The following is a 72,089-nucleotide window of genomic DNA, read 5'->3' as shown; positions in this document are numbered from 1 at the left end:
GTTAGGTGATGCCAAAGTGAAGAGGGAGTAGGCTCTTCTATTAGAGTCATTGCAGATTGAGAGGAATTCTTTCAGGGTTGTCAGCTTCAGATGAACAAAGGAATCAAGCACAGGGCCTGCTGTTAGCATTGGACCTTGTAACACTCCTATGAACAGTTGAACCAGATTAAAATATCATTGGGAAATGTTTAATAAAAATACAGTCAAACATAGAAAATGTTAATATGTGGTTTTCTTAATAGTTACGCAGCCTGCAGGGATCCTTATATAGGACTTAGTGGCCCTGTTTCTATTTGAGTTTGACATCGCTGATATAGAGTTTCTATGGCATATATCTCTCCAGTAATCAAAAATTCCACACTATTCAAGGTTCTACTGGATTAGACAAAGTGAGGTAGAGGATAGACTCTATAAGGCCACCTTAGTAGCATTTAGATTATGAATTTAATTGATAGAACCCTTGAGTCCTGAGGGGATGAAATAGGATGTTGTTGGTTCAGCCATGATTCTTCATGACCCCATTTTCAATGTTCTTGGCAAAAATACTGGAATGGTTTGCCATTTCCTTCTCCAGCTCATTTTACCAAGGAAGAACTGAAGTAAACAGGGTTAAGTGACTTGCCAAGAGTAGCATAGCTAGTAAGTGTTTGAGGCCAGATTTGAACTCAGGAAGAGTCCTTCTAACTTCAGGCCCAGCACAGGTCACCTAGCTGCCCCTAGTGAAAATTAGCTATGTATAATAGGGGTAAGGAGAGTCAAGTGAAATCATGGCAGAAGTAAAAAAAAAAAAAAGAGAGAGAGAGACCTAAGGAGAGGGCAAGTATCAGAGAATGGGTTGCTTAGTGTATGGTATTCCTAAAATCTGGACGCAGAGGCAAAAATGTAAATTTTCAAGAAATTAAATGAATGAAATTTTTATTTAATTGGAATACTAACAAATAACATCTTCAGTAAGATTTCCATCATTTGTTATGCAAAGGTTGATGCACTTTGCAAGATTCACATGAACTTGATACAATAACTTCACATTGCTGTCAATTGCCTATGTGTCCAAACTTCAGGAACACCCTGTATAATACAAAAAGAGAATCACAGACAGCTGGTAAATAAGCTTCACATATTTTAAACTTTTTCCTAGGGCCTATTCTAGGTCCTGCTGATATTCCATTACCACTCCCCTACCTAGTAGATCTTAAGGACTCCTTGTTTTTGAAGATTCTGCACATAGTCCTTATGTCTGTTATCCAATACTCCTTCCTAGGGAGGGGGGAAGTGAGTAATCTCAGTACAAGTGCATATGTATCTGGAGAATGGACCGGGAACACAGCTTTATCATCACCCAGCCCCCTTTGCTCTGGTCTTCACTATGTCTTGGTCTGTGAAGCAGCCAAAGAATACCGACACAGGCAACAAGGAATAATCCAAGAGAAAAAAAATCCAGGAACTCTGACACTAGTGTTATATTGTTACACCAACACTCCAAGATTCACCTGGCTTCTGTATCCACATTTTTCCCACATATTCTCTCTGTTTGCTATCACATACAGTTCAGAGTGAACAAAAACATTCCACCTCCATCCCTGAGGTCTACATTTTTCAAATATTCAGGCTAAGTAATGATACAGTTAGTCCAAACATACCTCCTCATAGCTACCCACAACTCTAAAATCCAGAAACATTCCAAGATCAGACTATACACTTTGCTTTCTTCCACCTCCACATACTTTTATTCTATACTGACACTTCACTCTACTGATTCAACACAAATGCCTTTAAAGATTTGAAATGTAGTTGCCTGATTAACCCAAAGCCATGAAAAGAGCTGTTTCCTCTAACAACTTCCTCCTCTTGCTATTCAAAGCTAAATTGCCATCGACATTGCTTCCTATCAGTTTGCAGATAGTTGAAAAGATCAATGTGTGACTCATCGTCCCTACTGAACTGATTATTTGATTTAAATCTAATGATCTATGAATTACTCTAGGATCTAGGGTGCTTTCATGGGGGCAAGACTATTAAATTTTTTTACCCACCCTCATGGCCAGAAGTTCTGACAAATCTTCCAATAACTCTTTTTAATTGCATAGTTATGTATACCTTTCTATAAATGAGAGAGGTATATTCTATGCAGTGTAAACAAAAAAGAAACAAACACATAATGAAACCTGAGCAATGTATTAAAAGCAAACTGCCCTTTATAGATAATAGATCTATTCTTTCCTCCATGCATGAGTGCAATTCTCATTAACACTAATGGAAGTTACTCACGAACATCAAGGAAATATACCTGGTAAAGCAGATTTTCAAAATGGATAATGGCATCAAATCTATTCCTGGCATTGTTGCATTTTATACTGCCCAACAAAAACACCCTTAAAATTCCTACCAAAAAAAAAAAGAGGCATTTAAGTACTGACTAACTTTCACAACTGTCTCAGTACTCTTTCATTTCACTTTTGACATATGCAATTCAATAGAGTTAGGCCAAGTCTGGTTTCATGAAAACATAGTCATTTAAAATGAAATTTTATTGGCCTATTTTGTTTTTACATTGCCCAAATTTCTCCTAGGGGCTGCATCCCCCTCAACTGAGCTATCTCATGTAACAAAAAATATTTTAAAAAAGGAAAAAATCAACAAAACTGACTAGTATTTTGAAAAAGTATAAAAACATATGTAATATTTTTCACCAACATGCCTCCTTTCTCTGTGTAAAGAGTGAGGAAAAATAGTCTTGTCGTATTTCTTCTTTGGAGCTGTGCTTGTTCTTGGTAATTTTGTAACATTCACTTTCAGTTGTTTGGTGGTGGTTGTTCTATTTACATTGCTTTACTTATTTTATATTTTATTTTCTTGGCTCTACTTCCTTCACTCTGCATCAGTTCTCATAAGTCTTTCCATGCTCCTCTGCATTCATCATTTCTTATACCACAATAATTTTGTATTACTTTCATGCACTATGATTCACATGATCATTCTCTAATCTGTAAGGATCTACTTTGTGGAAACACAATTAGTTTTTAATGAATTCAGAACAATGGACCCCCTTAAAATTGAGGAAGACAGTCTAGTGTCCAGAAGGGGAATGTAGGGATAGAAGAGGATGTGCAAGAGGAGATGTGTTAAGATACAGGAAAGAGTACTTTCTGTATCTGGAATTAAAGTCTAGTCCAGGGGTGGGGAACCTGTGGCCTCCAGGCCACATGTTGACCCTATAGGTCCTCAAGTGCAGTCCTTTGATAATTTCTTAATAAAAGGATTTTTTCTGTAAAATGTGGACTCAGTCAAAGGGCTGCACTTGAGGACTTAAGAGGTCACATGAGGCCTGGAGGCCGCAGTTCCCCCACCCCTGGTCTAGTCTTACATGTTACCCCTGCCACTTGCTAGCTGTGTGATATTGAGGAAGATAGTTAATCTCTGTGGACCTAAATTTCATTGGTAAAATGATGTAGTTGGGCCAGATGATCTCTAAGGTCCCTTACCTCTCTAAATCCTATGAAATGAAGTTATTGGGGCTGGCCTATATTTGGGAAATTGGGCAGTGTTTTCAAAGAGCCTAACCTGTTCACTATCACAGAAATCTATCTTTAACATCAGTATTGCCTCGGTGCTGCTATATTACTATGATTTAGAGAACACCATGATCTTGGGGAAAATCACAATTTCAGATAATCCAAAAGGGCAAGGGAAAAATACGGCAAATTATAAGGGAAGCACAGCACAGTTACAATAATGCCTGGTATGCAAGACTTGGACAAAATATCATTGAGGACAAGTATGACTAAAATTAGGAGTGGACAAATGGACCAGTCACATACCAAGAATGAGATACTAAGCTTGCTTCCAAAGAAATTAAAAGCTGTGTTGGCAAAATTTTAATTTAATAACTTGTATAAGTTGTTCGGAATAGAGACCAGAAAACAGTGAGTACTCAGTTTTTGGGTTTTTTTTTTCAAATAAACAGAAGGATCTATAACTTTTAAATATTTTCTCTTTATATATGCTTTGATTCTTATCAGAAGTAAAGTGGTAACCTAAAATAAAATGACTTCTCTTGTTCAGAGGCATTCTGTGGTCATAAATTTCTATATGGCAATCTGTCCCTGCTCCCAGCTATCACTGTGGAATATCAATACTTGCCTTAAAGTCAGCTGCCTCAGGAATTACTATCTCCCTTTTCATTTAGCTAATTAATTACCCAGGTTACCTAAATGATGGGTTCTCAATCATTTAGGATATTGATGCTATAGTCATCATCTCTGGCTCTTTGTAGCATCCCTTTCCAATCATACTAATAGCTCACATTTACATAGTGCTCTATGGTTTTCAGATGTACTTTACATATATTATATAAATGCTCATTTCACTGGATACTCACAACAAGCTTGTACAGTAGACAATGGAATCTCATATACCTCCATACCACCTCAGCTACACCAAGGGATGACTGCATCTTGCAACTTTCCATAATCCACATGTTCTGCTTCCATGTTCAAGAACTTTAGAATTCCTTGACTTGATTGTAGTCTTTTGCCATTCTTTCCTTCTACTCATCTAAAAGCTATACTTGATCCTTAACCTAGTCTGTGTTCCCTCTGTTGCCTGAGTTCTTTTCCAGGTGATCTCTCCTCTTCTAGCTACATTTTCAATCTGGACTTCTTAGTGAAGTGCAACTTTCCACCATCCTCAACTCTCTAATCCTTCTTCCCTTGTTTTGTCTGAGTTCATGTCTTGCCACACACCAACCAGGGATTAATCCCACCATCTGACTCCTCCAACCATACTCACATGCTACTGAATGGTGCTAGATGAAGTCATGGAGTTGATTTATTCAATGACTCTGTGAAAGAGGAATATTATTATACCATTTTGAAACTGAGAAAGGTGAAGTGACTTGCCCAGGGTCGTAAATCTAATAAGTGCCCAAGATGTGATTTGAATTTAACTCTTCCTGACTACAGGTCTTGGTGTTCTAAACACTACATCAAGCTAATTTCATTCACTGAAGCAAGGTAATTCTTTTAATACTTCCTAAATGATTTTCTAGATCACTCACCACAACAGTTCCAGATGTTCTCTTTCTCCATAAGCCTCTCAAAACACTTTACCCACCAGCCTCAGTTAAGGACCTTAATCTGTAATTTGATAAGAAAAACTGAAGCTCTATATCATGAGCCCCCTTCTCTCATTTCACAGCACCTTGATCTCAACCTCCCACTGTATCCTCCTTTAATCTAGTCTCTTGGACTGGCCAAGATCCGAACCCTTCCTCTTTCCTCCAGTATCTTACTCCTACTATCATTCTCTAATCTTTACACTCTACCTATCTACTAGTCCCTTCCCTACTGCCTAAAGCAATGTACAGGTCTCCGCCATTTAAAACATACAGCAATCAATGACAAAATTCTGTCACCAGATCCTACCATCCCACCCCACTGGACCCAACCCCCCCACAACACAAAACACACAACTTTTGACCTATATCTCTGTTCCTTTTCTCAGTTAAACTCCTTGAGAAAGCAATCTATATTTGGTGCATCTACTTCCTGCCCCTTAATTAGCATCCCTCTGCAATCTGGCCTTCACACAGCCACCACAGTGCTTTTCCTAAACCATTGCCCTGTCCTTTTCACCTTCCTACCTCACTAAACTCCAGTGGCTCCAAATTATAAACTCCTCTCTTAGGTATTTAAATCTCTTCACAATCTGGCCCCTTTCTATCTTTCTAGATTTCTTACACATTGCTCGCCTCTATAAACTCTGGGATCCAACCTTACTAGTTTACTCACTGTTCAGCATATTCATTGTATCTCCTATCTTCCTACCTTTGTACTGGATGTTCACCATTAACAGAATTCACTCTCTCCTCACCTTTGAATCTCAGAATCCTCATTTCCTTCTAGTCTCAGTTTAAGAAGCACTTTCTACATAGAGCTTTTCCTGATACCCTCAACTGTCTGTGTGTTCTCTCCTCAAACTCCCTTGTGTTATTTCCTTTATATACATTTTGTATATACTTAGAAATCAGTAAGTTGTCTCCCTACTGGAATATAAGCTCCTTGAGGTAGAGAATATTTTCACTTCATCTTTGCATCACCAGAGATTAGCACAGAACCTGTTACATAGTAGGCACTGACTAGTTTATTAATTAATATCCCCATTTTACCTATGAGGAAACTGTTAAGAAAGGTTGTGATCTATCTAAGTCACATAGCAAACTGTCAGGGTTGGAACTGAAATTCAGGTTCCTCTGATCCCAAAGACAGTTCTCTGGCTCTAATTTCAATTCAGTTCGGGACCACTGAGTAAATATTTACTATATACAAGGCACCAAGAATATAAAGAGTAAGGCAAAACAATCCTGGTGCTCAAGAATTTAAATTATCCTGAGGGGAAACAAAAAAAGTTACACAAACAAGCTAATTCAAAATATACGTGAAATTAATATAAAGTATTGGATCAGGAGCACTACTGGGAAAGTGGTGGGGTTAAACTGAGGCATTTCACAGGAGAAAGCATTCCCACTGACCCTTGAAGGAAGCTAATGGTTCTACAGGGAGAAGGGAGAATATTTCTTGCTTAAAAGGCTTAACAAAGGGTTAGAGATGGGAGATGAAATATCCTACGCAGAGTGACATCAAGTAAGCCAGTTTGACTGGAATACAGATCTTGTGAAGGAGGTTGATAACACAATCAGGCTCTAAAGATGGGCTGGAGCCATACCGTGAACACATCAGTTTCCCACTGAAGTAAACTCTCATAAATTCCCCAGAGGTGACTGTGTCCTCAACCTCTTTGATCATGTGTAACTCTTATCCAATGAAGTGAAAATTGGGTAGAGATTAGATACATTAATGAATTCATGGTTAATCTATAATCCTGATTCCTCCATTGCCCTTTCTCCTGGTCTTTCCTCTCACCCAACTCTGGACTCATGTTAAGAAATGATCATTTCTCCTTCCTTAGAAGATGATTGGCAAAGTTTATGGCCTAGAAATCAAACTGGGTTTCTACTGCCAAAACCTTTTTACTCATTTATTGCTTATGGCCTTAAAACATGTTTTCAACATATAACAATAGCACATACACATAGAGCCAACTAGTATTTATTAAGTCCCTACTATGTACTAGGTACTGTACTAAAAACGAGTCATGTGCATTTATTTGTTAGATTTGAATTTTGAAATGCTAATACTGGTCTTTAAATAGTGTAATTCATGATAGAAAATACTTCTTCACAGGCTATAGTTCTTAGATACACATACGCATATATACATTTAACATATATTTGTGTGTATAGTATGTATATAAGTATATACAGTCTTTGTATGCATTTGTCTTACTATATATGTACATACATATGTATCTGCATACACAAATAGTTCTGTTATATATGCATAAATAAACACCAATTTACTTCTGGACAGAAGGGCTAAATCAGGTTGAGTCCTCAAACAGGCCTCTAACCTGTTGGTGAGATGTCTACCCCAAACATGTGAAGATTTTACCTGGTGTAATGTGAGGATGAGAACAATTTGTTCTGACAGCCATAAAGGAGTCTGAAGCAGGTGCTGTGGAGCACTTAGAGCTTGGTCAGGCATTGAAAACCCCAAGGTCATCCACTGAATCCTGAGCCATTGCCAATCTCTTTACTTTTCTCCTGGACTTCAATCACTCAGGAAGAGAGAATGAGGCTGATGACTTTGTGTGATTCTGCCTAACTTAAGTCCAATTAACACACAAGTCAAGACATCAACATGATGTCATTGGTCCTGTTTGAAATGAAGGATAAACAACATATTATATACAAATATTTCTGTTCTTTCCTGATTTGTGAACATATGTGAAACATATGAATGAGCAAAAGATGGTTATATGTACATTTTTATACACATAGGCAGATGTATTATTATTTATGTATGTTTAATACTCCTTATTAGATTATTAGCTGTGAAGCTATTAGTCACTATATCTCACACACACACACATACACACACTCTATATGTGCATGTGTACTGCTTCACAGGTAAGCAGAATTGGGGAGAGAATAAAGAGAAATATTTGTATATAAATTATGTTTATATACATAAGTAACAGAGCTACATGTATTATATATAGTATTTAATAAAATATGTACAAACATATTATCTATATTATATATAATTATATTATGTTATCCATATTTTATTATATATGCAATATATATAACCATCCATATTACATATTCTAAAATGTATATTATATATATATATATACATATATGTGCATGTATGTTTATCACCATGCTATGTTTTCACGAATTTTTGTATGCAAAGAATATTTTTTAGTTTTCTTTAAAATGTTAGCTTGTGTTTTTTAATCACCTTAATTTCCAAAATATCTCTCCCCTTCCCTTCCTTATAGGGATATCTTCTATATTGCAAAAGGGGAAAATAAAGAAAAAATAGTTCAGCAAAATTAGTCAACACATCACCAGAATCAGGCAGCACACTCAGTGTCCCATGCCGGTCATCTCCCACCTCTGCAAAGAAGAGAGGAAAGCTCATGTTCTCATCTTTTAAGAGCCCAACTAGGTAATTATAATTACACAATACTCAGTTTCATTTTTTTTGGTTTTTTTTTTGTTCAAAATATTATCTCTGTGCATAATGTTTTTCTGGTTCAGTCAAATTCACCAAACATTAGTTCACATGAATCTTGTCATGCTTCTCTGAACTCTTTATACAATAGTTTCTTATGGTGTAGTAATATTACATTTGTTTTTTGAAAACTTGTTTCACCACACCCCAACCAATGGGCATCTATTTTGCTTAAAAATGCTGCTATCAGTATTTTGGTATATATTAGAACTTCCTTTGTGTGCTTGACTTCTCAGCAGTGGGATCTCTGGGTCATGAACATTTTGATCACTTTCTTAAAATAATGCCAAGCTACTTGTCAGAATGGTTGCACCGGTCTACTGTTACACCAACCATGTTAGCACACCTATTTTCCAGTAACAACAATATTGACTAATCCTATTTTTTTTATCATTGCCAAATTATTGGGTATGAGGCAAAACCTCAGGATTGTTTAAGCTTCATTTATTTTATTATTAGTAATGGAACAGTCTTTAATACGGCTGTTAAAAGTTTGTAGTTCTTTTGAGACCCATTTCTTCATATTTTTACCACTTATTTATTTATTAGAAAATGGTTCTTGAAGGCCTAAAATATTTGTATTAGTTCTCTATATATTATGGATATTAGATTCTTATCATAGATATTGAATGCAAGAGTTTTTTGGTATCCCCAAGCAACAGCTTCCTCTATCATTATTGGTGCATTGATTTTGCTCAAGGCAATCTACGTCTTAAGGAAAGAAAATATGCAGTCTATTGTAAAGTCTCCTTTTTTTAATTTTATTTTTTTTGTATTTTAGACTCAAAGGCCCTAACACAAATACAGAATAAAGTAAAGAAACAAAAACATATCATAACCTTAAATATTTAAACAAATACAAAGTAAGAAAGAAAAAAAGCATATTATATGCGTAGCAAAACATAAGAGAGGATTCAAAATATGTAACACTAAATTTTCATTTCAAGAGAGCCTGTGTGATACATAATAGACATTGTCTTGAGAACTGTCCATCTTTTCTTCCTTGTAAGTTTTCTTTTGTTCTCTGCTATGCACTTTGTCCTCTCCTCCCTCCCTGTGCCCCGAACATTTTACTTCTATTGAATTTAGAAGACTTTTATACTCTTCTAAATATATGTGTATTGTTCCCTCTTAAACCCATTCCCAATGAAAGTAGGTTACCAGAACCGCCAGCCCTCCTCTCCCATCTATTTCCTCTGTATAGATTCTACCTTTTGCAACTCATTTGTATAAAATAAATATTCTTCTTTGTAGTTCCTAAACGGTTTTACTTCTTAAATTCATATCATACTAAGGTTTACCCCAATCTTTCTTAGAAGTTACCCAATTATTAAAAAGAATCTTAGATATTTGTTTTATACTTTACATGTATAAAAAATAAACAGTCTGTCCTTATGAATCCCTTATAATCAGTCTTACCTTACATTTCTATTGGTTCTTGTATGTCAAATCTTCTATTAAGTTTTCAGGTTTGTTTGGTTTTTTTTTTTTTAACAAAGTTTTGAAAGTCTGACAGTTGATCAAGTGTCCATTTTTTTTTTCATTCAGGATAATGCTTAACTTTGCAAGGTATGATGTTTTAGGCTGGAGCCCTGGTTCTTTTGCTCTTCAATATATAGTATTCCAAGACCTATAGCCCTTTGATGTCTCCACTGCTAGGTCTTGTGTGATTCTAATTGTGGCGCCATCATATTTAAATTATTTTAGTCTTTTAATATTTCATCTTTGACCTGGGTTTTTCAGAATTTGAGTATGATATTCCTATGAGTTTTCCTCATAGGATCTCTATTAATTTGTGATTCATGGATTTTTTTTCCATTTCTACTTCCCTGCATTGTTCTAATGCTTCAGGACAATTTTCTTTAATTGTTTCTGGTATTGTTGTATCAAGATTTTTTTTTGATCATAACTTTCAGTTAGTCTGATTATTTTTATGTTTTCTCTTTTTGATCTATTCTCCAAATCTGTTGTTTTTCTTACGTTTCACTCTCACTTCTATTTTTAATTATTCATATATTGTTTAATTATTTCATGATCTCTTATAATTTTTCTGGCTTCACCTTGCCCAATTCTAATTTTCAAGGGGTCATTTTCTTCCTCAAGGTTGTGGATCTCCTTTTCTAATTTGTTGACTTTCCTTTCATAATCTCCTTGTTTTTCTCAGATTATTCTTATTTTTTTAAAAGTGTTTTTTTCTCCATCTCTGTCATCTGATTTTTAAAGTCTTTTTAAAGATCTCCTATAAATTCTTTTTGGGCAGGTGAACATTTCATGTTACATTTTGGGGGTTTCTTTACTTCAATATCCTCCTCTGAAGATGAATCCCAGTCTTCTCTATTTCTATAATAGCTTTCTAAGATTTGATTCTTTTTCCTTTGCCCATGCATTTTTAGTGGTAATGGCTTAATTTTTCTAATCACCTCTAGCCCTGGAGTATGGGGAATGGTGCTCCTTTCCCCAGAACTTCAGTTCTCCCCTCTAGCCTGGAACCAAAGCCAAGCCTCTAACCTCCTGTACGTGCCCACAGTCAGGGGCTTTCTGACCCACTGCTTCTGCACTCACCTGGCCTTTGTTGGTTCCTTTTTTGTCCCCGCCACTCTGTGGCACATCTGGGTTTGGTGTTCCTTGTCAACAGAGGTTCCCTCGAACTTCATGGGCTCCGATGCCAAACTCCTCTCACTTTCCTGGGGGTAAAATTCCCTGTGGCTGAGGCAGAGGCAGCCTCTCAAACTGACTAACCCCAAGGCTTGCCAAAATGGACCCTAGCCTGGAGCTGTTTACTCTTCACAGGGACCAAATTGCATCCTGGGATTTTTCTTTTGATCTTCTCAAACTGCCCCAGGAAGACCCGGGCTGTGTCCCTATTCTTATTTATTTTTACCTGCATTTTGTTCTCCCTAGCATGCTGATGGGGTGCTTGGTTGCTTGTGCTTGGACTCTAATTCTAACAGCCTCTGCTAGGGTGCCTGTGCCTGAACCACAATTCCAAAACCACATCCAGTTCTAAAATCACATCTCTCCGTAGCCTCAAAATACTGTCTCTTGAGCTCAAGGGCAGCATCCTCCAGCAACACACTTATTTCTATTCCTTTCACAGTAGGCAGCTGGGCCTATCTATAGATTGACTGCCTAGGTAATGATAATTGGCTGTGCACTGGGCCATGACAAAATTTATTACTTACTGACCTTACTGATATGTATTCTAGATATAGTCAAATGTATACTCTCTTACATTTATTTCGTATAACAAGACATTTGATGAGAGCCACCTAGATATTCCCAGTCAGCCCTGACCATTAGTTAACTTGGTGACATTTCACAGTCAAAACCAGTCCTCCTAGTAGCCTCCACTTGGGCTATTTCCCAGTGAACTCTAAGTAATATGTCTGTGCAGTAGATACAAAAGTTCATGTTCCTTTAAGAAATGACCACCCCCTAACCAATTCCTAATCCCACCCCAAAACAGCTAATTGAAATATTTCACTCCTAAATCTCTTATGAAAACTTTTCCTGGGGCAGAGCCAAGATGGAGGCTGGGAAGCAGGGACGTGCCTACGGCTGTCCCCCGGACCATCCAAACACCAATAAAAATTGGCTCTGAACAAATTCTAGAATTGCAGAACCCACAAAATAGCAGAGGGAAGCAGGGCTGTAGCCCAGGACAGCCTGGGTGGTTGCTTGGTAAGGTCTGTCATGCACGGAGCTGGGAGCGGAGCAGAGCTCAGCATGGGCTGTGACCAGGTAAATCAGACCAGGAGCTGGGTGGAACAGGCCCTAGCACCCTGAATCAATGAGCTGGGGCAGTTACCAGACTTCCCAATCAACAAACTCCAAAGAGAACAGAGAAGGTTAGAGGGAAAAGCTGTGGGGAACAGAGTGAAAGGAGTTCCCAGTTTGGCCACAGCCTCAGGGGCAATGGGGGTGGTACAGCTACAGAACTACAGCTGCAGTTGCTTCTGGCCACAGGCACACCTGGTGGGAGGAATTAAGTGGCAGATCAGAGCAGGAGTGCAGAGCCTGCTTAAGATATGAGTCATGGTCCATATTGGTGGCTCTTGGGGGAGGAGGAGTGCTGGTGTGGCAGAGCTTGCTGTGTAGAAATAGCTCAGAAAGCAATAGCACAGCCCCCCAAGCTTGGGACAAAGTACTCTATACTCTACAAGCAGTCATACCCCGAGAAAAAGCTCAAGAGTCAAGTAGTTGGCTGGGAACACAAACAGGCAGCAAAAACGGACTCAGATTCAGAATCAGACTTTGGAATCTTTCTTTGGTGACAAAGAAGACCATAACATACAGCCAGAAGAAGTCAACAAAGACAAAGAGCCTACATCAAAAGCCTCCAAGAAAAACATTAACTGGTCTCAGGCCATGGAAGAGCTCAAAAAGGATTTGGAAAAGCAAGTTAGAGAAGTAGAGGAAAAATTGGGAAGAGAAATGAGAATGATGTGAGAAAACCATGAAAAACAAGTCAATTTCTTGCTAAAGGAGACCCAAAAAATACTGAAGAAAACAATACCTTAAAGAAATGGACTAACTTGAATGGCAAAAGAGTTCCAGAAAGCCAATGAGGAGAAGAATGCCTTGAAAAGCAGAATTAACCAAATGGAAAAGGAGGTCCAAAAGACCAATGAAGAAAATACTACCTTAAAAATGAGATTGGAACAAGTGGAAGCTAGTAACCTTATGAGAAATCAAGATATTATAAAACAGAACCAAAGGAATGAAAAAGTAGAAGACAATGTGAAATATATCATTGGAAAAACTACTGACCTAGAAAATAGATCCAGGAGAGTTAATTTAAAAATTATTGGACTACCTGAAAGCCATGATCAAAAAAGAGCCTAGATATCATCTTTCAAGAAATTATCAAGGAGAACTGCCCTGATATTCTAGAGCCAGAGGGTAAAATAGAAATTGAAAAAATCCACTGATCTCCACCTGAAAAAGATCCCAAAAAGAAAACTCCCAGGAATATTGTTGCTAAATTCCAGAGCTCCCAGATCAAGGAGAAAATACTGCAAGGAGCCAGAAAGAAACAATTTGAGTATTGTGGAAACACAATCAGAATAATACAAGATCTAGCAGCTTCTACCCTAAGGGATCAAAGAGCTTGAAATATGATATTCTGGACATCAATGGAGCTAGGATTAAAACCAAGAATCACCTACCCAGCAAAACTGAGTATCATTTGCTCCAAGGCAAAATATGGATTTTCAATAAAATAGAGGACTTTCCAGCTTTCTCAGTGAAAAGACCAGAGCTGAATAGAAAACTTGACTTTCAAACACAAGAATCAAGAGAAGCATGAAAAGGTAAACAAGAAAGAGAAATCATAAGGGACTTACTAAAGTTGAACTGTTTTGTTTACATTCCTGCATGGAAAGACAATGTGTATAGTTCATGACACCTCATTATTAGGGTAGCTGAAGGGAATATATATATATATATATATATATATATATACATACATACATACATACATACATACATACATACATACATATATATGTATATGTATGTATATAGACAGAAGGCACAGGTTGAATTGAATATGAAGGGATGTTATCTAAAACAATCAAATTAAGGGATGAGAGGAATATTGAGAGACAGAGAAAGGGAGAGATAGAATGGGGTAAATTATCTCACATAAAACTGGCAGGAAAAAGCACTTGTGTTGGGAGGGAAGACGGAGCAGGTGAGGGGGAATGAGTTAATCTTGCTCTCATCAGATTTGACCTGAGGAGGCAATAACATATACACTCATCTGGGTATCTTACCACACAGGAAAGAAGGAGGAAGGAGATAAAAGGGGGGGGGCAACAGAAGGGAGGGCAGATAGGGGGAGGAGGTGATCAAAAGCAAACACTTTTGAAAAGGGACAGAGTCAAGGGAGAAAATTGGATAAAGGGGGTAGGATAGGAAGGAACAAAAATATAGTTAGTCTTTCACAACATGAGTATCGTGGAAGGGTTTTGCATAATGATACACATGTGGCCTATGTTGAATTGCATGCCTTCTTAGGGAGGGTGGGTGGGGAGTGAAGAGGGGAGAGAATTTGGAACTCAAAGTTTTAGTAGAAAACATTCAAAAAAAAAGTTTTTGCATGCATCTTGGAACTAAGATATACAGGCAATGGGACATAAACATCTATCTTGTGCTACAAGAAAGTAAGGGAAAAGGGGATGGGGGGGAGTGGGGTGACAGAAGGAAGGGCTGACTGGGGAACTGGGCAATCAGAATATATACCTTCTTGGAGTGTGGGGGGAGGGTAGAAATGGGGAGAAAATTTGTAATTCAAACTCTTGTGAAAATTAATGATGAAAACTAAAAATATTAAATAATAATAATAATAAAAACTTTTCCTCCATCCCTGTAAAATTGCATGTTCCCTAAGAACTCTTGCCCGCTGTAACAATAACAGTAAACTTTTGCCAACTTGACAAAGATTTCTTGGGTCAGTGAATTCATTCCAGGTGACCTTGCCCTGGGAACTTTAGTTTTGGGATTCCTGAATCCCTGGGTTTTTTTCTCCCTCTAGAGTATTTTTTTATCTGTTGTGGGGGGAAATCTTGAGAGCTTAGAATTTCTGAACTACTCTGCCATCTTCCCAGAATCCTCTGCAAAGTCTACTCTTAATTCACCTCCAGGCAAGTGGCTTCTATTTTGTGTTTTTTGTTTGCCGCAGCTTGTGTTCTGTTGCCAAGATCTTCTTCAAAAATCCAACTCACTTTCACATTATAATGAAATATCAATCAGAATAAGGCCTTAGTGGCTTCAATTTCTTCAATTGCAAAGTGAAGGTATAATGAGATTAGATTTTGTATCTTTAAGCACTAGATCAGGTATTAACCTATGAACTTTAAAAAAATTTTGATAGATGTATTTAAATATAATTAGTTTAATCTATAATAATGTATTTTATTTTATTCATTTAAAAATATTGTGACAAGGGGTCCTTATGCTTCATCAGACTTCAAAAGGTATCCATAACAAAAAAAAGATTTAAAAACCTCTGTTGTAACTCCTATGGTGCTATGTTTTGCACTTAGACTTCTTAACTGACAGGAATAGTTTTGTGTTCCTGTATCTCCAGAGGCTATCAGTGATGTCCTAAGTATATACTGTATACTAAGTGCTAAGTGATACTACATTTAAGACACAAGGTATATACTTAATAAATGCTTTTTGTATGTTGAATTTCTATTTCAGAAAGGAGCTTGGGTCAACTAGTGTTGCTTACCGTAAAAATAAACTAAGCTAATTTATTATTAAAATGCATTCATTTCAAAATTAATAATCAGACATTCCAAAATGTACTATGTGGACAAGCAGTACTGATCTTAGGAAAAAAATGTTAAACTCAATGTCTCTTTAGCATTCCTAGCCTTCCAGTATGGGAGGCTTTCTCTCTTCTCCCTATATCAAAATTTATTTTTAAGAAGGAGTCTTTGACTCATTCACTCTAAAGTATAAATGACAGTTGAAAGCTGAAAGTAGTACTTCTGCAAGGTGATTTGCATTTTAACCAGTATTAAAGCCTTAAACTAAAGGAATGAAACTTGTACAGTAGTATTTAGGGCATCAGAAAACAGATGGCTTTTCCTTCCCCAAACTATCTTTGCATGGGGTTGCTTTCTCAGTGGACCATACTCTCCAATATGCTGATGAAAGAGCCTTAGGTATACTTGCTTGTGAGTACAGGAAGAACTAATGCACATCTTCGTACCCTGGGTGATTTTCTCCAGCATATTCATCCATATGAATGATTTCATAAGTATGGAGTACCTAACATAATCCTCTCCCCTGTTTGAAGAATGCGGTTATACAAATAAAAGCACACACTCAAACAGAACTTTTTCTTCATGACAATTCTGTGAGGTCAGCCATTGAGAGGCAAGATTCCTTAGCAGGTAGATGGCCACAAAGTCAGGAAAAACCTGGGTTAAAGTGTTGCCTGTGATACAAACTGATCATGTCACCCTGGGTAGGTCATTTAATTTCTCAGTGCCCTAGGAGACAGTCTAAAACTATGAATTACATTGATACATTGGTACAGGAAATTTCCTTACCTGAGAGTTTCCTGTACCGAGGGATTTGTTGAGGAGAGAGGGAGAAGGAGAGAGGGAGGGGGAGAGAGAGAGAGAGAGACAGAGAGAGACAGAGAGAGACAGAGAGAGAGAGAGAGAGAGAGAGAGAGAGAGAGAGAGACAGAGAGACAGAGAGACAGAAAGACAGAGAGACAGAGAGACAGAGAGAGATGGATGGATGGGTAGACAGATGGACAGATGGGTGGATAGTAATTCAACATATACTGCTATGCTATACTAAGGCCATGGTCAAGTGAAGATTTTCAAAGGATGGATTAGACCTAACTTACCTAAGAGGTGGCAACAAATACTGAATGATTCTATTCTTTCATCGAGAGTTTATAACATTCTTTAAAATTCTGCAGGTGATAGGGGATAAATGTTAATGGGTGGTATTTAGTATGCATTACCTTTTTAATTTAAGTAGAAACACTGAAAGGCCAATAAGAGCCCAAGAACCTATCCATATCTGCAGTATCCTTTATTACTACAAATCTCCTCATTTTAGCAGGGTATAAAAAGCATTATAAATATTTAATTGTTTATCCAAACTACTCAAGGAAGAGATTGGGTTTTATGGAAACATGTGCATTAGGTTGAAATACAGAGGTATTGGATTATTCAATTCAATTAGAACCAGAAAGCAGAAACTTCTTGCAATGGTTAAGTGATTAACATGTTTCAGTGCCTGTCTTTTTATTTTTAATCTGATCCATACCTTTGTCAGCTTCCTTAACTTTAATGGGATAGAAGTCCTTTCATACAATGTAAGGTCAAAAAGAGAAATAATTAAAATATAATGGTACAAACTATAAAATAGTCTTTATTTCCACCATCTACTTTTACTCTCAGTACCAAACAGAAGATGAATAATTTCCCTTTAGTGGCATCAAAATAAACCTTTAGAATATGAAATTTCTCAATCATCATCCTGAAAAAAATACAAATAAAATTATGAAGTATAAGTGACAAAAATCACTGGAATTTATTCTTTTATACTCCAGATTGCATGTACAGGGCATACCAAAAGACTTAGTGAAGCTTTAAACTGTTAAAACTCAAAGCTGCACTTAACACTTTTGAAATAGTGTGCGTGTGCAAGGATGTTTTTGTGTGTGTATTATCTATATACTTAAACATAAAGTACTGTAGCAAGTCCCTAGTAAACATGTTAAAAAAGAGAATCTTTAGTAATTTCTTCATACTCCTACAGCATCCCCTATGAGGATACTCCTCCCAACTCACATTCACAGTCTAGATCCACCAGAAAAATGACTGCTCCCTCAAGTTCTCAAGGTAGTCTCTAGATGTATATGTCCCCCAAACTATCATTTATGACCCTTCTCCCATGATCTTACCTTTAAAATTGAGCCAGTAGACATATTTAGTTCAAAGCAAATGCATTAGCAAAAGCTAACGCAGCTACATAATATTTCCCCTTACAGACTTACCTTTAGTACTTTAGTGCATTTCTCTTCTCATTGAATTTTTGAATGCTCCCCACCTAGGTATAGTATCTGTGGTGGGCAGGTTGCTTGACTGGGTACCCTGAGCCTACTCCTTTCCATAAGTTAGCTCCAAATTGTCAGGTTTGAATCTCCCTTGAATATATAGTTTGTCCTTTTCTCTACTGCCAGCAGTCAAAAGCCTTAAAGGTGCTTCCTGTCTTGACTGATGCCTGTCTGTGTCTATGTATGTACTTGTCTGGAGATTATGTGTTTCCATTTCTTTTCTCAAATTCCTGAAATCTTCAAAGTGCTTTGTACTGTATACAGTATTGCCTACTAGTTGAATTGGTGTGCTTCCACATTCCATGACCAATGGAGAAGGCGGGAAAGAAAATTTTCTCCCAGAATTTCCATCTGGCTAAAATAACAGGGTTCATAGTCCCCAGAGCTGCTTCACACCTGGAATACCACAAACTCTTTAACTGTGTTCAAGGCTTAATATGCTTCACTTCCCAAAGGCCTCCAAGGGATGATCAATCTTTACCCAACCAATGGCAAGATACCTTCCAATTCAATTGGAGAACACTTTCACATTTTATAAAGAAACCAAGTAGTATGGACTCATCTTAAATGTTTATCTCTATTTTCTTGCCTTTTCACCTGTAATTATATCTAGCTAAGGTGAAAAGGAGGAGGCAACCCTTCCCACTACACTGTTACTCTAGGGAATTTGTAACTTTGTATATATGGACATTTCTTCCAATAAAGTAAAACTTAACCCAGTAATGCCTATTGACCTTAATTCTTTTGACACTTGCCCTTGTTTTCCCATAAATTTGTCACAGGGATTATACCTCAGCCTATAGTCTTCTTTATATTGTCTTAAAATTCTGAGGATATCAAGGGCATTTCTTCTTGATTACAGAAATGCAAATTAAAACAGCTCTGGGGTACCACCTCATACCTATCAGGTTGACTAATGTGATGGAAAATGAAATCAATAAATATTGGAGAAAATGTGGGAAAATTGGAACCTAACGCATTGTTGATGGAGTTGTGAACTGATCCAACTATTCTGGAGAGCAATTTGGAATGATGCCCAAAGGCCTATAGAACTGTTCAAACTCTATGACCCAGCAATATCACCACTAGGTCTATCTCCCAAAGAGATCATAAAAAGGGGAAAGGACCTACATGTACAAAAAAAAATTATAGCAGCTCTTTTTGTGGTAGCAAAGAATTGGAAATTGAAGGGATGCACATCAACTGGAAAATGGCTGAACAATTTGTTGTATATGGATGTAATGAAATATTATTGTGCTATAAGATGATAAGCAGGTAAATTTCAGAAAAACCTGGAAAAATGTGCATGAATCAATGCTGAGTGAAGTGAGCAAAACCAGAACATTGCACATAGGAACAGCAATATTGTGTGATGATCAACTATGATAGACAGAGACAATTCCAAAAGACTCATGATGGAAAATGCTATCTACATCCAGAGAAAGAACTATGGAATGTGAATGCAGATCGAAACATACTATTTTCACTTGTTTTTTTCCTTTCTTGTGGTTTTTCCCTTTTGTTCTGATTCTTCTTTCACAACATGAGTAATGTGGAAATATGTTTAGAATGATTGTACATATATAACCTATATCAGATTGCTTGCTGTCTTGAGGAAGGAGAGGAGAGGGAGAAAAATTTGGAACTCAAAATCTTATAAAAATGAATGTTAAAAACTATCTTTATGTGTAATTAGAAAAAAATAAAATACTATTAAGTGGTGGGGGGAAGACTATAAGTTGCAGAGGTTAAATCAACTCTCTTGTGTAAAAAGGGTTCCTTGAACCAGATAAATCAAAGGCCAAATCCATTCTCTATCCCTGTCCTAAAATTGGAAACAAAAGAATACATGACTAAACCTTTGTACCAAAAAAACCTTTTGGAATAATTAATATCCTAGATCAGAGCTGTCTAAAATGTAGCCCATGGGCCACATGTGGCACACAGTGCAATTTATGTAGCCCACCTACAGGCATAGAAATTTACATAAATACTTTAGTAAACAAAACCGAGCAACCTCAGAGCTCTCACTAAAATGGTAAATCAAAATATTTTGCCTATTGTTTCAATAAAAACCTAAGGTTGGACAGCCCTGTCCTAGGTAATCACATTCTTGAGTCATTTCAAAGTCAACAAGCATTTTTAAAGGAATTATTATGAGTTGGGCACTATGCTGAGTTCTGAAGATACAAACAAAGGCAAAAAGAGTCTCTTCCCTCAAGGATCTCACATTCTAGATCAGGAGACAACATTTAATGAAGATATATACAGGATAAATTGGATGTAACATCAGAAGGAAGGCACTAGTAGAGGCTAAGCATGGGGAGGGGGGACGTAAAATAGAGAATCTGAAGCAGAAGGTAGAATTTCAGCTGAGTCTTTAAGGCAGCCAGAGAAACCAGGAGGTGGAAATGAGGAGGAAGAGGATTCCATGGATAAACCACAACCATCGTAAAGAGACAGAATTGGGAGGCACAGTGTAGTGTGCACGGAGCAACAACGAGGTCAGTGTCACTAAATTAGATCATAGGTGGAAGAAATGCAAGAAGAGGTCAATTTATGAAAGGATTTAAGTGCCAAAAAGAGGATTTTACATTTGATCCTAAATGTAATACGGAACCAAATAGAGGAATGGCGTGGTCAGACTTGCCCCTAGAAGGGATTATCCTTAACATGAATTATTATTTCTGTGAAGTAAAGTCTCTTAGGGTCACATGGAAGGAACATCAATGGCCTTGAGGTCTGCCCTATTGCCACTAGAGGAAAGCGCAGCCTTCAGTGTTTGACATTTAAAGTTAAAGACTTCAGTCTACATATTAAAATGCATCTCATGCTAGTCCCCTTCACATCCTCAAAGTTCCAGCCAGAGTGGCCTATTTGCTGTTCTTAATAGACAACATTTAGTCTAACATCCCTCTGAATCTTTGAGCAGACTGTCTCCCATGACCGGAATGTACCCTTGTTTCACCTCTGCCTCTTAGAATTCCTATATTCTTTCAAAGCTCAATTTAAGTGCCTTCTCCTACATGAGGCCATTCCTGGAGTACCCCCCCACCCAGATGCTAGCACTCCTCAATTAGGGTGTACAGGGTGTTCAAGGAGGACTAACACCCCTGGTGTGAGAGCTCGTTGATCCTTTCTCAGGGCTACTAATCTACCTTTGGTGTCCACCTTTCCCCCAACTTTCACCTTTGCCTCCAATAAACTATAGCATGTACAGTGGTCATACTCTGGTAAACCCACTCAGTACAAAGACTAAATCAGATTCAGGGTAACTTACTGACTTCATGCCTATCCATGAGTTAGGGGAATGTCTATTCCAAGCATGTGAAGACTTTCCTCCTTGGAATGGGTGGATGAGAACAATTTGTTCCAACTTCCATGAAAGTATGTGAAATAGGCATTATGGAAAACTTAGAGCCTAGTCAGACGTTGAAGACACCAATGGTCATCTGTCCTAACTTTTGTCATCCTGTTGGATTTCCATGACACTGGAAGAGAGAGTGAAGCTGACGACTTTGTGCAACTTTTCCTCACTTAAATCTAAATCACACTCAAGTCAATACATTACTCCATGATGTCATTGGTCCTTTTCAGAAATGAAGGACAAACAACAACACCTAAATTGTCTTGTATTTTACATTTACTTTCAAATATACATTTTCCCCTATTAATAGAATGTAATCTCCATGAAGGAAAGGAAAATTTCATGTTTGTTCTGTCCCCCATGCCTAGCAGAGGAAATGACACACAGGAGACACAAATCATATTATTTGTGGAATCAATAGAAAAGTGAATAGATTTATAAATTAGAACAAATCTAATCCTTAACAACCTGGAGAAATATAGAAAGGACATCTCAGCAGCAAGATTTGATCCAGGCAAATAGATGAAGATGTTTCAGCATGGAGTTACATTTTTTTTATGTGAGATTTGCTTTCTGAGTAAATTATTTTTGGCTCTCTCCTATAATCCTGGGAAAGTCTTTTGAAGATGGCAATGACTGTTTTTCCCATTTATAAAAAGGGGGTGAAACTATTCTGAATGACCTTGAGTCTCTATTTGTTGGAAAGGGCTTAGGCAGCTACAAAAAAATGTATTCTAAAATGCTATTTGTTCAAGTAGCAGAATGGTTTGCCAAAATGTTCAAAATGACAGTTCTATTGCGAGTTGTTTGCAAATCTATTTTTCACTTAAAATAGCTAGTCAACAAAAAGGCATCATTTATACGGCCCATTAAATTGTAGATTTTATTAATGTAAGAGTGTATTTGTAAAACAAAGGAAGATAAGCTTTCTCCCAAGGACTACTGACTTGATTGATTACTGTCTCTTGTTAATTGGTTTTCCCCTGTCCAGTTTTAGGACTTAAGTGAAGACTGAAGGAAGACAGGTGTGACAGTAAGATTTGGGTTCATTTCTTCAAAATAGACTGTTGAAAGTGAGGCCAGTAATAGGCAAAAAGGAACAATGCTAGTTTAAATCTCTTTTCAATTGGAAAAGCACAATTTTACATTAACTACAGAAAGGTCTTGGTTATAGTAATGATTTAATAATAATAATAACAAAATAGAACTTACTATGTGCCAGGCACTGTGTTAAGAACTTTACAATTATTATATCTTTTGATCCACATAAGAACCCTGGGAAGTAGGTGTGTTGGTAACCAAAAATGGGCTCCTTAGCACTTAGTTCAACAAGTGCCCTTGAATAGTTCGGCTTTTGTTCTCTTTGAGTAATTCATTGAGCCTTACTAGGTGCTAAGGCCCAGGCCCAAACCCCTATTAGGTGTAAAACCTTAGTGGGTGTGGATTGACAACTAAGGTGGGGCCCAAGGTGGAGCTAACTCCAGGGAGGGCCTGGTTTACATGTCTGGGAGAGCAGAGGCTTTTAGACCACGTGGGTTTAAGTCCACCTCTTTGTGACGATTCTAGGTCACGTGGGTGAGCCACATGTGTGACTCACCCCTGACCCTGAAAAAGATATAAAAACCAGGGGTTGGCTGTTTGTTTCTTGGAACTCTTTGCCGCAGCAGTGGTGGCATGTGACTCTGGGCCAGCCCTTGTTCTGAGCTCCCGGGCTGAACCTAGATGTTGGTAACTATATATTGTATTGGGTCTGTCTGTTGATATTTGTAATTTGTTTGTATTTTGTTCTGAAGTTCAGGGTGCTGATTTTTTCCCCTGAACTAAGTGAATGCTGTCTGTATGCTGGATTAAAGTAAACTTGTCAACCCCTTTAACCTTGCTTTCCTTATTAAAGCAGATCAAAAGAACCTGTGCTTTCCCAGTGTGCCGGCAGCTTTCTGGGTGCTGGCTGTGGGTGGATCAGCTGCTAGCCAGATTGTTGAAACAGTAGGTGCTATCATTATCCTTATTTCGTACATGAGAAAACTGAGGCAAACAGAGATTATGTGATTTGCCCAGGGTCACACTGTTTGTAAACATGTGAGACTGGATGGGAACTCAAGTCTCCCTAACTACAGGTCTAGTGCTCTTATCCGCTGCACCATCTCACTGGCCACATAAGCTGATATTAACGGCTTATATTTCTATAGCTCTTGATGGTTTACAAAGTTCTTTGCTCACAAGATGATGAAGAAATGGGACAAATAGTATCATCTACATTTTGTAGATGAGGTATTAGGAGTGGGACTAATGTTAGCATTCTATTCTTTCTGGGATGGTATGAGGAATGCACCTGTCATTGAACAATTAACACATGGAGGTTTACTTTGACCTAACATAGCAAAGATATACAACAAGGATATTGGGGCACATAGGATTTCTGAATGTGCTCCAACTGGTCAGCAGGGAAGGGTATGGTGATTCAACTGGTTTTCAGACAGCTACCAAGTTAGAGTGTCACCAAATTCATATAATAGAACTCTATTCACTTAGGTTAGATTAGCTGCATCAAGGGAAACAGAGACTAGTTAGCTCTCAAAGACAACTTGTTTCCTTTTAGGGATTCTCTGTTGTGGGAAATTGGTCTCATCACATGAGGAAACTGAGGTTTAAAGAGGTTAAATAATGCGGGAACTTTCACATAACTAGTGAATGGCAGAGTCTATACTGAAGTCAATTCTCTTTACTTCAAATCTGTTACTCTTACTACTATGCCAATCTATTCCTCTATTTATTGACCAACTACCATGCAATCAGTGCTGGTCAATAATACATGCTTGTATGTACCAAACTCTAGAAGTGTTGTAGCAACCACTTAGACTGTCACACGTAAGAAAGCGATACATAAGGGAGATATTCTTTTTCCTTGATGAATGCTTTGTCTGAATTTCATCGCCTACAACAAAAGATAAAGGAAAAAAAATTGCCCATATATTGGCTAATAAAGCTCTCCAAACCATATTACTAGTGAGATTGAGAGATGACTAAGGATATCCCTTCCAACAATTCTGGGGATCAGGAAAATTTTGTAATGGCACTCATAGATTATATGTTGTTTCTATTTCTGCCACAGCTAAATAACTACAATTTGCACTTGAAGTGTAAGGTGGCCTCCCTCCCAGCAAAGAAACTAAATGGTCTTGAAGACACCTTTGCCATTCACCAGCTTCTTAGGAAGAATGGAGTATTTCTTAAAAGCAGGTGGGGAGCTTCGAGGTGAGAACAAAGAAGAAAATGGGATCTTAAGAAACAAAGTGGAAACCATACTGGTCTAAGGAAGTTAGAGGGCAGAAGAATATGACTAAGAGGAAAAAATGAAACAGAAGGACCATGGAATGATGGAGACTAAGTAACATATAAATTGCTTTTCCTGAAGAGAAAAGAGCTGAACCCTTTGAAGGGGAAGGAACTGATTCTTCAAGGAATTGTGGTATGGATCTATGAGTGCTGTCAAGTGAGACATCATTCAGTAAGAGAGGGGAAGAAGAGACAAGTAATAATGGTTAGTCATTCTTTACTGATGGATACATGAAATCAAGAGAATTTCTCAAGATTTGTCACATAGTGTGACAATTATCCATTTCTAGTAATTATAGAAAGCCTTACTAACTATTATGAAGTCTTTGTCAATACAATTAGAGACACAGGTAATTTTTTTCATCACTGCTGCCAAGCAATGGACGATGGTCAAAAAAAGAAAAGCAGATTTGGAAAGTTGAAAATTGGTTATGAAGAAGGCATTTGAGAATAAGATTTAGATTTCTGGACTATGACCTAAAATATAGTAATAGCAGCCTCATGGAGACAGCTTACTAATGTATGATAAAAATGCATTTGCCTGGAAACATACATACCTAATAAAAGGTATTTAAGTCAATAAGGAAGAAAACTACTTAATTATATTCACCAAGGTGGATACCATAGCAAAATCATTCTAACATAGGAAGAAAGATAGCAGTAGAGACATCCAGAAATTCATCAATTCAATAAAATAATCTGCAATAAAATCTGTGGTATCAGAAGTCTATACACAGACAGAGAAAGCATAAATAACAAGCAACACAAACTACAGATTATAACACAAGGAGGCAGACTTATTCTCATAGGCATTCCTGAGACTTGGTAAGATGAGACACATGGTTACAATATCTATCTATCTATCTATCTATCTGTTATATATGCATATATGTAAAATATATATAATTCATATGATCTCTATTAAGAAAGAACATGATAAGTAAAGGGTGGGGCCAAAGTTGGGGGTGGAGAATAGCATTGTATTAAGATTTACTTATGGGAGTAAATCTAGGAACCAGAGGAGGGAAGCATGTGTGAAGCCATTCATATAAATATCAACAAAAAAGAAAATGAAGCTATTTTTTTCATGAGAAAATGCTAAGGATTAACCTGGACAGAAAGAGGAAATAAATGAGAAATCTGGGAAATGAATCACAAGCCTAACATATGGACCAGAACGTAGTAGTACTAAGGGAGCTTCAGTTACTCAGACATCTTCTGGAGCTCTCTCTCATTGCTTCAAACAGGGCAGCTATTTTTTTCTTGGTTTTCCTTAACAATAATTTCAACCTTCAAAAAAGGAGAAACCTATGGGGGCTAACTTCTCTCATGGGACTGATTCTCACCAATAAGAAGAAATTGTTTTCTGAGAGTAATGGGAACCTTGGGGTAAAGGGATCATTGAATCTCAGAACTCATGATAGAGAAGGAAATTAAAATAATGTGATATACTCCCTATATCTTTAATAACAGATTTCAAAGACATCAGAGAAAAGATAAGTTGTATCACAAGAACTAAAATTCCATAGAAGTTACCCTAGGAAGTTCTCAAGACTAAAATTTTGAAGACACAAATATAAATGATTTATAATAAGAAGTAAATGTAGAACTGTTTATAGAAACTTGAAAAGAACTCACCAACCAACTTAGATTTTTTTTAAATATATAGAAAGAAGATGATACAATGGCAATAAATGAAGCACTAATACAAAAGCACAGCATTGTCCTGTAAAAAGAATGTCAGGAATGTCAAAGCTCCCAATGGTTAGAGACTGGTGAGGAAAGACAAAGACAATGAAAAAGAATATTCTTTGTTTAGATCTGGTTTTTAGCTAAATTAGAGGAAGAAGAGGATCAAAGAAGGAACAAAAAGAACACTGTTCAGATGTGAGAGGACAAACATAATAAATAGGGGAGGGAAAGAAGAGCCACTCTATTTTTATTTTGCCTATGTTTTCTCTTTCAAGCAGACTATTGTTTGGACAGAGCAAAAATGGCTAATGAGAAGATGCTAATGTAGTACCTAGATTCATTTGACAAGTTTTGGTTGCCAAGCCCAAATGAGCTACATTTGAGGACACTAAAAGACTGGTGGAAATGAAAGCTAAGCCACAGTTATTGATCCCTAAAAAATAGAACTTTCTCTAGTAGTTAATACTGGAAACAAAGTAGCCCATCAATTTGGGAATCGCTAAACCATGAGACACGAATGTAATGGAATATTATTGTGCTGTAAGCAACAACGTGTAGGAAGAATACAGAGAAGCAGGGGAAGACATTCATTCATGCAAAGTGAAGTAAACAGAACCAAAAAATATTATGCACAAGGATTACAACAATGTCCATGGAAAGAACAACTACAAAAGAAACTGAATGCTATCTAATTTAATGAAAAGCTTGACTCCAAAGAAGAGATGATACAATGCACCTTTCCTTCCTCCCATCATTGGAGAAGTGGGGAATATAAGTTTGGTCAATTGCATCCACTATCAGACTCAGTAGCAGTGTTGGTCACTTTTTTCAGCAGATTTTTTCTTCACCTTTCCTTTTAGTGTGCTTCATAACAAGAGGTAGTTCACTGGGGAGGGGAGGGAAATGAATGTATTTGGAAATTAAAGTAATACAAAAAAATGAAAGAAAAATAATGTGTTTATATAGAAGATTGGGAAGAACAGGAGAGATGCTGCAAGACTGAAGAAAAAATATCACTTTGGGGGAAAAAAGGAAATCAATGGTATTTGGAAATTATAAGTCTCTGAGACTGATTTTAACTCCAGGTAAAATTATCAAATATTGTTTTATATGCATAATGTAATGTAAAGAGCACTGAGCCTGGATCGGAGTCTAGGACATGAGTTTAAATCTCAGTTCTTCTGGTTTCTACCTGTGGGACTTTGAACAGGTCACATGGCCTTTCTAGGGCTCAGTTTCTTTATCTGTAAAGTAAGGGGTGAACCAGATGACCCATATGAGTCTTCCAGTTCTAGCCCCATGATTCTATGAAGGGTTAACATCAGTCTCGAAAGAGAAAAGGTGATCACAAAAATTATTAAGAATAATCTATACCCACCTCAATTCCTTTCTTTGACAAAGGTAATAGACTGACAGGCCAGAGAACTACTGATACAGTTTATCTTGATTTTGACAGATTATTTAACAAAGCTTCTTATGCTATCACTGTGAATAACTGTGGAGAAATATGGGATAATGGATAATACCCTAGTGGATTAGGAATTAGTAAGAATGGCTCTTCCCAAAGAGTCAAGACAAAATTGATATATTTGGTTAATGGCCAAGAGTGAATTTATCATTGTTCTATATGTACTACAGTGTAGAACCAAAGTATCTATTTTTCAACATTTGTAGTAGGAAAATGTATTGGCTTGGGAAAGAGCATATATAGAATGCTTATCAAATGTGCAGATGACTCAATAGTTGGGAGGAATAGCTAACATTTTGAATGAGAGAGTCAGAAGCTAAAAAAATCCTTTCTTTGACAGCTTAGAACATTGAGCCAAATCTAAAAGATGAGATTTAATAGGTATAAATGTAAAGTCTTAACTTTGGAGTCCATGAACCAATTTAATAAATGTAAGATGAGAGGGGCTTGGCTAAGCATCAGTTTGTCTGAAAAAAAAACATCTGGGGTTTTTACTGCACTGAAAACTCAATTTTTTAAAATTGTGAAACAGTCCCCAAAGGTAAGATAAGCTATATAATATCCTTATTGTACTCTACCTTATTGAGACCACAAGGGGAATAAAATCAGCATTTCTGCATGACGCATTTTCAGAAACACATTGATAAAATATAGAGTATCTTTTGTTGTTATTCAGTTGTTTCAGTTGTGTCTGAGTCTTCCTTACCCTGTTGAGGTTTTCTTGACAAATATACTGAAGTGGTTTGCCATTTCCTTCTCCAGCTTAGTTTACAAATAAGCAAACTGAGGCAAACAAAGTTAAGTGACTTGCCCAGGGTGTCTGAAGCCAGATTTGAAGTCAGGTCTTCCTGACTCCAAGCCTGGTGCTCTATCAACTGAGCCATCTAACTTCTCATTTGTTGTTGTTCAGTACTTTTCAGTCATTTTCAGTCATGTCTGACTCTTCATGGCCCCACTTGGGGTTTTCTTGGCAAAGATAATGGAATGGCTTGCCATTTCCTTCTCTAGCTCATTTTACAGATGAGAAAACTGAGGCAAACAGGTTTAAATAACTTGACCAGACTCCTACAGCAAGTAAAATGCCTGAGGCCAGATATGAACTCAGGAAGATGAACCTTCCTCACTCTAGGTTTAACACTTAATCCACTGCAGCAACCTAGCTTCAGTAGAGTATATAATGGGTAGTAATAAGGACCTTAGAATCTTGCCATATGAGGATGAGTTGGAAGAATTTAGCATATTTAAATATATTTGTTTATATAATATTCAGGTTCTATATGATAACTGTGTTCAAATATATGGAAACTTCTCTGGTGAGATGTGGGACTAGAAGAACAGAATCAAAGATTATAGAGGATCTAGACTTGTTCTACTTGGCTCCTGAATGCAGAACTAAAAACAGTAAGGTGGTTCTAGACTTACCACTTCCAATTTACTACAAATTTAGATAAATAGATAAATAGAAAGGAAAAAAAACAATTTCTAACATGTAGAGCTGTTCAAAAGTGGGAAAGGATCTCTCAGGAGCTAATGGATTACTCCCTCAGTAGGGATCTTCTGGAAAATGCTAGGTGGTGCCCTTTTAGGTATATTGTAGAAGCCATCTTTGTTCACATTTGGTATGGATGTGAAGTCTTCAAATATCCTTCCAAATTTGAGCTGTAGTTCTTTCTTTTATGGAGAAGTAGGAGCCTTATCCATTAGAGATGTAGAAAGAAAAAAAAATGGAGTGTGAAAAATGAAATGAATATTCATTTGAATGTGTGCTTTCTACTGTCAGTTTCTCAAATCTAATATTTAATAAAATAGATCCATTAAAATCCATCAGCTCAATATTAATTGTATTTTTCACTTGGGGAAAAATGGGAGGACTCATTACAATAGCCTATTAGTTGGCAAAGGATTAACTTGGAAATTTTGTTTTTTATAAATAATTTTTAAAAGTATTCAGTAGTCTTGCTTTGTAATGTTGTTCTATTCATCATGTATGCATTATAAGAGCTATCATATTGAATTACCCAAGAAAAACCTATCCTATTATTTATATACTGGGAAAGGCATAGTGGATAGAGAACCAATCTTGGAGTCAAAAATATATTGGTTTATTTCCTACATCTGAGACATATGATCTGTATGACCCTTTAGTAAATCATTTAACTTCTTAGTGGCCTAAGTATCTCTTCAAGAATATGAATGACAGATAAACTGCTTGTAGGCTTCAGTGGGGAGAATTTCCACATTATCATTTCCTGCATGGAGAAAATCATAGATATGGAACTCCCCTCCCTCGTAAAAATACATGGCCTAGATGAGATATGTGTATGATGCCTCTTTATTTTGGGGCAAAAATTCATATGTCTTATTGATTTATATATAATGAATGGCTTACCTGGGTCTTGTAAGTGAAAAATAACTAGAAAGTTAATGTCTTTGTGGTGCTTTTGACTTGATATTTCATAGGCTATAACTGGTCAATGACTGTCTGTTGGACATTTCCACAAATCTTCTATTTCCCACCTGGGAATTAGATGCAGTAAACACATAAAGTGGGAGATCAAGTGACCTTCACTCCCTCCTCTGGGTTCTATAACTATGCCCTGATATGAAGCACCCCTCTATTAGACCAATTGGATAGAAGGGTCCTCCTAACTTCAAAAGGTGAAAAGTAGCGATCCTCCTGGGCACTGGGCTAGGGCTCTAGAAATATGGCTAGCCAATCCCCTTGGCTTGAGATTCAGAAAGGGAAGTATTTGTCACGTAATCTTACTGCCCTTAGGGAGAATATATTTTGAAGAGTGCTTTAACAGCTCTATCTGTGCGTCCTTCAGGTAACCACTTCATCTGTGCTTCCCTCCTTCAGGGCAGAGACTTTTTCATTTTTTGCCTTTGTTTCCCCAAAAGACTTGCAGAGTGCTATGGCATAATAAGAGTTTGATAAATATTGAATTGAATTACTTCTTTTAAATCGTTTTCTTAGAAAGGGAGTTGAAATTCATTCATAGAAAAGTGTCAATGGTTGATAACCAGCTTAAAAATCATTAATCCTTCAAGGGATTATTTGAGTTTTGGCAAGGCTAAAAGTTTTAACACTAGAAAGACCAGGCTTCTTCATACATGCATGCATGCATGCGTACATACATGCATATACACATGTACACATTTACACGCATACTGACATAAATAGGTAATACTTTAAATAAATTTTCATCCTATCCCTATTTTGTTTGCCTTATGGATGAAAGCAAATGCACTGCATCAATTGACAAAGCTTGGTTTTTCCAGGTGTTCTTAAATCCCCATTGTTCTTTAAGCACTAGTAGAACTTCTGATTCTCAGCCAAATAGGTATTGTGTATTTGGTTTGGGAGAGGTAGCAAGACTTTAGAGTGCCTTTCAAATGACACCAACTGGTCAGTCATCTAACATTTCTACTTAAAAGACCAATGTCAGAGAGAAGGCACTAAAAGCATGAGCCAAATTTCATAAATGTAGGTGAAAAGAAAACCACCGCCACTTCTGCTAACTCTAGCAGTGTGTCCCAATCCCTTTCCTATCCTGTTCCACAAAAATCTTATCTCTGGTGAAATGTGGCATTAGAAGCACAGAACCAAGGACTAAAGCATGGACATCTATTATGGATTAGAGTAGGGAAAGGTTTCAGACTACAAGAACCTATGAAACACCATGCAGACATTCACCTATTATGTCTACAACAAAGGTCACCTTCCTCTCCCCCTAATCCTTTTTCTACTTGATCACAGTGTTGTGGGAGCTTTCTCAGTCTAAGTTCCTTGAGGGCTTACTGAGAATGTCACCCACTGGCCAATCTACAAGCCTGGGAGTCAAATATGATTTGCCAAACTGAAAAGAAAAGAGATTTATTAGCATGCTGAGGAACACTGTTTGGATGAGTAGCAGCCTCTACTTCCTACAGTATAGATTAGGCTTATAGAATTTTGTTCAAGCCTCCTTAGAATACAGAACAAATCAGCAACATTCTATATGTAACATTTGAATGGATCAGTGGGATACAGCCTGCCCCTATGGGAAAGTTGATCTAGAAAGTCCCTAACTGAGTGCTAGGTGCAATATCCATGGTGTCATATGCTAGAGTGCCAGATGCAGCAGAGTTTTGGGTATTCAGCTTAAGAAGATGGAGGCAATTAAAGAGCTTAGTGCTGTGCCTGGGACATAGTAGGCACTATACAATGGTGGTAGTGGTGGTTGTTTTTATTTTTATTATTATTATATTTTTATTTAATAAGTTTTTGTTATTTTGTCAGGGGTGAGAATATTTTGTCAAATACCCTAGTCATATAACATGATTGGTTTTTTCCTCCATACTACAAAGTCTTCCATCTCTGTTAAAAAATAAAGAACTCTAGAAAGAAGTAGCAGTTTCAAGGACACAGTAAAGGACTAAAATATTTTAGAGGTATAAAAAGTGAGGTAAGAAAATGAGAAGCAAAAAGCACAAATGGCGTCTACCTGGTCAACTCTCAAGTTAGGTGGGAAAGTTTCTTCTCCAGCCTGTAATACAGGAGAATAGGATTCCATCCATGTGGATGAAAGGGAGGTTCATTTACATACATACATCACATCCTTGATTATTCATTTAAAAACATAGTCAAAAATAGATAAATGAACAAAACAAAGAAGATACAAAGCAGTCACAAAGGTCACTAAGGGGAAAATCACATGTTTGTAATCAGGATAATTGCTTCTGTGACCGTACCCACATGCTCCCTCTTAAGAACACTCTAACTCTACTGGCTCAGGGCCAAGTTTGTCAGCTGAATTCCAGCTGTAGAATTCCCATTTTTCATAATTGTGTGAGAGGGAAAGAGAGCACAGCCTCATTTTCAAGTCCTAAGTTGAGGTGACAGTGCTAGCTAGGAAATAATATTTTAACATCTAAAACTGGGTAGAAATCATTGAGAAAGAATAAATATGGAGCCAGGTGATAGCATTTTTGCAGTCCCTGCTCAGACCCTAGCCACAGCTGGAGTAGGCTGGCAGTGTTGCAGAAGTAATCTTTCCTGCTGACAAACAGATAATACATTTAGCTGTCTAAAGTAATCTTCCTGTGACTGATATATATTAAACATTTACAAATTCTCATAATATAAATATAGTCTTTAAGGCCAAAACACTTTTTAGGTCAGGATTTAGAATTGGATGATTTAAATTGTCTCTTTACACCTACAACTTAAAATTATCCTTTTTAAAAACAAAAAATAGCCTATAAAATGGCAACCACACCACATTTTCCCATGAGGCTACCACTTGGGAATTGTAATTTGCTGTTATGTTTATAGGTGCAATCCTAGACTAAAAGATGAGACATTTTTTCAGGTCATATAATAAGTTACTAAAACTAAAAAAAATGCAACACTTTTCTTTAATCAAATAATGTAGCTTCTTCTAACATATAAAAATAAAAAAAACACTTTAAAAATATATGCATACAACAATGATAGCAGTTCACATTCACAGAATGCATTAAGGATCATAGAATCCAAACCTAAAGCTGAGAGAGACCTCAGAGACTATTTTGTCCAACCCTCTCATTTTAGTACACAAAGTGCTTTTCTTCAGTGCATGTAGAGAAAATATTATCTGCCTTACTGAATAGTTGAAGAAACTGAGGTTGTGAGTTCAGTGATGACCTCATGGCCACCCAGCAAAGCAAATGCCTGAGATGAGATTTTAATCCAGTCAGAATCTAATTCTGTGTCTCAATATTCTTTCTACGACTATGTCATGCTGCTTTTCTATACCCTTCTCTGCTTTGTGTTAGGTTCTGATAGAGAAAACAATCAAAATATGCAATCAGAACTCATAAAGGCGCTTCACATTCAGATGCAAAATGGGAAAAGATGTTTATAATTTGTACCATTGCATAACAGCTCAGTACATAAAAGTCTATCTAAATATATAGGGCAGTATTTATGATGACGTTTTACCCTGTGTGCCCTTTATATTAATGTAAACTCTTGAACAGTGACCAAAAGTCATTACTGTTTGATGGCTGTTAGGGGCCAGAATGAAATGAATTGGTTTCCATCCAATGCCTCGTGGACAAGTGTCTAAATCACAAAAACACTACCACAATTAGCATTACTTTAGTTAATAGTTTTAAGCACTTGAGGTCAAGGATAGAATGAATAATAAAAACTGAACTAACCTTACATCCAAAGTTGTACTTCCTTCCAAAATGAGGTTGAATAAGTTATGGGAATCTTTTGCTAACTAATGGTTTCGCAAGGAAGCAGTGGATGTCAATGAGGCTGTGTGTGTGTATGTCTATGTATATGTGTCTATGTATATGTGTGTCTATATATATATGTGTGTGTGTGTGTATGTGTGTATACACACATACACACACACACACACACACACACACACACACACACACATATATATATATATATATATATATATATATATATTAAATGAGGTATAAGTTAAAGGCTTTTACACGTTTATTTGAATGTCTTAGGTACTTTCCTTTAATCAGTCATATTTTTGATCACAAGTCTAAAAATTATTCATGAACATATAAATCTCTGCCAAAGTCTATAGGAAGCTGTAATCAACTAACATTTACTAAGTACAGGCTTGAAACGTGAAATGCTTGAGAATTATTTTCATTTTCAAGTCACCTTACAGGTGGCTAGGCCCTTTCTGGAAACAAAAGGAAACCTAATGCTCCATGGAGTATCCCAGAGAGCCAATGGAGATACCATAAGTATCTCTATCCAGTTATACACACCAGAGAACATTAAAAACATATTAAAATGGAGCAAATGAAGACAATTGCCATTTTAAGTTATTTGTAAGGATTTCAAGGTATTTTCAAAGTCCCTAGCACCATGGGGATTGGAAGGAAAGTTTCTATGTATGTGCATGGGGGGTATATATGTGTGTATAACATTATATATGATATATGACATATATCACAATATGTCACATATAAATTATGTACATAATATAATTTATATATGTTGCATATATTGTATTATATAGTATGTAATTTGTATGTATACAATTTATATAATATATATTTATATAATATATACATGTATATGTATGTATATATGTAAATATCTTATGTGCAATTTAAGGGAGACAATGTCACGAAATGGAAAGAACAATGGTTGTAGAGTCAGAAGATTCGGGTTCAAATTCTGCCTCAGTACTTACTGCCTGTGTGACTTTGGCAAGTCATTTAACTTTTTTCTCTCAGTTTGCTTTTCTGTAATATGTTGGGGTTGGAATGTAAAACCGCTGGAGTTCCTCCTAAATCCATGATCCTAAAGGAAATTATATATTATTTCTACCTCTATGGCTATCATCCAAAAAGTGGCCAGCCTAGATTTAATATCATTATGAAAGGGGTAAATGAAAGGTTGTGAAGTCCTTTTAGTCACAGAAATTCAGTAAGGCCACTGAGCACATATAAACTTTATATCGTTCACACCACCAAAGTCAAATGGTTCACAATCAGAAAAAGATATGGTTTCATTAACGGAAGTTGTATTCAAGGTGACATATTACCATTTGGAATGTAAGCGCATTGTTTGTAGGGAATTTCATTCTTTTTGCTTGTGTCCCTAGCATAGCACAACACCTGACAAATAGTAGAAACTTAATAAGTTTTTGTTGACTGATGCATCTGCTTTGCCACATAGGCAAAGGACCACAGGAACTTCCTATCAGACTTCCAGGTAAAACCTCCTATGTATGTTGATTAGAAAGTGAGCTTCTTGAAAACAGATGACAATGCTTTTATCCATATCACTCCAGTGGTTTGACCATAGTAAGGCCTTAATGAATGATTTTTCATTCGTTCTGAATTCCATTCAATAAATATTACTTAAGCATCTACTATGTGTCTGTGTTAGCTATAAGGGTTATTCCAATAATTTATTTACTGAATGGGCATTGCCTCACTCAAAGTGAGAACCTGGAAAGACCTTAGCTTAAAAGGCCCAAGGTCTCCCACTGCATCCTGGGCCGTATCCAGTAGTCCTGGTCAATATCTGGTCACTAGACCCAGATGGCTCTGAAAGAGAAAGTGAGGCTGGTGACTTTGCACAGCTCTCCTTCACTCAAATCAAAGTCAATGGCAAATCATGTCATCATCTCCCTGATGTCATGGTCCTTTTCAAGAAAGAAGGACAAACCATAACACATAACAACGAGGGATCTCACTGATGTGGGTACTTCCTCCAATGATACAAATAGAAAACTATCCATGCTTACACATTTTCTGTGAATCTTGTCAATGCTCTTCCATATATCTGCAACAACAGCCCACTCAGTGTCCTTCTGCTGGGGCAGTTGAGTGGCAGAGGATAGAAGACTAAGCCTTGAGTCAGAAAGAGCTACATTCAAATCTGGCCTCAGACACTAGCTATGTGACTCTAGGTAAGTCGCTTAATTTCACTTTACCTCAATTTCCTCAACTATAAAGAGGGGATATTAGCAGCACTAATATCACAGGGTTGTTGTGAGGATCAAATGAAATAATATTTGTAAAGTGCTTTGCACAGTGCTTGAAACATAGTAGATATTATGTGAGTACTTATTCCTTTCCCTTTCCTCTGGTGCTAACTTCCACTAGACCTTTTGAAATTGCAAAGACACTAATGGAGCATGCAGTCTGTCATAAGTTCTTTGCTCTAGCTATGTAACTCTGACATCATTTCAGTCAATATTTCTCTGATGACATCCTTCATATTGCTTCTCTTCTATACAGTCTCATCTGCAGTATGTCACAGCCTGGTCACTCCTACCATGTTTCCATCCAGTGTCTTTTGGGTGATGTTCAATTTCAGCTCTTCAAGGCTGTCCTATGCCATGCCTCCAAATCAAACAATATGGGAAATCATTAGTCTTAAAAAGATGGGCACCTAATCAATCGGAAAATGGCTAAAGAAACTGGGGTACGTGATGTGATGGAATATTACTGGGCCATAAGCAAGAATGATTATGAAGAATTCAGAAAAGCATGGGAAGGAGTGTCTGTTCTGTTCAGTTACTGTTCTTAAGTAATCAGAAACAAGAAAAAATTATACCACAACTACAATATAAATGGAAAGAGAAACAGCACCAAATAAGAAGCTAAACACTGTATCATTTTAATAACCAAGCTTGTACTCAAAGGAAAAATTAAGCAAATACACCTCTCTTCCTTCTTAACAGAAGTGGAGAACGAGTGGTTCTGTACTCTGTACATACAATCAGACGCGGTTGATGTATTGTTTGGTTTTAAATTGCTTTTTTAGCTCTTTTTTATTCTTTGGTACAAAGGATCACTCTTTGGGTAGAGGAGGAAGGTATATACTCAGAAATGAAGATTATGTGAAAATATGTCTAAAATTAGCCATCAAAAGAAAATTAAAATATGGGTTTTGAGTTATTAAAAAAAAAGACCTGCAATTTCAAAGCAGTTAGCTCTCTTCAGTAACTTATTTAGTAAACAGCCAACAAGCATCTATTAAATGCTTAATGTGTGCCTGGAATTGGGATGATCTCTGGTTGTACAAAGAAAAGTATAAGACACCCTACCTTCAAGGATGTCACATTATGGTGGGGAGACAAACTGTAAATAACTAGGTATTTTTAAGATACATACAGAGTATACAGATAATATCATAGAAAACAATAGCAGATGGTGGGGAGGGTGTCAGGGAAAACTCCTAGAGAAGGTGCAATTTAAGTTTTCTTGCAGGAAAGCCAACAAAGTTAAGAGTTGAAGGTGAGGTAGAAGGATTTCCAGGGATGAGGGATCATCACTGCAAACACAGGGGGATAGGAGATGACAAGGCATGTGTAAGTCAGCCAGTGTAATTGGATTAGAGAGAGGATGGATTCCAGGGACTGGAGGGGAGTAAAATTAAGGTTGGAAAGGTAGAAGGAGGCCAGGTAGCAAATAACTTTGAGTACCAAAAGAGAGGACTTGGTGTTTGATTCTGGAAATAATAGTGAGCCACTAAAGTTAATTGAGTTGTGAGAAGAGGCGAGGATAACATGTTTAGCAGTCTTAATTCTTTCAAAGTTATTTTCCTTTACATTATTTTAGTCACTGTTAAATTTTTTCTTGTTCTGCTCACTTTATGCTGTGTCGATTCATATGGATCATCCTAGACTTCTCTGAATCTATCTCTTTCATTATTTCTAATAATACAATATTATTTTCACTAAAAATATGCAACTATAATTTGCTCAACCATTTCCAACTGATGGGCATCCACTCGGTTTCCACTTTTTGGAGAGTTGATAAAAATATCTTTGTAGAGATAGGTCTTTTCCCTCTCTTTTTGCTATCTTTGAGTTTAATGGCTTTTTGTAGTGTTACTAGGTCAAAGGATGTACAAAGTTTGCTTAATGTTTTGTATCTCCTTTTTTTACAGTTAAGGAAAATTAAGGAAGAGGATTTATGCATAATTTGTAGAGGCAGAGTTACAATTTTAACAAACAGTAGTTTTTGTTTGTATCTTCCTTATGTATCTCCCTGCCTGACCACCTGCCTGCTGGTCTCCCTGGGACACAGAGTTTCTGATAGATGCTGCTCCACCGGATGACAATCTACTGGACCTATAGTTGCCACCATGTGTTGCCAGACATGGCTTCATTGGGCATATGGCCATAGAGCTTCTCTCTGATTCTGGCTTCTGCCTTCAGTTGTCACCCTAGCCTATAGTGCTCTCTTTTCTTTGTGGGCTGTGCTATGCTATTTTAGTTCAAAGTCAGAGGCTTTTCTATTTATCCTTTAGAAAACAGCCACTCTTGCATTATGTTGTACTTTGCATTATAATTAGCTTCTCAGAGTTGGAAGGGATACATAACAGAGGGCATCTAGTCCAACCCATACCTAAACAAGATTCCCCTCTATAATTCCAAAATGATCATCCTGTCTTCACTCAAAAACCTCTAGTGATGGGAATGCTACTTCCTCCTGAACTGGGCCATTCCCCTTTTGGAAAACACTTGTTTTCAGGAAGTTTTTCCTTACATTGATGTGACATATACCTTTTTCACTCATTGTTCTTAATTCTAGCTTTTGGGGCCAAACAGGACAAATTCAATCTTGCTACCACATAATTTTTCAATATTCGAAGTTATTGTAGGACCCAGCACTACCCCCATCAAACTTTCAGAACATATAACACCCAGAGGTATCTCTAGCTGGAAGGACATGAACCCCAAGATGAAGTTACCCTAGTTTCAAGGCACTCTTTGGTTCCAGGTCCATCAAAATCATAGTTCTTAAACCCCTACTGAAATGTTTATAATAAACAGTCAGTTACATATAGGACACAATTAGTTCAAAGCAAAGGCATTTGAAGAAATAAATTTTTTTAAGTATCAGTAAGAATGAAACTTGCTCCCACCACTCACCCCATAACCCTAAGATACACTATTTAGGAAAAATAAGAGCAGTAGAGGACATGTAGGAAACATACATTGTCAGGGTGCAAGTTTACAGGATCCAAAATGTAGGAAATGTATATAGTAGGACAGTATGTATGAGTTGGAACTCTCACGGTTGATTCTGCAGGCTCACTGATATGTTCTACTGACAGCATTACTTTCTCCTGCCTGGCCTGTTGCCTGCTGGTCTGCCTGGGACACAGAATTTCTGATAGATGCTGCTCTGCTAGATGACAATCTGCTGGACGTATAGTTGCCACCATGTGTCGCCAGGCATGGCTTCACTGGGCATATGGCCATAGAGCTTCTCTCTGATTCTGGCTTCTGCCTTCAGTTGTAGCCCTTGCCTATGGTGCTATCTTTTCTTCACGTTAAAAGCAGACTTTGCTATGCTATTTTAGTTCAAAGTCAGAGGCTTTTTGCTTTATCCTTTAGAAAAGCAGCTACCATGACCTTAGTCACGGGACTAACCAAAGCACTCTCTGTTGTTGTTCAGTCCTGTCTGACTCTTCATGACCCCAATTGGGGTTTTCCTGGCAAAGATACCAGAGTGCTTTGCCATTTCCTTCTCCAGTTCATTTTACAGATGAGGAAACTGAGGCAAACAGGATTAAGTGGCTTCCCAGGGTCACACAGCTAGTAAATGTCTGAGCTCAGATTTAAACTCAGGTCTTTCTGTGCCACTTAGTTGCCCCCAATAAAGGACTCTCTAAGGGGAAAAATCCACATCAGTTCACCATCCATGGAAAGGCTACCCACTGAACAACTGTTGGATTCAAGGGTCTGCCAGTTTCACAGACCTCAGGTTAAAGAACTCTGGTCTAGAATGAGGTCTCCAGATCCAGTGACCAGAAAGTTCAGTTTAAAGAAGATATTAAGCCTGAGGACAATTGCTAGCTGGGAGGATGCTGCTTTAAACTAAGTTCAAAGCATTTTTGTACTCCTACTCCAGGCCTGGCTTTCTATCCACTGAACCACCTAGCTGCCCTTTCTCCTGATTAAAATATCCCCATTTCCTTCAACCAAACACTGAATGGTATGATCTTTAGAGCAGTCACTATCCTGATCACCTTCCTGCGGACTCCTGAGCTTACTCCATCTTACATGACCTCTATCAGATCATAAGCTAGGAGAAGCAGGGGCTGCTTTGGATCTCCCCCAGCATATAAAAGGTATATTTAAAACTATATTTGAATTAAAATATTTTTCATTTATTTGGTCAATTGCATATGTGTGAGATCTTATAAAATCATAATGCTCAAAATGTGCTGAATTTCGTCATACCAAAGTTATTCAAAATATAATGCCTGAAGAATATTTCTAATTTTTTTATCTCTAAATTATAGCTCTGCTCCCAATACATATTTCACAACAGAAAGAACACATCAATGTTTACAAAATAAAAGGATTATTAATTACAAGTAAGTCTACAGTTTAGCTCCAAAGCTTGGTCAGCTTTCTTGATACTTTTTAATGTAGCTGACTTGCTACAAACATAGAATGGCTTCCCTTGCCATTTATCTATGTATTTAAGCAAATAGACTATTATAAAGACCAAAGACCTTCTTGGTATTTCTAATTCAACAGAGAGATAAAAGAAGCCTTTTTAAGGCTTTGTTTTATTTCTAATCTCATTTAACACAAGCATATATCCACTTCTACTTTGTGGGACCTGCGAATATGTTAACAGCTTCATTATGGGCTCCCACTTCTAATGAGCAGTTAGGCCTAGATTTTGTACCTCCCAAAATGATTTCCAGCTTGTTTTACATCATTATTTTGATTCATAATCATGTTCTCTTTCAACTATTTTTTTGGTTCCCTTCTGAGCATGTTTTCTATTGTGGTATGTCCATCTTGCTTTTGAACAACTCATTTTGGGGGGGGGGATTTAAAGGGGAAGGAGTTGATGTATGCCAGAGTCACTGCATTAAAGGGAAAGGAGGTGACTGGGGGTGGAAGGAAAGGAAGCTGGGAAAAAGGAAGGGATATTCTAATTTAAGATCCAAGTGGGGAAACAGAAAGCCAGGCAGAGGGCAAAACCCGTAGTTCACAAAAGCAACAAATCCAGATGACTGGACTGAATTCATGAACTGATCTGAGGGTATATATGTTTAAAACTGGGAGGAGGTATACATACAGCTAGGTCATGTAAACATTATGTGTATGTATGTGTGTGGGGGGCGGGTGTCAACTGCTGACAGTTTATCTAACATGAAGAATAGTCCCAAGACAATGTACATTTATGTCAACAGCATGCCAACCCTATCCTCCTCCTTATTCAATGGTGGCCACACAGCCAAGGTCACAGACAATTATTTATAGGAACCTGTATTATTTTCCTGAACTGCTAAGCTGTCCATTGACCTCCAGGCAGCTCCTTTCTTTTCCTTATATTATTTTCTTGGAAGATAAATAAATATATTTCTACTTTCTAACAAGCAGACAAAAAACCTAGACTTTCTTGTATTCCAATCTTTCCTCTCCTTCCCAAATAGCTGTAGCATTGAATGATCTCAGAAAATTATCTCATCTGGATGAACCATTGGTAAGTGAGGCTTTTGCCTTGGCATCACAAAGAATTGAAGAGGTGTCATTCTATTTATGTCGTGCTTTTGACAGCTCTGGAATGCCCTACCGTCACTTTACAATAAGAAAGGTTGGCAGCCTTATACTCTGTACAAGCCAGTCTATGGTGTTCTGTCTTCTATCTTCCTCCTCCTGTTAGCATTTGCTTTTCTTTTGCCACTCAATGGAGCCATTCCACATATTGTCAGATTTCACTGACCTGTTATTGGGTTTTGTTGACCTGCTTTTCTGTTTCTTTATTTGATTCCTTATTAAAAGGAACAGCTAGATGTGTAATAGAAGGCAGAAACAAAACATTTGGAAAAGGAGAAGATAAAATTAATAACATCAGTTTTAAAAATAAGATTTTTCCTGTTTTCCCTTCACTCACCACTGTCCTTGGGTAAGGCTAAAATTATAACATAGAGATGGAAGACAGCATCACCATGTGTTTAGATTCTGGGCTTCAGTAATTTCTATGCCTTCATTATGGTTATAAGTAAGGTGGGCTGGTTAGACTTGCCAGCATTCTATGTGCCAGGATCTATGGGGTATGATTAATGCCTTCCTGTAGCAATTCCTTCCTGCCCAGGTCCTCTGCTGGCCCCAATCAACAAAAACAATCTAACTTCAGCTTGGAGATTAAGAGATACTTTTGTGTGGCACAGATTTGGCCTCAGTTCTATACTGCTCTTATTTCTCTCTTACTGTGAATACTTCTGTTTTCTATACTGCTTACTTGACCTTGACCCATTAACTCCACATAGGCCCATGGCTTCTTCAGGATGCTACCTTTGACACCTTATCTTCTAGCTTCCCTGAGTCTCTGTCTCTTGACCATTTCTTTGGCTCTAAACTGCCATCCTCACATCCCTGACCTCTGGTTTTCAGCTTGGTCCTCATTTCCTTAAGGTTTACTCAGATTTGATCTACTCCTTGACTCTAATTTGAAGCTTCTTCCACTTTTCCTGAAGTCCTATTTCCTAAGCTTGCTTGACCTTGTTTTTAATTCACATGTTTTAATTGTTTTAATTCACAATAAAGCATGTTGACTTTCCAATCTCTGTCATCCAACACTGTCAAGGGTCACGTGTTGTAGGCCTAGGGCATAGCTTCCTGAATGTGGTGTCATGAAGGCCTGGGTTCAAATTTTGCTTCTAATCTTTAACGAGTTGTTTGACCCTGGACACCTCACTCAAACTCTGATTCTTTTCTCAAATACAAGATGGAGATAATACCTATAGGCCACATCTCGCCAATTGGTTATAAAACTAAACACAAAAACAAACAACAACAGCAAACCTCAAGACTCAAATGAATATGAAGTACTGCTCAGATTCTAAAGCTATTATTATTACTTATTACCCTCAACTCACTACTGCTGCCCATAAAGGCAAAGAGCTATGCATTATAATTTTCTTGAACTTCAGTGGTCAGAGGTTAAATATTTCCCCACAATCCATATTTAATTCACAATTTTGATATGTGTATGCTCTTTCCCTTTTTTTTGACATTTTATATCTTCATGCAGATCTAGATTCTGATCTTCGTCTGATTAAAATTTAACATAATTAAAATGCCCTTAATTAGACAAATTGACATGATGACAATATGAGCTCACATTTGCTATTGCCTTCATCACCATCATTATCATCACCAGCATCATCATCTAGTTAACATTTATGTAGCATCTGCTATGTGCCAGGCACCATACTAAGTACTTTATAAATATATTATATTTGATTTTTACAATAACCCTGTGAGATAAATTATTTCATCATCCCATTTTTGCAAAGGAGGAAACTGAGGCAAATAGACATATAGCAATTTGCCCGTGGTCACACAGCAAGTGTATAAAGCCAGATTTGAACTTAGAAAGATGTGTTTTCTTGACTACTGGCCCAATACTCTATCTACTGGCCACTTATTATTAATAATAGCTAGACTTACATAGCATTGTAAGGTTTGCAAAGTACTCCACATATGTTAACTCATTTGATTCTCACAACAACCCCATGAAATAGGTGCCGTTATTACCCCCATCTCATAGATGAAGAAACTGAGACAGTGGGTAAGTGACTTGCCTGGGGTCACACAATTAGGAAGCATCGGAGGCAGTATTTCAACTCAGGTCTCCCTGACTCCATGTCTGATACTCTATCCCCTGTGCCACCAGTCATCTGCATAAAGGAGTTGTGACTGGTCCTGAACGTAAAACTAATTACTTGTTTTTCTTTTTATTCTTTTCACACAATGCCCTGAAGCATATTCAAAAGGCATAGTCATTGAAGACCCCTCAAGTTGATTTAGCTGACCAAACCTTTAGTCTCCTGCGCCAATCAGATCTTGAGGATGGTCTCAGTATCTTTTAAGGAAAAATTAGCCTCACTTGCATGGGAACAGGTTTTAGAATAATGGTTTTACCACAGAAGGATAGGCAGTAGGCAACAACCATGTGCTATTTGTAGAGAGAGAACTTCAAATCCTCAATTGTTTTTAACACAATAGCTTTTCTTGACAAAAATGAAAATATAATTGGTTAATAAAAATTTTCTGAATTAAAAGACTAATTTTTTAAGGTCAGTCTATACTATTGTATAGCCTACTATAGTGTAACTACTATAGTGCCTTTAAAATTTGAAACTAAAAGGTTAGCTGAGGTATTTGCGATAGGATTTAGGAAGAACTAAATCTCAAAGTTTTAAGCATCTGTTTTTTTTTTCATTTTAGATAATTTCCCAGTGTTTTCCATATCCCTAGGAGTCTTCATCATTTCATTTTTGGTATTAGGTTGGGGGAAGGGAGGGGAATTTTGATCTGTGAATTCACTGATATAGAGAACTTCCCTATACCATGAGGAAATACCCTCAATCAATGTAGCTCATTAGTTGTTTTGCAACTGAGGGTCTTTATAAGTGATTTATCTAGGCCCTCCCAGCCATGTGTCAAAGATATCAAAACCCAAGCCTTTCTTATTCTAAGACCATACATCGCATTGTTTCTCACTTTCCATCATTTTACTTTAATAAATATTCACCATGGATTTGTTTTCACTCTTATAAATTAAAAGTTTACCATATTTTTTTTCCTGTAAATATAAGTATTTATCTTTAAATCATTTTGGTAAACTTTTCATTAGCGTTCATATTGTGTCAAAAATGGTCCAAACATAATGTATGTCAAATAAAGTGTTCTGTACATAATACTTATGAAAATATCCCTTCACTGTTTGGAGCCAATCATAACTAAGGCAGAAAAAGGTGAACTCCCAAAGCTTTTTCCCCACTAAATCCATCATCATCAATAGAAATACAATGCAACCGAAGACTAAGAGAGAAAAACAGGGACATCTACTAGCACTATACATATAAAATTTACAGAACATAAATATTACATTTTACCCATTTTCTAACCATTAAATGTTTACCACCAAATTTTAGCATTCTCTCCCTACTAAAATTAATCTGTATCGATTTATCTGTTTATATCATATGCTTACCAGTAGAATGTAGCCTTCTTGAGGACAGGAAAGATGGATTGGAGAGGGTAAATGTTTGAAACGGGAAGATCATTAAGAGGGTTGCTGTCAAAGTCCAAGCCAGAGGTGATGAGGGTCTGAACTAGGGTTATATCTATGTAAATGGAAAGAAGGGGACCTCTATGAGAGATACTGTGTAGGTAGAAACAATCAGATTTGGAAAGTGATTGTACAAGTGGGATTATGGAGAGAATGGAATTGAAGAGGTTGTGAACTTGGGTAACTGGAAGGATATTGCTGCCCTACTTAGTAATGAGTGTGTTCTGAAGGATGTTTGGGCAAAAATAATGTAAGTAGATGTGTGATGCAGATAACAACCAAACCATACCTGCTCATTCTATCCAACTCAGAACAAAATTTGGGAAGTGGTACTTCTTATTCACTGGTTGCTATAGCAGAATGTAGAACCCACAATAAGGGAACTTGTTATAGCCATGGAGTAATGGGGTGAGGCATGGAGGTTTCCCAAAGTTACCTAGGTAGCACCTGCTATGTTCTCACTAGTGGTTAGTTTGTAACTGCCCTGTGAAGTCAAAGCCAGGCTCTGAAGGGGGGAGGTCCACAGCTTGCACAGTTGGGGAAGGGAAGATAGTGAAGGAGTGTAGAGAAATAAGGGTAGGTATAATTGTGTTGGGAACAAGTTGAACCATGGGCTAGCTATCAGAAAGTGAGATTCAACCCATGTCTTCATCTTCTAATTGATTGCTTACATACCACTCGGGGTCAAACAACAGCACCTCAAGAGACAATAGCCCCCCAATTGAGAGACCATTGCTTTAGAGCACATGTGCCAACTGTACCATTAAAGTTTAATTTTTTTTAAATATATGATCTGCAATGAGAACACTTCAATGGGTCTGTGTTCTCAACAATGCAGCTAACTCCTCCAGCAATACACATATTAACCCGTCCATGCCCTCTCATCTTATGTAACTCCCGGCCATAACCTCCCATAAATCTTCCATAGTGGGTCTACCCAACCTACCAAGGACCTTCCCCCTGGACCTCCTGACATTGTGAGTATACCAGTGAAGCATATGACCTATGTATCAGTTATCCTTGCTGGTGAAATAGGGCATTTCTACCTCTTTTTCCAATCACATGTGCTCAGTGGATGGAACACTGGGCCTGGAGTTGGGGAAACTTGAGCTCAAATCTCAAGACTCAGACACTCATTAGCTAATTGTCCTGGGACAAGTCACTTAACCTCTATTTGCCTCAGTTTCCTTAACTGCAAAATGAGAATGATAATAACACCTACCTCCCAATGTTATTGTAAAAATTAGATTATTTTTTAAAGCACTTAGTACAGTGCCAAGAACATAATAGGTGCTATAAACATGTTTGTTATTTATTACTATTATTTCTACTATCCTTTTACTTAGTAGATAATTTATAACTTTCTTTTTCCCAAACTGAAAATCATAATATTTTTATATAATTGGTTACAATGGTGATTTAGAGAGAGCATTCAAAATGGACATTTTTTGAGTGCCATGTCCAAATGTGTTTTCTAATTTGGGCAAATGAAAAGGCACATATTCTCCGCTATGCAAAGGATCAGCAAAATTTAGGTGGCATTTTGATATGATGATGCACCAGCCAGGCAATAATTGCCTCCAATTAGACCTCCCAGAAGTGGTAACATTAGTGAATAGCTGAAATGTGTTCAAAGATGTGGAAAAAAATCTTTTCAAATTGGAAAACATTGTAAAAATGACTTTTAGTGTGATCCTGTCTATTGAATAGTAAGGGTCAGTATAAGTGCAGAGCAACTAAATCAGTACCAATGAAAAATGGCTTTTAGAAAGCAGTAACTACTGCACAGAGCAGAACAATCATCACTAATTGTTAGGAAAAACACAATGTCTGTGTATTTCTTTTTGCATATTTATCTAAAAATATACACACATAGATATATACAGTCTAGAGTAGTGACTATTGCCTACTTCATCTATCTACCATAGAGGGCATATAAGTAGATATTAAAAATCATCATGGTCTGAAATTCGAAGCAAGGGTGACACCAGACAAACTGAGGGATGGACAAAGTTTGTCTTTATTATTCTTTTTCACATAGAGTTAGAATTTTGGAGCTAGAAGAGACGTTGAGTCTATTTTCTTTCACGGATGACAAAATGAAGGGCCAGAGAGATTAAATCACACTGAAAGAATGTGGTATGATCACAGATCTCCTGACTCCCCACTAAGGCTTACCGCTCAGGCTTTCCTCCTTGTATAACCCATCCTTATCAGCTTTCCTTATCTTCAGGCACTTGCTGCCACTGTGCCCCAGGTCTCCCACTGTGGTAATCCCTTCTAGAGAGTGCTCTATTCTCCAGATTATTGCTTCAAGTAATAACAAATAGGGAAAAGAGGAGAGGTACTACTATGACAAAATTACTCTGGAGAAGCACCATGCTGGAAATCAGTGCAGTTTATAAGGGTAAAGAGGCAGAGGGTTGTGTTGTTTGTTTGTTTTTTTTTCCAAAGTTCAGTTTAAGTAATACCTTCTACATGAGGCCTTTCCTGATCCTCACAGCTGCCACCACTTCCCCACTCAACCCTGTGCCCAAGTTGCCATGTATTTGGTTTTTACATATTTATTTATATACTTAGAGATGGTATGTGTTGTAAGTCTTTATTGAACGTCAGCTCTTTGATGGCAGCGACTGTTTTATTTTTGTCTTTGCATTTCCAGTGCTTAACAGAGGACTACATCAGTGTACGGGTGATCAGGAGGACTGGCACCTCTGGTGTGAGGGCTTGGAGAGCCCTTTTCTGGACTGCTCAGTCACCTTTGGTGTCCACCTGATTCACCCAACTGTCATCTGTGGCTCTAAGAATCTGTAACATACATAGAAGCCACACTCATAAACCATCTCAGCAGACTGCTAAACCAGATTGAGGGTAACTGACAGGCCTCAAACCTGTTGGTGAGTTAGGAGGATGTCTGCCCCAAGCATGTGAAGATTTCCCTTTAAAGAATGCTAAGATAAGAACAATTTGTTCCCAAGGCCATGAAGGCAGCTGAAGCAGGTGCTCTGGATCACTTAAAGATTGGTCAGGCATCAGACACCAAGTTCATCCCAGGAGTCATCAATCATCTTGACTTTTGTCTTGCCACTGGACTTTGATGACTCTGGAAGTCAGTGAGGCTCACAACTTTGTGCCATTCTCCCTCACTTAAATCCAGTCCACTATCAAATAAAGTCATTAACCCATGATGTCACTGGTACTCTTTAAAAGCAAAGGACAAACAACATCAATGCGTATTTACCTTCCAACAAAGATTGTCATTTATACATTCCTCAGTAGGTAAATAGTCTCCGTGAGTAGGTGTGGTCGAAATAGTTCTTCTCTTGTTGGTAAGTCAGGTATTGAACTTTTCCAAACTTGGTTAGGCTGGCAATCAGATAACATATATATCATCACCAGGTCTATGCATAGGGTTTTCTATTTTGGTAAGACCTACGGAAGATTGAATATTATGAACATAAGACTTTAGAACAATTAGTCACCTCCAGCCTTCTTTGATGAATAAGCCTGGAACTTTACTGAGTATATCTATAGCTGTGGCTAAATGCTTCTAGAATAAGCTTGCTATGGTTTGATTTGTATAACTTGATTTTTTTTAAGCTCTGGATATAGCACCTCCTGTAAAGAAAGTTATACCTTTGCATAACCTGTGCAAGCCAAGTCCAACTTTTTTCCTGAACCTGTGATCACATTCATTAAGCCCTCATCCTTTTCATCTGATGCCAATTGTGTCACAGCACCCAATACTCCCAAATTTCCTGTTCCTCTGTCCATATATGTGTACTTATATATTTGGTTAAGCAGCACATGGAGGTTGACATATTTTTCTCTGGTTAGCTACAGGGCATTTATAGTTTAAGCTATTCTTTAAGGTTATCTGAGACCTTAGAAACCTTATTTCCTATGAGGAATATAGGTAATACCAAATCTAGTGACTAACAACTACACATCCGTAGATGCTCCACATCAGGTCTTTCCTACTAACACATACTGATAAATTCCCCCTTCTTTAGTTACCTCTTCTTTCCACAGCCATCACTGTCCCCAGACATAAAATCATATGTGTACAAAAGATTAGTATTTGATAAGCCCATACAACATAAAAATTCAGATGCCTATTTTACAGCTTAACCTTCAACTTCTAAGGTAATTATTGCCCTTTGTGCTCCTTAGTTAAGCTGTAACTTTCATCTGCTTGTTTTACGGCTATATTCCCTTGGTCCTGGTAACTTACTGTTCTTTGTAGTATTCTCTTACATCTCTTGAAACTATTTTTCCTTTCCTACTTTCTGCTGTCTTTCTCTTTGAAATATCTGTGACTATCTTTTGACCCATCCTCAAAGGCTGCCAAACTAACAAGCCTGCTGCATATCTTTTTCTCTCATTACTGAACTTACATAAGCTAACATTTTTATCAAATGGGTTCTCAAATTCCCTTATACCAGCTCTTGAGCACATAATCTCCTTCCCCAGAGGACAAGGATCTACTCCAAATATTAAGTATTTCAAAGTGCATTATCATTCCTCTTTTTTCCTGACATAAAACTTTGATCCCTACCATGTGATCATTACTGACTTTTAAACATTTTCTTAAACATTTCTACAAGAAAGATTTTATTTTTAGCAACTCATATCTCCCAAATTCTTCCCCAAAACACCATGCGACTAACTCCTAAAAAATGGGCAACTGGCCAAGTTCCATCCTGCCTACTGCATAAAGATGTTACATACTAATCCTTTCTTCCATCTTGACTAGCTGGGGTCATGGAGTAATGCAGAGATACCTGGAAGTGTCTTAATACTTTATTATCCTACATAGCTATGATTAAAGCAATGGGGAACAAGCTTACTGACTTGGATAACTTGAGCTCCCTGTACCCTCTACATACAACATCATATGTTAGAAGGCCACATCCAGCTTCTGTTTTACAATCTACAAAGCCTTAGTCCAAACTCTCTCCCAAACACAGAAGGCTATGTTCATCAATCTATCTTCTCTGATGCATGTAGGCATCGCTCTATCACATCCTTCCTTGACTATTCTGTTCTTCAGTGCATATTTTGGTCCTCTCCACATAGTCAGACGTAATGCTAGAACTGATATCCTCTTTTCTATTTGTCTACAGGACATTTGGTTATTGTCCTTTGACATGATCATCAATAATAATCAGAATGATAATTATTTTTATACATAGTGAGATTTAGAAAGATCAAATTATTCATTTATTTCAGGTCACACAGTTGTTAGAACCAAAACTGAAACTCAGGTCTTCTGATTCCAATTCTAGTGTCTTTTATTTTTCCCTACTTCTTATTAATGCAATGCATATCAGCCCATCAGATAGACAAAGCCAGAGCGATCAAGAGCGAGAGAGAAAGCAATATGTCAATATATTTGTGCCCTCATTCTTCTTGTGGGTATTCATAACATTGTGATTGCAATGCTTGCACCAGCTTCACGGCACCCCCTTTCACTGTAGCCACTCCAGAAAAAAAAAAGAAACCAACATGAATCCAGCTCTGATTTCAGTAACCTGGCCTTCATTTGCCAAACTTGTTTTACTCAGGGCAGCTATTGGGAAGTGATACCTGCTGAGCTCTGCTGCAACAAGAGCTGTTTGTCTTTCAGGGCTACTGGATTTTGTGTTGTCTATAAGTCGACACACATCATATAAACATACTGATAGTGAGTTGAATTGTCCTTGCAGAAGTTTTTGTACATTTTTTGTGTGTTTTGACCACAGGGTGGGATCCCCTCTTGCAGCAGTAGTCAAATCAGTGTTGGGTAAGCAGACAATTTTTAGAGCATTCTCTTGACACCAATGGAACATGCAGTCTACCTGTGGGCTATCCTTTTTACTATGTGAACAACTCATCTCTTTTTTTCATTCAATCAACCTCTCTCTAACGACACATTTTATACCACTACTGTATATTTCATTATTTGTAAAGTGTTTCAGCCTGTTCATCCCATACCCTTTGAATGGTTCTTCAAAATGGACATGGATTATTGACCAATGATTCTTTGTCACTTTCCATGGAAAACTACCTACCTTTAGTTGTTATACCAAGTATCCCACATGTGCTATTCTTTTATACTTTTTTTGCATTTTTGTACTATTTTGTTTTTAGATATATATTGTTTATTTTATTTTTAGTTTACAACACTCAGTTCCACAAATTTTTCAATTCCAAATTTTCTCCCTTCCTCTCCACCTCCCTTCACCCCCAAAGACAGCATGTGATATGATATAGGTACTACATATACCTTCACATTAAATTTATTTTCCAAATAATCAAGTTGTAAAGAAGAATTATTACCAATGAAATGAATCATGAGAAAGATGAAACAAAACCAAAAATAAAATTAAAAATGTTTTTAAAAAGAGGGAGCAAATAGTATACTTCAATCTGCATTCAGACTCTAATTCTTTCTCTGGATATGGATAGTCTTTTCCATCATGAGGCTTTTGGAGCTGTCTTAGTACCTTGCGTTGTTGAGAAGAGCCAAGTGTATCAAAGTTAGTCATCACGGAAACAATGTGTCTATGGTTGTGTACAATGTTCTCCTGGTTCTGCTCACCTCACTCAGCATCATATCTTTTAAGTTTCTCCAGGTTCTTACGAAGTTCATCTGCTCTTCATTTCTTTTAGCACAATAGTATTTTATTACATTCATATACCACAATTTGTTTAGCCATTCCTCAATTGATGGGCATCCCCTTGATTTCCAAAACTTTGCACCACAAAAAGAGCTGCTATAAATATTTTTGTACATAGGGGGATTTTTCCCTCTTGTATGATCTCTTTGGGATATTGCCCTAGAAGTGGTATTGCTGGGTCAAAGGGTATGCACATTTGTATAGGCCTTTGGGCATAATTCCAAATTGCTCTCCAGAATGGTTGGATCAGTTTGGAACTCCACCAACAATTCAACAATGTTCCAATTTTCCCACATCTTCTCCAGCATTTATCATTTTCCTGTTTTGTCATTTTATCCAATCTGACAGGTGAGATGTGGTACCTAAGAGTTGTTTTGATTTGCATTTTTCTAATCAATGAAGATTTAGAGCATTTTTTTCATATGCCTATAGATATCTTTAATTTCTTCCTCTGCAAATTGCCTGTTCATATCCTTTCACCATTTCTCAATTGAGGAATGACTTATATTCCTATAAATTTGACTCAGTTCCATGTATATTTTAGATATGAGGCTTTTATCAGAGGTGCTGGTTATAAAAATTCTTTCCCAATTTTCTGCTTCCCTACTAATCTTTGTTGTATTGGCTTTGTTTATAAAAAAAAAACTTTTCAATTTGGCATAATCAAAATTATCCATTTTGTATTTTATAAAGGTCTCTGTCTCTTGTTTGGTCATGAATTCTTCCCTTCTCTATAAGTCTGACAGGTAAAGTATTCCCTTCTCTGCCAAGTTGCTTATAGTATCAGCCTTTATATCTAAATCACGAACCCATTTTGACTTTATTTTGGTATATGGAGTAAGATGTTGGTCTTTGCCCAATTTCTGCCATACTATTTTCTAGTTTTCCCAGCAATTTTTGTGAAATAGTAGGTTCTTATCCCAGAAGCTGGACTCTGGGTTTATCAAAGAGTAGATTATTATATTCATTAACTACTGAGTCTTGTGTACCTAACCTATTCTACTGATTCACCACTCTATTTCTTAGCCAATACCAAGTAGTTTTGATGATTGCTGCTTTATAATACAATTTAATATCTGGTATGGCTAGGCCTCCTTCCCTAGCATTTCTTTTCATTACTTCCCTTGATATTCTGGATATTTTGTTCTTCCAGATTATTTTATCTAACTCTATAAAATAATTTTTGGTAGTTTGATTGGTATAGCACTAAATAAATAAATTAATTTTGGTAAAATTGTCAATTTTATTACATTAGCTCAGTCTAACCATGAGCAACTGATGGTTTTCCATTTATTTAGATCTGACTTTATTTGTGTGAAAAGTATTTCATAATTGTGTTTAGATAGGTCCTGGGTTTGTCTTGGCATGTAGACTCCCAAGTATGTTATAGTATCGAAGTAACTTTAAGTGGAATTTCTCTTTTTATCTCTTGCTGTTGGGCCTTCTTAGTATTATATAGGAATGCCATGGATTTATGTGGGTTTATTTTATATCCTGCAACTTTGCTGAAGTTATTTATTATTTCAAGTAGTTTTTTTTACTTGATTCTCTAGGATTCTCTAAGTATATCATCATATCATCTGCAAAGAGTGATAACTTAGTTTCTTCCTTGCCTATTCTAAGTCTTCAATTTCTTTTTCTTCTCTTATTGCTAAAGCTAACATTTCTAGTACCAAATTGAATAACAGGGTGATAATGGACATCCTTGTTTCACTCCCAATCTTATTGGCTCTTATTGGAAATGCATCTAGCTTATCCCCATTACATATAATGCTTACTGATGGTTTTAGGTAGATGCTTCTTATCATTTTAAGGAAGACTCCATTTATTCCTATGCTTTCTTGTGTGTGTGTGTGTGTGTGCGTGTGTGTGTGTGTTTGCAGGTGGGAAAGCAGGGCAATTGGGGTTAAGTGACTTGCCCAAGGTCACACAGTTAGTAAATGTGTCAAATGTCTGAGGTCAGATTTGAACTCAGGTACTCCTGACTCTAGGGCTGGTGCTCTACTCATGGCACCACCTAGCTTTCTAGTGTTTTTAATAGGAATGGACATTGTATTTTATCAAAAGCTTTTTCTGCATCTATTGAGATAATCAAATGGTTTCTGCTAGTTTTGTTGTTGATATGATCAATTATGCTGATAGCTTTCTTAATATTGAGCCAGCCTTGCATTCCTAGAATAAATCCTACCTGGTCATAGGGTATTATTCGCATAATAAGTTGTTTTAATCTTTTTGCTAATAATTTTAATTAAATTTTTGCATCAATATTCATTGGGGAAATTGGTCTAAATTTTCTTTCTCTGTTTTGGCCCTTCCTAGTTTAGGAATTAGTACCATATTTGTGTCATAAAAAGAATTTGGTAGGAATCCTTCATCTATTTTCCCAAATAGTCTATAAAGTAATGAAATTAGTTGTTCTTTGAATGTTTGATACAATTCACATGTAAATCCATCTGGCCCTGGAGATTTTTTCCTAGGGAGTTCCTTGATGACTTGCTCACTTTCTTTTTCTGAGATGGGATTGTTTAATTATTTTACTTCCTCTTCTGTTAATCTGGGTAGTTTATATTTTTGTAAATATTCATGCATTTCCTTAAGATGATCAAACTCCTGGGAGTGCAATTGGGCAAAATAATTCCTAATTATTGTTTTAATTTTTTTCTTCACTGGAGGTGAATTCTCCCTTTTCATTTTTGATACTGGCAGTTTGGTTTTCTTCTTTCTTTTTTTAAATCCAATTGACTAAAATTTGTCAATTTTATTGTTTTTTTTTCATAAAACCAGCTCTTAGTTTTATTTATTAGTTCAATAGTTTTCTTGATTTCAGTTTTATTAATTTCTCCTTTATTTTTCAGTATTTCTAATTTGGTATTTAATTGGGGATTTTCATTCAGTTCTGAATCTAGCTTTTTCAGTTGCATGCCGAATTCATTGATCTCCTTTTTCTCTTTGTAGGTATTTAGAGACATAAAACTTCCCCTAAGAATTGCTTTTGCTGCATCCCATAAGTTTTGGCATGTTGTCTCATTATTGCCATTCTCTTGAATGAAGTACTGGTTGTTTCTATGATTTTGTTGTTTGATGCACTCATTCTTTAGGATTAGATTATTTAGTTTTCAATTAGTTTCTAGTCTATCTTTCCATGGCCCATTATTACAAATAATTTTTATTGTATCATGATCTGAAAAGTATGCTTTGACTACTTCTGCCTTTCTGCACTGGATTGTGAGGTTTTTATGCTCTAGTACATGGTCAATTTTTCTGCATGTGCCATGTACCACTGAGAAAAAAAATATACTCTGTTCTGTGCCCATTTGGTTTTCTCCAGAGGTCTATCATATCTAACTTTTCTAAAATTCTATTCACCTCCTTAACTTCTTTCTTGTTTATTTTGAGGTTAGATTTATCAAGTTCAGAGAGGGGGAGGTTGAGGTCCCCCATCACTATAGTTTTGCTGTCTATTTCTTCCTCTAACTCCCTTAACATCTCCTCTAAGAATCTGGATGCTGTACCACTTGGTGCATAGATGTTAAGCAATGATATTACTTCATTGTCTGTGGTGCCTTTTAGCAGGATATAGTCTCCTTCCGTATCTCTTTTAATTAGATCTATCTTTGCTTTTGCTTTGTCTGACATTAGGATTGCTAGCCCTGCTTTTTTCACTTGAGCTGAAGCATAATATATTCTACTCCAGCCTTTTACCTTTACCCTGTGTGTATCCCCCTGTTTCAAATCTGATTCTTGTAGGATCATGGTTTTTAATCCATTCTGCTCTCTGCCTCCATTTTATGGGAGAGTGCATCCCATTCACATTCACAGTTATGATTACTATCTGTGTCTTTTTTTCTAACCTATTCTCCCCCATTTATGCTTTTATTTCCCCTTTCTCCCTTCCCCTCCTCAAAAGTTTTACTTTTGACCACCACCTTCCTCCATATTCCCTCCCTTTCATTCCCCTCAACTTACCCTTTTCCCCTCACTACTTCTTCCCTCACTTCTATCCACCCCCCTTTTCTTTCCCCTATCCCCTCCTACTGCCTGTAGGACAAGTTTAATTTCAGTACTTAACTCAGTATGTCATTCTCTCCTTGAACCAAATCTGATAAAGTAAAGTTCAAACAATGCTCATCTCCTTCCCTTCTTTCCTTCTGCTATACCATGTTTTTGTGCCTCTTCATGTGACTTAATTTACTCTTTTCTACCTCTTTCTTACCTGTTGTCCCAGACCAATCCCTTTTTACCACTTAATTATGTTTTTGTCATCACATCAGTTAATTTATACTGACACCCTCAGTGTATATATATCGCTTTCAATTGTCTTAGTAACTATACCAAGTTCAAGACTGCCATATACATATATATATGTGTGTGTATATAAAACATAAACAAATCAGTGTAATCCTATATAAGGATGTAAACATTTTGTCCTTGTTGAATAATAAGGGTTTTTTCCCCTCCCTGTTTACCTTTTTATGTCTCTCTTGAGTTTTGTATTTGAAGATCAAATTTTCCATTGAGCTCTGGTTTTTTCATCAGGAAGGTCTGGAATTCTCTTATTTCATTGAATGTCCATCTCCTTGCTTGAAAAAATATGTTCAATTTTGGTGAGTAGTTGATCCTTGGTTGTAGTCCAAGCTCTTTGCCTTTTTAAATATCATATTCCAATCCTTCTTGTCTTTTAATGTAGAAGCTGGAAGGTCCTGTGTGTTCCTGACTGTAGTTCTGTGATATTTCAATTGTTTCTTTCTGGCTGCTTGCAGTATTTTCTCCTTGACCTGATAATTCTGGAATTTGACTACAATAATCCTTTGAGTTTTCAATTTAGGATCTCTTTCAGGGCGTGATTGGTGGATTTTTTTGATAACTGCTTTGCTCCCAGATTCTAGGACCTCGGGGAACTTTTCCTTGATGATTTCTTGGAAGATACTGTCAGGCTCTTTTGTTCATCATGGCTTTCCATTAGACTGATAATTCTTAGATTGTCTCCCCTGCATCTATTTTCCAGGTCAGTTTTTTTCCCAAGCAGATATTTCACATTTTCTTCTATTTTTTCATTCTTAGATTTTTTTTGACTGATTCTTGGTGTCTCATAGAGTCATTAGCTTCTACCTGCCCATTTCTAATTTTTAATGCATTGTTTTGTTCTATTAGATTCTGTACCTCTTTTTCCATTTGGCTAATTTACCTTTTCAAGGAATCATTTTCTGTAATCAGATTCTGAATCTTCTTAACCATTTTGACAATTCTACTATTTAAAGATTTATTGTCATCAGTGAATTTTTCCCCACTTTTTCTTTTACCTCTCTAATGTGGTTTTTAAAATCCTCCTTGAGCTCATGCAGGAATGCTTTTTGGGCTTGAGACTGGTTCATATTTCCTTTAGAGGTTTCAGATGTGGGTATAGTGTCAATGCTCTCCTCTTCTGAATTCATATTTTGATCTTCTCTGTCCCCATAACAGAGAATACAATTTGATGGTCTTTTATACTTTTCTAGATTCCTTTTTCATGGTGGTTGCCTTTTTCCTGGCTTTTTTAAGTGGACCTCTGCTTCTGTGCAAAGGCATACCTGGGGTCCGGATGTTGGTGTTTGCTGGCTCCATCCCTCTGGGGCTCAGGAACTCCAGCTGGTTTGCCAAGGTGGGGCCTGCTGGGGTGCCTCCCCTCATGTACTGGTCTCCTTCCACCACCACAAAAGAGGCGGTTTCCCCAGTCTCCCAAGCTATTAATGAGCCTCCACTTCTGGCTCCTCTATTCCAGGGTTTTTCCCTAGGGCAGTATTCTCTGGTTTATTCAAGGGAGGAATGAGAGTCATTTTACCTGGTCATCATGGCTCCCAGAAGTTCAAGAAGGTGAGTTTCATGCCGGTATTTAATATATATATATATATATATATAATATGGAATTTAAACATACAGATAGATAAATAGATAGATAATGGTCAAGCTTTAAAGACTGTTGTTTCTGCTTGTATAATAGTTTGGATAATATTATCTTCATCACCTTGGTTCTGTGTGAATAATTCAGCCAAACTCAAAGTTTATCATTTAAGTTTCTGCATTGGGGTCTGAAGCAATTGGTACAATATCTACCAAATACAGGTGCATCTTATGTACCTCCCTATCTATTAGGAATCCTTCTTCACCTTGAACTCTGCATTACACCTCCTTCATAACAATGGCAAACATTTTGGGAAGCATTTAGCAACTTGGTTTGTGCCTCATTTGATATTAAAAATTAGAAGGCTGTCTATTTATATTTACATAATTTATATATGTACACACACACATATATATATGTATATATACACATATGTATGGATATGTGCCTCGACATAGCTACAGATCTGATGCATGCATTGTACATATAGGTAGAGAAATATATGTACATGTCTTACAGGTGTTTGGACGAGTCTGAATGAAGATAGTGAAGACAAGTCGAAATGTTGTCCACTCGTTAGCACTGATTCTTGTTGAATGTGGAATGACGCATTTAATGATCGGAAATGTAAATATCTTTTTGACCAATTCTCTTTAACAATCTATCCAAAGGCATCCTTTCAACCTGACCCTGAGAGTACTCACAAGTGAAAGTTGTGATGGTGGGTCCATGCTCCCAGATAACAATCCCTTAAACATAAATGAAATAAATGCAGATGGATTATCAGAAATAATGATATCATGCAGCAGCTAGGTGGCACAGTGAATAAAGCACTGACCTTGGAGTCAGGAGGACCTGAGTTCAAATCTGACCTCAGACATTTGGCACACTTACTAGCTGTGTGACCTTGGGCAAGTCACTTAATCCCAATTGCCCTGCCTTCCCCCCTCCAAAAAAACCAGAAAGAAATAATAATGTCTGGGAATTTCTGTGTTACAAAAATAACTGGTATGGAGCTGTGATTTTTGTGGCAAGGACTTAGATGGAACTAGGAAGGAGCACTATTTTGGCAAGAAGTCGACCACTATCAAGAAGTTCTTACCTTTGGATGGCTCTTCAGAATGGACATAGATTGTTGACCAATGATTCTTTGTCACTTTCTATGGAAAATGATCTGCCTTGGTTGTTATAACCAAGTAGCCTGCATGTGCTACTCTTTATACTCTTTTCAACATCAGAATCAATTCCAGGGCACCAAACATAATTTTTAGTCCATGCTTTCATGGGAACAGTTCCCAGATGTGGTATATATAGTATGCCAAGATAACATGATGAATACCTTATGGAGTAGCAACCTGATTTCTCCATAAAAACATATCCTTTAAGTACAGATAACTCAAGTTGACAGTTCATTGAATATCTTCAATTCATTCTCAATCCCAATGCCAAACAGGTGGAGAGGATCCACTGAACAGGTGGATCATTTTGTTTCATCACATTTGTTTCCAAAGACCAATGGAATGCTAGTTATGCAAACTAGCAGTGCTAGCCATGTCTTGATTATTCGACTCTCTTTTCTGTTCTTATTCTCTGCATAGCACTTATAATCATATCGAGTCCTCTACTTCCCCTCCAGATAAATTATAGGGTCATAGGACTAGACATTTAGAGCTAGAAGGAACCTTAGAGTTCATAACCTAACCCCATCATTTCTCAAATGAGGAAAGCGCATGTTCAAGGATACACATAAAGTAAATGTCTGAGGGAAGACTTGAATCCAGCTCTTCCTGACTCAAAGTCCACTCGTCAGTGTTGCCTTCTTTTTTCATTTGGACGTTAGAAATACACCACCCTTGACTAATTTTAAAGAGCTTTACAATTAAAATTATCTAAAAATGAATGGACTTATAGGAAGAAGCCTCCCCCCACCTCCACCTGGAGGTCTTTAAGGATAAAGCATGGGGAGTTGCCTGCAGGATTGACTATAACAGAGTTTTGCTCATCCAAGGGCTGGACTAGTTGAACTATAGTATCACCTCCAACTCAGAGGTTAGGTAAGTAAATGATTAATAGACTTTCTCTGAAACCATGCCAAAATGCTATCATCATAACTGTTTGCACTGAATCACAACACACTGAATATCCCCCAAAGACATACATATCTCATTTTATCATCTTAACAATCCTGAAATATGAATGGTATCATTACCCTTATATTACAAGAGGAAACACAGAGAGAGAGAGAGAGAAAGAGGTTAAGTGACTTGCCCAGGGTCACATAGCTAGTAAGTGTCCAAAGAAAGACTTAAACTCAGATCTTCTAATTCCTGTTCTCTATCCATCATACAACCTAGCTACCTAGATGGATAGAGGTAACCTGTGATGGGAACATATTCCACACATCTCTAAGGTCATTCTCTTTCTTCCTGGATATCCAGCTGATGTCTGAGGCTCAAGGTTCTTGTCAGGAAAATATGTAGTTGAGAGTGGAATTGGGCCTTTCCTAACTGCAATGTCCAAAGAAGGACTCCCTGCACTCTCTATTGGCTGCTGTGCTTCCAGGGAGATTATATCCAGGACATAATTGCCGACAGACATCCTAGAATTTAAAGAGGAGCATCAAGCATTAACAAAGTGCTCCAATTATTTTCCAGACAGTGAGTACTTACCTCAGAGTGAGGTAGCCCTAATGGAAGCAAAGTGTAGTGACTGGAGAGTGGGCCTTTGAATCAGAAAGGCCTACCTGGATTCAACTCCTTCCTCTGACAAATATTACATATGTCTGTAGTTAGCACTTAATTAGTGCTTGATTGTAATCCTTAGCAATTTTCTTAACTTCTTAATATCCCAGGCAAATCTCTAAGACTATGAAAGGATTAGACATAGACCACAATAGAAAGAGTGCTAGATTTGGAGGCAGTGGTCCTAGGTTGAAATCTGCCTGTCACCTATTACCACATTACCCGGTCTTCATTTAACATCTCTAGACCTTAGTTCTACATCTGTAAAATGAGGGTATAGGGCTAGAAAAACTTTAAGATCCCTTCTCAGTCTGAATCTATGATCTATGATAGTAAATTGCAGACAAACAGCCAGATTAATTTTTTCTCATGCACAAGTGCTATTCTATCACTCTTCTGCTCCAGATCTGTTTCATGCTAACTTTCATCCACAGTTCCTGCTTCTTTCTTCAAGGCCATGTAGAAAAAGTTTAATCCCTCTTCCACATGACACCCTTCAAAGAAGGTGAAGACCAACTTTCATCTTCCCTTAAGTCTTATCTTATGGCTAAAGATCCCCAGTTCCTTTAACTTAATCCTACTGTGGTGTGATCTCCATTTCCCTGCACATCTTATTTGTTCTCCCTTGAACATGCTCTAGTGTTGTCAATGTCCTCCTAAAATTGGCTCAGAATTTAACACAGCCCTCTAGATGGGATCTAACCAAGCATGATATTGTCCCATTCTGGACATCTCTTCTAATGTTGCCCTCAGATTAGGCTGACTTTTTTATAGCTCCTGGGTCTCACTGTCAACTTAAATCAACTTTACAATCCACTGAACGCTTCCATTTTTTAATCCTGAATCGCTACATAGCCATTCATCCTCCATTCTGTACTTAAGCAGCTGAGCCCAAGTGTAGAACTTTATGTTTATCATTATGAAAATTAATCTTAGACTCAACCTACCACTGTGTTCTCTTAATGTTTTTGTATTCTATCATCTGTGCCATGTGTATATTGATTAAACATGCTACTGTTATCTTCAACTCAGATACTGATTAAAATATTAAATAGAACAAGGAAAGTCAAACCCTAAGGCTCTCAACTAGAAACCTTACTCTTAGTAGATATCAATCTATTAGTTATCATGCTTTGAATCTCAGCATTCAAGGAGTTCCAAATTCACTTAATTACACTGTTATCTAGCACTTATCTCTCCATCTTGTCTATAAGGATATCATAAAAGTCTTTGTCAATATTCCTGTTGAAATACAAGTTTGCTAAGTTTATTTCAACCCCTGATCTACTAGTCTAGTAACCTCTCTAAAGAAGAAATGAGATTAATCTATATAGTCTGTTTTCCCTGAATGTTTTCTTACCAATCACATTTCTGCCAGATAAAATTTCACCCTAAGAACCCTGCCATTCTGATTGATGATTTCCTCTGCCCAGCTACCTATTTCAGGAAAATCTTTGCCATGCTTCAATCCACTCCCTACTCTTTGACCATCTCCTCACCAACAATCTTATACCCATTTCTCTTCCCTCTCCCCAAGTTCTGGAATAAAGACCATGATCAAATTCAGTCTACATTTGTTCTAGACGCCTGCCTTCACCATCATTGTAAATTTCTGGACCAAAGTTTTCCTCTCTGGAGACCACTATGCTTTTTTATGCTATTTTCTTTCTTAGAATATATGTTCCTTGAAGAGAGAGACTGTCTTTGCTTTTGTCTTTGTACCTTCCGCCTTTAAGCACAGTGATTCACACACTTAAATGCTTTTTTCATTCACTCATTCATTCTTAAAGCCACACTCATTCTTAGTGGTTGTCATTTCCTTTCTTAAATACTCATGTCTTTAAAAATAAGTTATAAAATGTATTTTTTACGAAACAAGAGTCCATCCTGCTAGCTGATAGTCTAAGGAATCTATTGTTTTCTATTTTTAAAAAATTGATATTATATTTTCCAGGTTCCAATCCCATGATACCTCTCCTATTCTCCATAGTTTTCTATAACTAATCACATTAATCTGTTTGGGCTTACTTTTCCTTTTCCTTTTTTCCCCATTATCCTGGTATGTCATTCATCTTGGCTTGGTAATTTGAAGTCACTGAGGATAACTAGAAGGTCCCTTACATAGCTTTCCTCATCTTGAGATCAAAAAAATTGTGCCTCCCCATAGTACAATTAGGAAGGCATAGTACTCTGCTGGTCTGTTTCCTAACACGCTAGATCCATGAAGTCTTCTGGTAGTTACTAGTTACTAGCAGCAAACTCTCTGGTCTCCTTCCTTCCTCTTTGCACAGTGACCGATAGGCCACAAGTTATTTTGCAACCAAGAATATACTATATTCTCATATGGAAAGTAATCAATTCTCATTCCTTATATATTAAAAAGCTATAGAACAGTAAAATTCTCCCCCATTAATAACCCCTTCTCACTCCAAACAAGCAGTATACAGGGTACACAGGGTGTCCCAAAAGTCATAGTGAAGTTTTAATTTTTATAGGTTAAAACTTCACTAAAACATTTGGGATGCTCCATATTTCTTGAAATACAATATTGTGTTTCTGATTGGATTTAAATAAAAATGCATGTATAAAAAATGATGGGAGCCAAAATGACAGAGTATCAGAAGTATATAGTTGAGCTCTCCAGCTCAAAAAAACCTTCCAAAAACAAACAAAAAAAACAATACAAAACAAACAAACGAAAAAACCTCAACCTTCCACCAAGCAGATCTAGAAATTGTGACAGATTGATTCTCTTGGAAATCACAGTGTCCTGATATGAGCATGGGAATCCCTCTTGGCCCTAAATCATAGCTTTCCATGCACTAGAGTGCTTCCAAAAGATCTTGGCCATATGCCATCCCCAATGTACGGAAACCTCTCTGTCACTCTAGTCACCAGGGTTAGAAATGACCCACTGTGATTTTATCTTGGATTTCCCTCAGGGATTCAATCTGGTTCATTTTCTTTTTTGGTAGTATTTTCTTTTTTCTGTATATATTTTATTTAATATTTTAGGTTTTCAACATTGATTTCCATAAGATTTTGAGTTACAAATTTTCTCCCCATTTCTACCCTCCCCCCCATTCCAAGATGGCATATGTTCTGATTGCCTCATTTCCCAGTCAGCACTCCCCTTTTCACCCCATTCCCCCCCATTCCCTTTTCCCCTTACTTTCTTGCGGGGTGCAATAGATTTCTATGACCCATTCCCTATATATCTTGTTTCCCCAGCTGCATGCAAAAATTTTGTTTAATGCTTTTAAGTATCTGCTTTTAAAACTGAGTTCCAAATTCTCTCCCCTCTTCCCTTCCCATCCACCCTCCCTAGGAAGACAAGCAATTCAACATATATCACACAAGTATCATTATGCAAAACACTTCCACAATGCTCATGTTGTGAAAGGCTAACTATATTTCCTTCCATCCTATCCTGTCCCCCTTCATTCAATTTTCTCCCTTAATCCTGTCCCTTTTTAATGTGTTTGCTTTTGATTACCTCCTCCCCATCTGCCCTCACCTTCTATCATCCCCCCTTACTTTCCTGTGGGGTAAGATATCCAATTGAGTGTGTATAGTACTCCCTCCTCAAGTTGAATCCAATGAGAGTAAGATTCACTCACTTCCCCTCACCTGCCCCCTCTTCCCTTCCAATAGAATTGCTTTTTCTTGCCACTTTTATGTGAGATAATTTACCCCATTCTATCTCTCCCTTTTTCCCTCTCTCAATATATTCCTCTCTCATCCCTTAAATTTATTTCATTTTTTTAGATATCATACCTTCATATTTCACTCATCCTGTGCCCTCTGTCTATATTCCTTCACTCCCCTAATACTGAGAAAGGTCTCATGAATTACATAAATCATCTTTCCATGCAGGAATGTAAACTTAACAGTTCAACTTTAAAGTCCCTATGAATTCTCTTTCTTGTTTACCTTTTCATGCTTCTCTTGGTTCTTGTATTTGAAAAGTCAAATTTTCTATCCAGCTCTGGTCTTTTCCTTGAGAAAGTTTGAAAGTCCTCTATTTTATTGAAAATCCATATTTCCTTGGAGAATTATACTCAGTTTTGCTGGGTAGGTGATTCTTGGTTTTAATACTAGCTCTTTTGACCTCCGGTATATCATATTCCAAGCCCTTCGATCCCTTAATGTAGAAGCTGCTAGATCTTGTGTTATTCTGATTGTGTTTCCAAAATATTCAAATTGTTACTTTCTGGCTGCTTGCGATATTTTCTCCTTGACCTGGAAACTCTGGAATTTGGCAACAATATTCCTAGGAGTTTTCTTTTGATCGTTTTCAGTGGATTCTTTCAATTTCTATTTTACCCTCTGTTTCTAGAATATCACGGCAATTTTCCTTGATAATTCCTTGAAAGATGATGTCTAGGCTCTTTTTTTTATCATGGCTTTCAGGTAGTCCAATAACTTTTAAATTATCTCTCCTGGATCTATTCTGCAGGTCAGCAGTTTTTCCAATGAGATATTTCACATTGTCTTCCATTTTTTCATTCCTTTGGTTCTGTTTTATAAAATCTTGGTTTCTCGTAAGTCACTAGCTTCCACTTGCTCCAATCTAATTTTTATGATGGTATTTTTTTCAGTGATCTTTTGCATCGCCTTTTCCATTTGGCTAATTCTGCCTTTCAAGGCATTCTTCTCCTCATTTGCTTTTTGGAGCTCTTTTGGCATTTGGGTTAATCTTTTCTCTAAGGTGTTATTTTCTTCAGTATTTTCTTTTTAGGTCTCCTTTAGCAAGTTGTTGACTTATTTTTCATGGCTTTTGCATCTCTCTCGTTTCTCTTCCACATTTTTCCTCTACTTCTTTTACTTGCTTTTCCAAATGCTTTTTGAGCTCTTACATGGCCTGAACCCAATTCATATCTTTCTTGGAGGCTTTTGATGTAGGCTCTTTGACTTTGATGACTTCTTCTGGCCATATGATTTGATCTTCTTTGTCACCAAAAAAAGGAATCTTGAGTTTGAGTTTGATTCTGAGTTCATTTTCACTGCCTGCTCATGTTCCCAGCCAACTACTTGACCCTTGAGCTTTTTGTCAGGATATAACTGCTTGTAGAGTAGAGAGCACTTTGTCCCAAGCTTTAGGGTCCTAGTGCTGCTGTTTTCAGAGCTACTTCTACTCCGCTGTCACCCCAGGCTCTGTCACAGCAGCGCTCCTCCTCCCCCAAGGACTACCAACTAGGACCGCAATTCAGATCCATGCAGGGCACAACAAGAAAATCTGCCTTTGTGCCCACAAAGCACTCCTTACATTCCTGCTCTAATCTGCTGCTAGATTCCTCCCACCGTGCAAACTGGGAACTTGGGAAGCTGCTGATGCTGCCACTCTGGAGGCAGCCTCAGGAGCTTCCTGCTGCTGCTACTGCCACTGCTGCAATACCTCCTCTACCCCCAGAGCTGGCAGCTCCATCTCTCAGTTTCCCCTTAACCTGCTCTCTGGCGTTTGTGTGTTGAGAAGTCTGGTAACTGCCACAGCTCACTGTTTCATGGCCCCAAGGCCTCTTCTGACTGGCTGACTCCAGGTCTGGTCTGTCCCATCAGGGCCTATGCTGGGCTGCCCTCCGCTCTCAACACTGTGCAATAGAGCCTTCCTAGTGACCATCCAGGCTCTCCTGGACTGGAGATCTGTTTCCCTCAGCTATTTCATGTGTTCCGCAGCTCTAAAATTTGTTCAGAGCCATTTTTACAGGTGTTTGGAGGGATTTGGGGGGGAGCTTAAGCAAATTCCTGATTTCCTGCCACCATCTTGGCTCTGCCCTGGTTCATTTTTTAAATCTTGTTTTAATGCTTACTGGATAGTAAGCTATTTTTTTTTTTTGATATGCATTGGTTATCCCTAGCAATTATCCCTAGCTCTCACTATACAACCATATTTTTTCAGGTATACATGTTCTGCAAAACTATCTTTTATCCCACTTCTTGCATAAAAGTCACCACTGGTCGTACTTTGTGGTCTCCTTACATCCACAGTATGCCTCTTCTTTGAGTCACGTTTAACTTTGATTCTTTGCAAATTGTAACCTTAAAACAACACCAGAAAAATTTCACTTTTGAATTGAAAAGGTGGTGTATGGAAAATGCCATAGAATTTTTCAGATGAAATCCATTCCTTCTGAATTATGGAACCAGTTCGTTATCCATCTTCAGTGCCTGCTTATTGAATTGCATGCAATAATTTGAATATATCTTCTTATCTGCCTGGTATTTACAGATCTCGGTTCTCTTGAGTGGCAGTGAATCTCATCACAAAAGCCCTATTCCAGGGTTTGATGTCATCAACAAAATATCCTCAGCAAGCAAGAGAACATGGAAAATGTCACTACAGGGAACCCCTTCTGCATTTGAACTCTGTATAATAGATCCTCCTTGACACCTTTGTGAATCACATGCCTGCCTGTTTCATGCTTCATGTGATATTGCTACTCAGAGGATTATTAAAGAAAATTTTCTCAGTATTTTTGTCTATCAAAAAATAGTAAATTATTTTATAATAAGAAGACTCTTTAAGGTTCCACTTTGCTTTAACAAACAACTTTACCCTCTTCTTATCCTTTTTGGTAATCAACAACCAATAACAGAAAGGAATCTCATCTACTTCAACTATTAGTGAGTCAAGTGAATATGAAGACATAGTGCTCTTTAAAAAATCATCTCCTAAGCTTGCTCCTAAACCTTCCCTCCACCATGGGCATGGGTAAAGATAACATAGACCTGGCCAGTCTGCATTTGTCTAAATGGTTTTTTGACCAACATAGCTCTAGCTACTAATGTTATGATGTGAGCTCAGAGCTCAGCACATAGCTAATTTCCCACAGATCTTTCTATTCACCAATGCATATTCCTTCTATCTCAAGATTTTTTGACATATCACATATCCTTCATCCTTCCCAAATTTCTGCCAAATCACATTTGCTCTAACCTATCTTATTACTATTTTTCCTTACTTTCATTATAATATGGACAAACATGAACGTACTCAGTCCAAACCTCGGGGAGCAGGTCACTTTCTTCCAGGATATAGTTTTACTCTGCTTGACCCCAGGTTGTCTTTACCAATTCCCAATAGTTTGGCATTCCTGAGGACTTTAAAAGAAGCTTCTTGTAGCCACTTTTTACTATTGCTGGCTTCTACTATCTCTTCTACAAGTCAACCTTCTGTGACCTGCTGCTTCTTCTTCCATTTTCACAACTTCATGAAGTATTCCTTCAAGTTTCCTTCAGACTCCTCTCTAGATGGTTTTCTGTAAGTCAGAAAGAACGCAAATGGGTCAGCATTTGTTGATATCTTTTGTTTGTTTGTTATAATAAAGTGCAAGATCTCAAGTTCTTAGGAACCTCCCCTTCCTTAAGAGATCTCGAAAGTTCCCCTCCTCCCTTTGTTGTGTCATGAACCTATACTATTCTTAATCTTGATATATGCTCCTTCATAATGTTTTTGTAAATTAACTTCACTAACTCAGTTGTCCTTGGTTTATATGTTTTTCCACTGGACAATGAAATCAAGTATATGTTGACTGAGACAGTTTTGGGGCACAGTGGCTCTCTCATTTAGATGACTGTTTTACCTGAGTTAAGCTTCTTTCATAAATGTCAATGTGTTTCTTGATTTAAATCCATTTTCTATTTTTAAAAGTCAACATCTTATATAAATAGGTAAGGTTAGAGCTGTTATAATTGCATAAAGTTACTTGTCATCTTAAACCTTCCTCAAATTTTATCTTTGCTCTTACTGGTTAAATCCTCTGGTAATAAATCACTTCATTTTCCATTGAACAAAGATTTCATATCTAGATTATGTAAACTTTAAATTACTTTTTATTGATGGACTAAAACCTGTGTGATTCTTAGCATTTTCATTCCCTACCTCTTTTTTGGCACTGCACTATCATCACTATAGAAGGAAGAAAAGGTTGCATAGAACTTAGTGTCATTCTGAATTTTTGTTTGTTTCATGGGCTGCTATGGGACAAAATTTCATTACTAATGGTTAATTAGTTCATGATGTGTCCCTCTACATTTAACTAGGCTGGTCTTCAGATACGAAACAGTCAGTGGGCCCATACTCTAAGCTTTTCCAGCTAGGTAGCAGCTGCCAGAGCTTGTATTCTGTGAATATCACCTCTGAGATCCCAGGGTCACTTCCCATACCACATTGAGGCATTGGTGACAGACTTTTATGGAGGTAACATAACATAATTTGGGACTTACAGTGACACATGGCTCAAATCATCAGATGCAGCATTATTCTTCCAGGTTTATACATCAGTGTGGAGTCCTAAACACTAGGCAAAAGGCTAGAGAAGTATAAGATATATGGTTATATACTTAAAGGTATAGGCTTATCTTAAGAAAAGTGCCCCATAAGAGAGTCTTCATGAAAGAAAAGTCATAGAAAGATAGGTGTGAAGCATCTTGACTACTATAATAACTAGGGTTTCTTTGTCCTTTGTGCATAACAGTTCTGTTCTTTGGAATACATTGTTCTCAAGCAGTAAGCAATGAGTACCACAGTGCCATCTGGCAATCAGTGACTAAGCACAGATCCAATACCATAAGGCACAGCATCAGTTGTGAGAACCAGTGGTTTATGTGCATTGAAATGCACAAACACAAACTCAGAAGTCAATAACCATTTGGCATTATGGAAAACACCCCTCCTGTCAGCAAGCTCAACAGCACTGAATACTTTGTTTCCCCCAGGAGATAATAGAGTGGCTCACTTTTGTGGAAGAGAAATGTGGTAGAAAATGAAAAGCCACAGGAGGGCTTGAGGCTCATGCTTTGTTCTTGGACAACATACATCATGGATTGCATAAGATGATGAACCTGCTGTGCTGATGTTTTAATTTTACCTTTCTTTTTATAATCGATGAGTCAAAATCATAGTGTTTATTTCCATGAGTTTATCCTCTGTTGATCCCATGAGCAGGACACTGTTAGAGTACACTGGAAATCTTAGAAGGTATAGTCTCTGTGATGCCTTTGAGGATTCCAGGAGTAATTAAAATGCTGAACTGAAAGTACGTAGATCAGAATAGGTCTTGGTGAATGACTAATGTTTAGGTGGATACAGTAGTATTATTGATCATCAGCTTCTGGTCAGTTTGGGCAAAGCTCAGTTTTATAAAATCTTTCCCTTAGACTCCTAGATTGTTGTAAGCAACTTACAGATTGGGAAGGCAATAAATGTGTCAAACTGACATTCATGAGAGACTACCAAAAAACCAAAACCACCACACTGTCACACTTGCCTAACAGTCAAGTCAGGAAGGAGTGTATCAGAAAAGAACTTGGGAAACTGGTTGACAACTTCCTCTAGTTGGACTATTCAGGGTGGTAGGGATACATTAGAGCTTCAGTTGGCATGATATAAATCTATTCCTTTCATTCCTGAAGAGGCTTTTTATATGTCTCCCCTTTATGATGAGGAGTGGTACTTTCTTCACATGTAGGTAAGCTTTTATTCTACTAAAGTACAATTCTCTCCTTGGGAGGGGGAGAGACCAGTGCAGTGCTAGTAAATATTTTACTACTGGATGGGGGAGGGGGAGAATGTATTGCCCTGCATATTTTTAAGTTTAATATTCATTTTTAACATTTTCTCCATCACTGCACGATAAATTGTCTTGATTTATACTTTTTTGTTGATTTTTGAAATGTAAATGCTCACATTGAAAATTTAACTATGAGGTTTTCAATACCCAGTACCTACTGGCACCATTATGTCTCTGGGTGGGACTGTGACCTTTTTGTAAGGACTTTTAGTAAAGACTCTAGTCCTTACTAAATCATATAGCTTACAGTAGACATATTTTTATTCAATTGAATCAAATGAACCAGACTGCCCATTTTCCTACAATATTTTCCTACAACAGCAATTGTCTGATCAGTTCAGTGTTGGAATATATATGGGCACCCAAACTTTGCCAATGTCTTTTGCCTAGGGTATTGTGGAAGGTGTCTTTTTCAATGATTTCTATGTCAAAGCTGAGAATGAATTCTACCTTGCATTCACAACCATTCCTGAATAGTGGTGAACATACTTTAGTATCCTCAAGCATCTTAATATTGATCCTATCAATAAAAGAAAACCCTAGTAGTTTGCAATTCTGTGGATTATCCAAACCATTGCATGCCAAGTAGTATGAACTGCTTTGATGACAGGTCACCTGAACTCTAAATCCTTGTACCTGTAAGCAAAATTGCAGTACAGTGTCACCCACCACCCCAATCTGCGGGTTTTCTGGAGTATTCATTTACTATAGTCTGGTAGCAAGAGCTAGACTGTAATAGAGATCATTTATTTTAGAAGCTGTTCCTGTATTTGTTGTGTCCCACTATTTGAATATGAGCTCCTTCAGAGGGATTGTTTTGCTTTTCTGTTTTTATCTATAGTAAATACAAATGCACATGGTTTTGCACATGACAAGTCCTTAATAAATGCTTTTTCACTGTATTCTGAGTCAGGAGGAGCTGAATTGGAACACTTCTTCAGACATTCACTAGTTGTGTGACCCTGGCCAAGTCATGCAATACTTTGGGCTTTAGTTAACTGACCATCAAAATAAGGATAGGATGCAATGATTTCTAAAGTCCCTTCCAGCTCAAAACCTATGATCCAGTGATCATATACAGTGATTCAGTTTCTTGGAACATTATATATGTCATATATGGTTAAGTCAAAAAGGTGCTGCTTACGAGGAGTTTCCTTGTGAAGTCCACCAACCAGATGATCTCACATTTCATCTAGGATAATTTAAAATGTGCAGAAATAGATGGCAGCTCTGCAGTATAAACAGGAACTTTCTCATTAGGCAATTGATGAAATTTCTGAAATGTACATTTCTGAATAATGAATGATAGTGTGAGTGAGAAGTGAGCTTTCAATTATCCCATCTTAATGAAAAATATTAATATTAGGTAAAGCGGAGGAAATGGAAGATCTGGTTATGAGATATTTTGGACCCTACAAACTATAAGGACAAAAATTTGTTTGCTTCGGTGAAGAAAAGTCTCCTCACGTAAGAATCACAGGACACCAAGTAATATCAGTGTCTTCAGTATTCCCCAAAGGTACCATTTTAAGGTCAGTGTCTGCTCAGGT

The sequence above is a fragment of the Trichosurus vulpecula genome, chromosome 6 (genome assembly GCF_011100635.1).
Source record: "Trichosurus vulpecula isolate mTriVul1 chromosome 6, mTriVul1.pri, whole genome shotgun sequence".
Classification (NCBI taxonomy): domain Eukaryota; kingdom Metazoa; phylum Chordata; class Mammalia; order Diprotodontia; family Phalangeridae; genus Trichosurus; species Trichosurus vulpecula.
This window is presented reverse-complemented; position numbering follows the sequence as displayed.